The sequence below is a fragment of the Clarias gariepinus genome, chromosome 11, assembly GCF_024256425.1.
Source record: "Clarias gariepinus isolate MV-2021 ecotype Netherlands chromosome 11, CGAR_prim_01v2, whole genome shotgun sequence".
NCBI classification, from domain to species: Eukaryota; Metazoa; Chordata; class Actinopteri; order Siluriformes; family Clariidae; genus Clarias; species Clarias gariepinus.
This window is the reverse complement of record NC_071110.1, coordinates 21,570,597-21,631,863: the sequence shown is the minus strand read 5'-3', so window position 1 is coordinate 21,631,863 and position 61,267 is coordinate 21,570,597. Positions and strand designations below refer to the sequence as shown.

At 36.1% G+C, this 61,267-nt stretch overlaps 4 protein-coding genes and 1 long non-coding RNA gene across 5 annotated transcripts; 2 read left to right on the top strand and 3 right to left on the bottom strand.

Annotated features, from left to right (window-relative positions):
- Positions 1–9,925: 9,925 nt before the first annotated feature.
- Positions 9,926–12,903, bottom strand: linc.pou2af1 (lnc RNA pou2af1). The gene is made up of 5 exons (XM_053506857.1): positions 12,723–12,903; positions 12,504–12,595; positions 12,138–12,186; positions 11,248–11,480; positions 9,926–10,372 (listed from the first exon to the last, which is right to left on the bottom strand). Exons 1-5 carry the CDS (start codon positions 12,751–12,753, stop codon positions 10,037–10,039), a joined length of 741 nt encoding a protein of 246 aa, XP_053362832.1. The 5' UTR covers positions 12,754–12,903; the 3' UTR covers positions 9,926–10,036.
- Positions 12,904–13,018: 115 nt separating this feature from the next.
- LOC128532748 (uncharacterized) lies at positions 13,019–14,883 on the top strand. The gene is made up of 2 exons (XR_008361316.1): positions 13,019–13,149; positions 14,268–14,883. It is a non-coding gene; the product is annotated as an uncharacterized LOC128532748 (long non-coding RNA).
- Positions 14,884–16,856: 1,973 nt separating this feature from the next.
- si:ch211-213d14.1 (POU class 2 homeobox associating-factor 2) lies at positions 16,857–26,055 on the bottom strand. The gene is made up of 5 exons (XM_053507096.1): positions 25,931–26,055; positions 24,722–24,822; positions 18,286–18,322; positions 17,448–17,749; positions 16,857–17,321 (listed from the first exon to the last, which is right to left on the bottom strand). The coding sequence occupies exons 1-5, from the start codon at positions 25,938–25,940 to the stop codon at positions 16,962–16,964; spliced, it is 810 nt and encodes a 269-aa protein (XP_053363071.1). The 5' UTR covers positions 25,941–26,055; the 3' UTR covers positions 16,857–16,961.
- Positions 26,056–30,269: 4,214 nt separating this feature from the next.
- Positions 30,270–37,439, bottom strand: LOC128532942 (A disintegrin and metalloproteinase with thrombospondin motifs 8). The gene is made up of 9 exons (XM_053507094.1): positions 36,415–37,439; positions 35,177–35,416; positions 34,649–34,781; positions 34,370–34,537; positions 33,389–33,681; positions 32,908–33,094; positions 32,450–32,622; positions 32,132–32,307; positions 30,270–32,017 (listed from the first exon to the last, which is right to left on the bottom strand). Exons 1-9 carry the CDS (start codon positions 37,147–37,149, stop codon positions 31,294–31,296), a joined length of 2,829 nt encoding a protein of 942 aa, XP_053363069.1. The 5' UTR covers positions 37,150–37,439; the 3' UTR covers positions 30,270–31,293.
- Positions 37,440–39,510: 2,071 nt separating this feature from the next.
- LOC128532943 (A disintegrin and metalloproteinase with thrombospondin motifs 15) lies at positions 39,511–47,531 on the top strand. The gene is made up of 8 exons (XM_053507095.1): positions 39,511–40,541; positions 41,837–41,969; positions 42,873–43,037; positions 44,674–44,957; positions 45,222–45,399; positions 45,536–45,711; positions 46,182–46,357; positions 46,446–47,531. Exons 1-8 carry the CDS (start codon positions 39,642–39,644, stop codon positions 47,203–47,205), a joined length of 2,772 nt encoding a protein of 923 aa, XP_053363070.1. The 5' UTR covers positions 39,511–39,641; the 3' UTR covers positions 47,206–47,531.
- The last annotated feature ends 13,736 nt before the right edge of the window (positions 47,532–61,267 follow it).

The window sequence follows — 61,267 nt, the reverse complement described above, 5'->3', positions numbered from 1 at the left end:
GGAATTTCTTTAAGACAATTTTACTTTTAATAACCGGGTTGACATCCTTTTGTAGAATTGTTGACTTTGGTAATTAAATCTAGATGGCTGGAAGGATTTTTGGAAATTAACCATAACCCCCCAGTTTCTTCTCTAGCCTCTGCCCTTCTTTGTACTTTTTTAATGAAATATGAGTAATTGCAATAGGTAATGCCATGCCAATAACGTGTTGAAACTCCTGCTTTTGGTTCAGCTTGGTGTGGATAAGAAAAATATTTCTCATGCATGATACTGCCAAGACCAAGATCTACACAACATGTAGCCAACAGGATCCAGGCAAGTCTGAGTCTGAATTAAAGGAATGTTAATTTGTCTGCCAAGAAAGGTAGCGCTGGAGGCATCCGGGATCTGGAACACTAACATGTGGAATGAGGCAAGGATTTGAAGCACTGTGAGAAATTCTTAAGAATTAGAGTCCAATTTTTGTGAATTGAAAAAAAAAACAAGTTTAAACAAATAGTGCAAATATAATAACTATAAAATGTAATAACTAATTATCTTAATATCTGGAAAACTGGTTGCCTCAGATAAACTGGAATTGGAATAAACTGGAATTGTTTTTGCATTAAGATCACCTACATGCCATGTGAAAGCCACAGGCAAATAAATTATTTGAAGTTCAAAATTCATAAGTTCACTGAACAAGATAAATATTTTTCGAACAACACAAATTATTAGTGAGTTATATTGTGATGCATCATTCTTATGGCTTTGACCCGAAAGATGGGAGGGGTGTTTGGCTGGAAATTTGAGAATTTGGTTATGACTTAAGAGATCATGTATTTGATCCTCTGTGCATTACATCTTTGAGTGTTGCACTCAATCCCAAGTCTTCACAATTGTTAAATATACATGCCTTTGGCCACGAGTGTCAGTTACATACAAAACCTTAACACCTCTTCTAATGTAACCAGATCTTTTGGATTAGCTGTGGTGAACAAAAAACCTTTAGGTTTAACCATTAAATACCACAAAAGACTTGTGTTTTTCACGTCAGTAATACTTAGCAGATAAGAGGAATGTGGATCTCAGTTTGTCATTAAAAGCCTCTAGGTAAAATCTTTCCTTAAATGCAGTTTAAAATGTATAGTAATTAAAGTTTGGCATGATAGCGATGGTATGGTGCACTTTCACATAGATAATTGTCAGAAAAATATGTGCAGAGTGCAGTCCAGACATCTTACTGCAAAAAGTGAAAGTCTTTAGTTTGCAATTCTTCGAGTTAGATGCACAAGGACAGGTAGGTCTTATGTAATGTATTTCTTGCACAATAATGAATTACATCTAATTTTATTCCAATCTAAGGTAACATTCAACCCAATAATAAAATAACATGTATTTAACAAGTAAATATTTATATATTTTTTAACATTCATGATTTAACATACATCACTTGAATTAAACCTATTTGTCAAGTAATTAGAATTTCTGGGTGGAAAAAAAAACATAAAGGTAATTTTATACCTACTGTATAAGTGCACAAATATTCCCTTTTAAAAATTTTGAAACAGCAAGGTCAGTCATTTTGTTTTTGCTATACAATGAAAGCACCTGGAAATGTATGACAGAATAAATTAGACTTTATATTTAATTTTTCGATATTTACATCTAGTTGTGTTAAACTACTTTGAGCAGACTATACAATTCTAAGTGAAACTCTTGAAGGATATTCAACGAAACAACACATATTTAACAATTTCTATTAATATTGAGTTGCATGTCCTTTGCTTGCGGTCACCGCATTGTCTTATTGTCATATTGTCTTACTGCATCATCCAAACTTCTCTAAATTAGATTAATTTTTATATAGGTCAGTTGAAAAAAATTTTTCTGCATATTTCTGAATTCATTCTGCTGCTTTTATAATGAGTAATATCTCTAATAAAGAGTTCTGAGCCTGTTACGAAAGCAGACATGCAACCCCATGTCATAGCACTACCTCCAATGTGGCTCACCAATGAGCTTGTATGTTTTGGATCATGAGCAGATCTGTTTTTTGTCCACACTTTGGTAAAGCTTATTCTTGGCTCTGCAAGTTTAGTGGGCTCACCTGATCTTTCTTTTCTTTCTGTAATGAGTGATTTACATCTTCTTTTATGGCCTCTACATTTATGTTCTTAAAGTCTTCTTTGAATAGAGGATTGTGACACTTTCACCCCTGCACTCTGGAGGTTCTTAGCAATGTCACTGACTGTTCTTTTGGGGGTTTTATTCAATGCTCATTCTCAAAGTTTGTCATCAACAACTGTGGTTTTCCATGACTGACTTGTTCAATGTCTGTTTATTAAGTATCTCAGGGGTAACTTTCTTTCCCAGTACATTCCAACTTATGGTATTGTCTATTCCGAATCCTTGTGCTGCTGATTGTTTTTTCGTCCTATCTCAATAAGACAAAATGTCTTGGTTCAAACGAAGAGTGCACATTTATGATTTTTTTGTTGTTTAAGCAATCAGTCAAAGGGCACGCCTGGACAACAAAAATACATTGTAGCAAAAACAAAAGAATTGTGCTTCCACTTCCAATACTTTCCAAAAAGCTAAAAAAAAAAAAAAAAAAAATTCTGTTATTGTAACATTTTTGTTTGCCTGGATAGGCCTATATTTTGAACATTATTGAACCCTAGGGTTTGTGAACAGTCTACATGAACAAAAGTTGATGAAACTAAAGTTTCTACATGGAGGAGTGGTCAAAATATTTTTTAAAGTGTCTCCAAGCTGTCAGTCATTACAACAACAGGCAGTTATTTTCAGTGCTGTTATTCTTTCCAAGAAAAGTTTTATCAGATATTAATCGCAGGAATGAGGCCTTGTTATATTAAAACCAATGTAAAATAATGATAAGAATAAAAAATGCACTGTTTCAAGATTTTTTTTAAAGCCTAAGGCCATCATACTTATTTATTTGTTTGTTTGTTGGTTTATTTTTTACATATTGAACTTTTAAGCATGTTTGGCAATTCGAGCTGGAAGGGTCGTTTGTGGTTACATACTGTATATCTTATTCAGATAAAGGTTGGGATTTCTGTCCCTGTCTATGAGGAAACAGAACCGGCCAGTCGGGTTTAAAGAGACATAGGGGAAAACCCCCAACCTGTGAGCTTAAACGAACAGGTCCTTACAGCTTGTCAGATTGCCAGATAGTCTGGTTTAAATATAAGTTTAAGGTCAACTGCAGTTTCTGTGGTTGTAAGTCCATTGTCTTTTCAACAGATATATGCATGAACAAAAATTTTTTTTTTTATAAATAAAACAAAAAAAAAAACTAAATCATAGATAGATAGATAGATAGATAGATAGATAGATAGTCAAGTTTGCTGAAATAACCTGGGAATAACATGAAGCACATGCAGTCAGTTTTACACAACTTTGCACATCAGCTCGTTAAATATTACTGAGGTGATAAGCCATGAGCTTTCTGTCTATCTTTTATTGCTTTGATTTAACACATCTTATTTTCCCTTTATTCCTTTCTTTACTGCTTATAATCTACAATTGTTTTTAAGTTATTCATCTATTTTGTTAATGAGTAAAAGGTTGATATTAGAAAAAAATTTGTTGTTATTGTTATTTTTAATTTAGAGTACACATTTACCATTGGCTGATGAAATGAAATACATTTAGTGAAGTCAGAGTGGATTTTTTTGTGCATCCTAAAAGACACTGGAATAAGAAATGCTGCATAGGCATTTTGTGTAGTATTTTAGCATTACTGGACATCTTACTATCTTCTTTTCTGTTTTTTTTCCCCTTTTTTTATAACAAACACTTGCTCACACACACACACACACACACACACACACACACACACACTCATATATACAACAGCACAGGCAAACAGAACAGGTGAGAGGAGAAACTTCTGTTCCCAAAGTATTGAAACAGGTTCAAACCAATCCATTCTGGATGAGAGAGGAGTTGCTGCAAGCTAAAAAGCAGCATGCAGGGGCTTGCCCACTCTGTTAGCATGCAGCTTAAATCTGCACCACCACTTTTCTCTGTGTGACAGACCCTGCAAATGGTGGTAATAGTTTTGTGCATAAATCAAATTGTGCAAATGGTGTTAATAGTTTTGTGCAAAAATGTTTGTTTTATGCAGAAAACTGTTAACACCATTTGCAGAGTTTGTCCCAAAGAAAAGTGGTGCAGAGTAAGCTGCATGCTCACTTCATTTGCAAATGGTGTTAATAGTTTTGTGTATAAAACAAATGTTTTAAAAATACTCTAACTAATTAATCAATTTGTTCATATATTTCACTGCATAAATAGTTACATACATTTAATATTTTGGTGTCATAGACTGACGGTGATGGAATTGAATTTGCCTGTATGGGGCTAACTGTACTTGCCTTTATTCATCTTTTCAATCATGACACATTCTTCACTGAAGGAAGTTCATCAATCATGCTAAATGACTTTTACTCATCTTAGAGATAAGCAGGCATGGTGTTTCAGTGTGAGTGAGCTGGTAAAGAGGTTACTGGATACTCAAGGGTCAAACTAAATAATGATAAACAACCTCTTTCTATAAGGAAAAATTAAAAAATTTTACTTTAAACTTTAGGGGAAATATGGTATATCATACGCGATGCTAAGTGCGCTATAATATTAATAAAAATATAAATATTTAATCATTTTAATGGAGTAGACATGATTAAGATTAGAACTTACTAACAGGTAGTTATTTTTGATAAAGTAAGTGAGTGAATGAATGAGTGAGTGAGTGAGTATTTTTGTAAAGAATAAGGACTTGTGTTGTAAATGCAAATGCAGCAAATGTGTAGAGTTTATCATGACTTAAGCAATACAGAATTAAACGAAATTCTCTTAGGTTTTTTTTTTAGAGGAATAAATTAAGGAGTTTCACCTAACAGATGAGAATGTCAAATAGGACTTACTTATTTAACATAACAGATCAGAGTTGTGTCCATTATGCAATTCATGAATCTTAATGATTGATTTAAAAGGAATGTCTTTTACCAGCTGGAGTACACACAGTTTTAGCATTTCAAGTTACAGTTGTGGCCAAACGTTTCTATACACCTAAGCTTAAGACATTCAAACTCACTTTCCCACAACTCAATTTAGTAAGAGTTCAATAAGAGGTCACAGATTTTTTTTTCTGCTTTCACTTTGTCAGATTTTTAGTGGGTCAAAGGTTAACATATTTTGGTAGTGTCTGGTGGCATAGTCTTTTAATTGCCTGAACTTGAATCAAACACTTGGCTAGTCTTCTGCAAGATTCTCTTAACACTTTTCCAAAATTTTGGCTCATTCCCTGACAGAATTGGGATAATTTATTCAGGTTTGTGACCCTCTTTGCTCTGATGTGTTTTGTCAGATCAGGCCACTAATTTTCTATGGGAATTAGATTAGTGCTTTGTGATGGTAACTACAATACTTTCACTTTGCTATCGGTAAACTATTTTAGGAGTCCTTTAAGGTTGGATCTACATTATGTGGTACCTGGTGCCTTAAGTTTCTGCAACCTTTTGTTGCAGTATTGAAGTTTGGTTAATCCTTTCTGGTGAATGTTTATTAATCTCTGTGATGTAATTTGTCCCACATTCCTGAACAATGTGTGGTTCTTAGATTTTTATATTCGCATACTGCAAGTTGTTTGCAAATTGCTCACATGGTCGAACCTGGCTTATAGATGACCATATTTCTTAACATCTTGGCTGAGTTACTTGGATATTTTCAAGTCATCAAGGTCAAAAAAGACACTGAATCTAAAGGTAAGCCCTTTCATCAAAGACACTGGTGGGCTCCCGGTAATTATGACAATTATGCCTATAACTGAAGCACTTAAAAGCCAATGTCAGTGTCTGGATTTTTTTTTTTTTTTTTTTGGAATCCCCCTGGAATTCCAAAATAATTAATTATTAAAGAGTCTAACCAATTTTTCTTAAAATGTCTTATTAATTGATTTCCAGGAATTCACAAGTTCTAGACCCTGGTCTTAGAGGACCCTATTTGCACATTTTAGCAATTCCCAAGATGCCAGCATGCTTTATTTTATTCAATTTAATTCAATTCAGTTCACTCACTCATTGTGTATACTGCTTTATCCTGTGTGCATATAATACGCCAATCCATATTAGGGCACACACAGACCCACACACTGGCGACGGTGCTACTAAGCCACCAGATTCTATTAAATTTGTATTCAATTTTATTTTTAAAATTTTTATTTTAACAATTGTCACTGTTGTAAAGCAGATTTATAGAATTATAAGGTAACTGAATTAACTAATCTAAGAGCAGGAAAAACTTAAAAAACAGCAGGACAGGGGGTCTTATGAGACAATTGGGAACTTGACAAAAAACGTATAGTGATGTAAATTAAATGAAATGAAAATGAGAAAACTGAAATTGATTGAATCAGAGCACTATGCACACATACATTCACATACTCATTAACTCCTAACATATATAGAAGAACGCAATTCACCTTATCCACCTACAATTTAGTAGGTTAATAATAATAATAATAATTGACAAAAATTGTGAGAGGGTTTTGTACTCTTTTCAGTCCATTGTGGCAGGTAATCCATTCATTCATTTACAAATATGATATGATCTGATCTGATCTGATCTGATCTGATCTGATATGATATGATATGATATGATATGATATGATATGATATAATATAATATAATATAATATAATATAATATAATATAATATAATATAATATAGTGTAAGAAAGTTAACTATAAGTAATCAAATAGCACTGTAATGAACTATTCAGGAATCATCTAACAATTTAGCAATTACACCAGACAAACAGCACTGGCTCATTGCCATTACCTTGCTATTGCTTTGCAGGTGTGGATTCAGGATGTAGAGTAAGCCCTAAGGGCACTGAATCTGTTAATTCACCTGTTTTAATAAACTGTTGCATTCCACAGTTAATATTTGGTCTAGCAAAATTGTAGAGCATAACATTTTTCTATACAGTAAATTTGGACATTCCTTCATATAAGATATTTGATATCTTTACAGTTTCTGGGTCCCTTGCAAACCTAACATACTGAGACTCCAACCTTGAAGTCAACCCTTTTAAACTGTTGTAGCATTTTTATGCCCCCTCCCCCAATCTCATTCACAAGAGTCCCTGGACCGCTAGTATCCCAAAGTATTATGCAGGACGCACTATTTACCAAGCATGCCAATGGTGTTCATGGCCATAAAGCATGCATTTTGGGAACAGGGCACTGTGTGTTTATGAATGCAAAACGTGGTCAATATTTAGTCATTACAGTGGTGATGGAAATCCTGTACTCACATTGTGTGGACAGCATCAGTTTGGGGATTAATGGCATATGTTTTGTTATTAATAGAGCATTGATGGATTTTGTATGTTTTTTAGTAAAACATCTTAATAATCAGGGAAATTGGGATGAAAAAGGAATTTAGAATTTAACTTACGCCTTCTCCACCCCCCATCCCCCCGCCCTTAATGGATTCTGTTTTTTATTTATTTTAATGCAAAGAATTTTACTTAGTGTACTGTTCTCTTATCACTCATTTTCTATACGGCTTTATCCTGTATTCAGGATTGCGGGGACTTGGAGCCTATCCCAGGAAACTTAGGGCACGAGGCAGGGGACACTCTGGACAGGGTGCCAATTCATCACAGGACACACACGTATATATACACTCACACTCTCATTCACACACTACAGGCAATTTGGGAAAGCCAATTAGCCTAACCTGCATATCTTTGGACTGTGGAAGGAAACCGGAGTACCCGGAGGAAACCCACTAAGTACGGGGAGAACCAGACCTTGGAGGTGCAAGGCGACAGTGCTAACCATTACACCACCGTGCCCTGTTCTCTGATAATTCTTATGAATACTTTTTAATGTAAAATTATTTATAAAATGTTATTTAACTTTAATTATGTTTAGAACTTGCTCTGGTTATATTAACATGTAGGAGGGATTGCCAATGAATCTGGAAAAAATGTTTATTTGTTCACTTTCACTTATTCATACACCATAAATAGGAATTCCATCCCAATACTCCATGCACACAAATTCATAGGTTCAATTACACCTAGGGCCAATGCATGTATTAGTATATTTAACAGAGGTCAGAGGAACCAAGTGGAGACCCATCCAGACATGGGAAGCAAATGCAGAGAAACTCTGTACACATAAGCAAGAACTGATCATGAAGCTTTGGGGTAGTGGCACTGGAAAACTACCTGTGGAAAACTGGAAAACATTAAAGATCCTATCATTCCTACCCTGTCATTGGTGTTAGTACTGTGAGATTTAAACTACAAAATCTTATTTAGGGCAGCATGATTAAATGTAGTTATAATTAGGCTAGTTGTCCAATATTTAATGGCACATCTACTGTGTTCCAATAATATTTAAATAATTGTCTGAAACATGGACAGGCTTACACTGTTTTGTAGCATATTCATATATTAAATTATATAAGTCATTATCTATATTCAATGAATGTTTGCAAAATATTTTTTAGGTAAAATTTGTTAATAAAATACCTTTTAGTGAAAACTCACTGTTTTCTTTGTTATAAAACTCAGGTTACATGTAACTCAAATACCTGGACATTTTGCTGAGCATTCATTTTCAGGTGCACCTGCAAACAATTACCAACTATCACTTCTGTTTCTTGGAAATATGGAGCCTCTCGTTAAGTGACAGAGCCAGCAGAAGTGTGGATGGATGAGGATTTTAACCCCTGGTCCTTAAAAAGGGAATTTCCACCACGGTTTAATAAGTATGGTTGAACATAAAACACACCCACTTGTTTGTGAAACATTGGCTTCCAGTCAAGTTAATATGTATACTGTGTTCAGTGACCCACTCAGTGACTATGCTGGAACATACAGAATCACCAGAACCTAATGTAACAAAACATCTTCATATCAAATGAGAGAATAAATGTTTCATATTGAAATATGTTTAAATAACACACAAATAATATTTTAAGAACTGTTGTTTGTTTTCATAGCTACACTATGAAACACTTATGTCCCTAATTACAATTTTAATGTTAATTGAATATTGTTTTGTGTGCCGGTTTTTACAATGGCTATTCATACATTCTTAACAATGTCTTCATGTGGCTTTTTGGAATGGTTTCAACTTCAAAGTATTGTGCTTGGAGCATTTTTCTACATTAAATCATAACTGAAATAAAGACATTTGTTTTTATCTCACACATAATGCTATACACTGAAAATAGTAAAATATTTTGGATTTGGCATTGTCAGCAGAACTTCTTAGCTTTCAGCATATCACATTAACTCATTCATTTTTTATTTATAGGCTATGTAATATTTAGTCAAGTTAGGACTTGAGCTATTACATTATTAAGCATTTAATTTGCAGCATATTAAGCCTGTTTTTACAATGGCTATTCATACACTCTTAAAAATATCTTCATGTGGCTTCTTGGAATGGTTTCAACTTCAAAGTATTGTGCTTGGAGCATTTTCTTAAAACATCATACTTGCTTCTATCAGATTTCTATTGGTTACCCTGGAAAGAAAAATCTGGGGTGCTGTAATGATATCTTGTATAGAATGTTGATCTTGGAGTTCAAAATCTTTATCTTCTATAACAATATTTATCCATGCCCAAATACATTCCTCGCTCGTTTTCCAGCCTATTTTGCTTGAGATCAGTTACATGAAAGTAATAACATCACGGAATTACAAAAAATAGTATTTTATTGTAGAATATATATAAATGAACACGTTTCTTGATTTGACTGATACTGACCACCGTTTCAACAAAAGGTGTAATGATACTGATAACTTAGCCATTCCTAAAGTATGTAGGTAATACTATACCATGAAATACATGACCAATTATATATTTTTTTATGAGATTGTTTTTTTTTTTTTTTTTTTTTTTGAAGATTTTGATCAAAACAAAAAAAAAATTAAATAAAATAAGAAAAAATATTGAAATGCTTTCTGGCGCTGTACAAACAATGTTTAGACAAAGTGCTCTTATAAGTAACACAGCTCCGAACTTGAGGAATCTCTTCTACAGTAAGCTTCTTCTCCCAGAGCTTGGTAATAACAGTCTGAGGCGCTGTAGTGAGGAAGTGTATAATCTGCGGCCATGGTCCCATCCTGCAGACTGGGCCAGTGCGAGAGGCAAAAGCAGTGCTGCAGGGTGCAATGCTGGTAGTGGTAATTTTCTGAAGTGAAGCTGGAGGTCATGTCCATGCGTGTCGGTGAGCTGTAGCACGAGGAGGACGAGGAGTGAGACTCGGGTGGCGTGTAGCTGTTATAATCAACCGAACTGGAATGACTGAACGAGTGTGGCGGTGAACTGGAAGCCTGGAAGAAAAGGAAGCGGTTATTACGTTAGGCGTTATCTAAACACACAGCAAAAAAAAAAATCCCCTAATTTTCATTAATAAACACCTACAGTGCTGAATAAATACCCAGAGTGCAAAAATAACACTTTCTGTGAAAAAATAACACCCGCAGTTTCAGATTAACAGTGCTGCACTAACGTCTACAGTGCTGAATTATGCAATTATAATGACCTAAATTACCCAATTACCGGATAATACATAGTGCTGACTAAACACCTTCAGTATTTAATAAGCCTTGTAATGTTGAATTTACTCCTACACCATGTAATTATTTTTGAAATGTTTTGGATTGATATTCTAACGAACTTTTGCGAATTGTCTAGACTAGTCAATTATGACTTTTGAGTTAACTTTTCAAGATGCATACACAACTATAGTGTACATTTATCATTCATTTAACACTTTTAGTATCCATTGTATCCAGCAGGACATATTTAAGTGTAAAAATTAATGTCCCTCAAAACTATATAAACATTAGAGTAGAGAAAATTTTATTAAAATCAAGTAAAGGATTTTTGTTTGTTTTTTGTTTTGGACTGTTGTGGTTTTATGTGTATTTCTTGGTATTCCTAGCAATAAATAAATAAGCAAATAAATAAATAAATAAAATTGGATAATCAAAATCAATTACATTATGAAATCTAAGCAATTGCATATTTTGATTATATATATATATTTGTTGTTCTTGTTGTTGTTGTTGTTGTTGTTATTGTTTTTGTATAAATCTGTTTGCTAATATAAAAACGCCAATCCATGCTGCCTTAAAAGGTCAAACAGAGACATTAACTTAAATAAAACATGGCTTTGATTAGCAGGTGCAGAAATAATACATACTAAGCTGTTATTGTAATAGTCCGTGCATGAAGGGTAGTATCCGTGGGGCCACTGCACAGGAGCAGTCGCACCCAAAGCAGTGCTGGAGCTGAAGTTCTCTGCAGGAACCATGTTCATCAGCAGCTGATCATCAAACATGTCCTCCATGGCCATATGCACGCTTTCTGCAAACTGTCGAGGTTGAAAATAAGCATCCTGTGCCGAACTCCCGCAGAGAATATCAAGTTGGCCCGCTGGAAAAGATGGAGAGGAAAAATACTACATAAGTACAGCAGGGTATTTAAATTGGGCATGTAAAGGCTTGAGATGATGTCACGAGAGGAACAGCCAACAGCTAAATCACATTTGAATAGAAGTTTATAAAAGGAGTCCTTACACATTTTAAGGAATCTTGCATATGGTATCCTGTCTGTTTTTCAACTGTTCTGCATGACGAGCGAATGCAGTTTCATTTTGGAGTTAGTAAGTGGGAATCAGATTTTGCTTTGATTTGTGATCAGCATCTATTTAAAGAGGTTTGCTTTAAGTGGTGTTGCATCCTATTACAGGCTGGCTCACTAATACCACTGTTTTTATTTATTCTGTGCAGATGAGGACTGGCACGATTGACCAAAAAACAAAACCGGTGTGTAACGTAATGCAGAGACATTAGTTGGACATATTATATAGGCATATATGTTTGGACCACTAGTGAATAGTCATGAAAATTAACGTAATGGTTTCTATTTTGTGTAATTATTGGAAACAATTTGATTTCCCTTGAATTCCTTTAGTACGTTGTTAATAGACATGTTATTTTAGATGCACAGTCTTTATTGCGATTTAAGATTTGCAGTCATTGTTTAGTCTTTGGAATAGAGGACACGATGAACCTGAAAAGATGAACCTACCAGTCACTGGTGCAGAACAGACGTCGTGAGTCGTCACAGCTTGTGTTTTCTTTGGGTGGGAAGGGGGTGGAGAGAGAGAGGGAGAGAGAGAGAAGGAGAGAGAGGTTAGCTTTCAGCATTTAATCTTTGTGGCTTTTAACATGCTTTATGCCTATTCCAGTGTAAATATATACCAACAATGTTTGCGCAGGTATCAAACATCCTCATAAAGTACAAGAGCAGGCGTGGTCATATCATGCATTATAACAGTTAGTTTCTGATTCATCCTAGGTACTGATTAAACACCAATCCCACTCTGATTCGCATGAGAAATCCCTTATGCTTTGACATGACATGTGGTATAAAGAAAAAAAAAACAGTTCTCACCCTCGATTCAGCTGCCTGAAGTGCCCTGCGCTTTTGAAGCAACTCCTTGACAGTGGTCTTTACCCGCACACCCTGGTACACCTTAGGTTTGTCTGTGAATGAAAAGAAAAAATATACACAACAATAAAATCAGTGTCCTGATTGTCCTGCATATATAATCTATCGTACATTTGTTTTCATATTTATTTAGTTTTACAATAATTTTTTTCTTTTTTTTACCAGTTGTTAGACCATTTATTTTTGTAAACATATGCTTTAAAGTGAACCTATCTTCGATTTAAAAATGCCTATTTGCATAGTTGCGCAACAGTCATTCAGCGGTTCACTGTAGAAGAGGCGCCAGCTAATGGTTTAAACCCAGTGCATTACAATAGGCACATGTGAAGAAATGCAGAGATCTTTGCCTAATTTCAATCGGTTTGCTACAAAACGGATCATTTTCATTTTAGAAGACGAAACCACAGTTTTATGCCAAGAAAATATCCAGCATTTCTTAAAATCGGTCAGCACTCGGTTGTAAATAGTGGTTGGTTGGTAAGCAGGCATGTTAAGTGTAGGAAAAGCACCGCACCCAACCAGGAAGCACAGCATGTAAAATGGAGAGAAATCTTAAGCGGCGTGTGTAGAATCGCGCCAAAACACTTCGGTAAGTAGTCTAAACTATTTGCAATAAGGCTATAGGAATAAAAAAAAATGCATTTGAAATCAAAAATTTGCTGGTAAGCTTTGGCAGTCTGTGCATCTTCTTTTCTTCTTCTTCTTGTAAAATGAAGCTCTTTGTGCTCTTTCCGGACTGGTGTGTGTTGTAGACAACATACTGGCGAAATATACCCTAACCGATCGATCGCGAATTTCGTTTAATTCCCGTATCGATTGAGTCGACGCTTGGTTTTATGTGCGAGTTAAATAAATGTATAAATGTAAAAATAAAATATAAATAAAGAAAATTGTTTACGAACCGAAAACCTTGAAGAATAATAAGCTGTTGAAATCGGTTGTAAAATATAGCTACATAACCGATCATATGTAAGATTAAGGCAGAATTTTACAGTTGGGCTGATATTCGGTCAGTGGGCGTCTTCATGAAATTTTAAAAATAAGTCTAAAAGTTCCGAACAAGGGTAAAAATGCTAAGATAAAAACAACGCCACGCCATGGCGGAGGTGATAGAGGCAGCAGAGGTGAAACTGGCACTGATGCTGATAAGATTGCGACAGGTTCGGCGCATACTCACACTTACTCTCATCTAACTATTCATATGACTTATACCGAAACCTCAAATCGGTTTGGAGTTGGAAAAATATTCAGATTAGTCTGCGCTCAGTTAGCAGATAAAAAAAAAAACTGGCCGTTATTCAGAAAACGAAAAAAAAAAACCCTTGGGCAAGATGCATATTTAACACACTAAATCAAACATCAAATTAAACGAGTAGCTAACTAAATACATTTGAAATCATAAACGAATCCATAAATCGAAATACAGAAATATGAGATGTATATATGATGTATATAACAAAAAACATGCATATGAAGAAACTCGTGGTCTGATTGCTAATAATTTTCAAAAACTGCATTAAAATAACTCCTAACACATCTTTAAAAACATCCCTTACAAGTGTAAATATATTTTTAAACAAATTGCTGTACTGCTGGTCAGAGAATGTTGGTCAGACGCATGCTGCACCTTTTTGACCCGTTTGAATTAATTTATTTCTTCTGAATTTAGATTTTAATCCATTTGCCTTTTTCATGTGTTTTTTCCAGGTCCCAAAGGAGAAAGAATAAAATGAGAAGAAAGAAGAAGAAGATTTACTCACCAGACATTATTGGCGTGAAGAGGAGCAGGACCCAGTGAAACAACCCAAGCGCCTGTTCTTGGCTCTATTATATGGGCAATAACGAAATATTGCTAAAATTGTTACAAAGTCTCAATCAATCACTCTTACAACACTCTCACTATATACAATTATGCAGTAATATAGCCAGGAAGGCAATAGTTTGAGTTTTTCTGCCCTCATCCCTACTATTTAAAGTCCCAAGAACTCAATGATTTGACAATGATTTGATTGCGCGATACTTTCAATTTGAATATTCAAAGACTTCGCAAAAATACTTATATCTTAGCGATATTCGCTATTAGAACGCATGTAAGAGCACCCCCTTTAATAGAATATTACTCCATTTCACACTTTGACATAAAATCAAAATTATATTTTTGACATTTTATCACCCTTTTGATATTGATGCCAAGAGGCTGGCTGTGGAGCTCTCTTTGCATTTTACAACATCAATGAGCGAGCAAATGTCATTTCAAACAACACCCAACACTATACAAATGTCCTAAAGTGCATAACTATATAAATAAATAAGATATAATGTGTTATGTGGCTTAATTGTAAACCATTTTCCAGAAATGTAGGCATAGGGGGCGTGGCATAGTGGCAGCCATTTTGACCATCAGAGCATGGGGAGCTTGTGCTCTCTGACATATACTTAACAAATCTTATCAGTTCTGTACTAAATTATTTTGGTTTGATCATATTTAACCTCAATTTTATATTTATAATAATACAGACAGTACATAAACGTTTTTAGAAGAGTAGGGTATTTAAGTATTTAAGTATCTCAATTATTAATTTAAAACACATCTAATTAAATGTTGCTATTGCAATACTAATAATATATGAAAAACCTATTTACAAAATATATGTATTTTATCTACTTTGAGGAATTTTGTAATTTAAAGCAAGATGACATTAATAAAATGAAATGTGGTCATGGTTCAATTTTTTCCCCCTGATGAAAGCACATTAGAGTGCCATGTTTATTACAAGGACCCTAATATAAAACGTTAATATTATCTCAGCAATTAAAATAAATTTTAATATACGACCAAACTTGTCAAACCTCTGAGTCAAAGATAGATGTAAGCAAAAAAGGAACATATTTGTCATTCAACACGTATGTGTTTTGGATCGTCGTTTTATTTAAGTGTTGGATTAATATTTTGTTATGGGTATTATCTATTTTCAGTCTTTTAGTGAGTTTTAAGGCATTTTAACACCATTGGATGCTAGCTGTCTGTGCATCATACACAGTTTATTACACTTTGTTTTGACATGATTCACGCAGGTATAGGCTACTGTATGCATAGACTTCTGTCTGTAAAACGTGAAATAATTAAATAGAGAACACATAAATATATTGCAATGTGTGTGTGTGCGTGTGTTGTGTGTGTGTTGTGTATGTGTGTCCGTACGCGTGCATAATAGTTTTTATTCTACTCGGCATGGGTTATTCATTCCTGTCGCCACCACGTGGTCTAAAATGGAGAAGTCAATAAATCAACGCCGTGATTACACAACAAATGCTGGCCTATTCATAACTTTCTTTTTTTTGTGATAATTATTTAAAGCATTTTAGAATTAAACCTTTACATGATCAGAACGAGATTTTTTCCACATCTTTTTTTTTATTTAGACGTTTCTACCTGAGACAACGCAAGAACTAATAACTGTTTAGGATACTAATTTAACTAGATATGAAGTAGTCTAATATTAAGTAGTAACTGCCTTAAGCCAAACAATGAAGTCAGCACAAAAATCCATTATGTTGTCCTTTATTTTGCACAGAAGAGCAAATCAGATATTCTGTAAATTCAGCTTTGCCCAATACATGCCAATTTAGCAGTGACGAGCCTTGGAGTGCGTTTGGTTTCCTGGGAAATGCCACGTTCAAAACTGGACGCTTCACAGATTTGTTCATGCGAAATGCTTTTAATAAAATGTTACAGCGTTTTCTGTCTAATCTTTTATATAAAAGATAAGTAATCCACACAAAGTCCTGCTTAAAAGCTTTAATATGTGCTAACAATCAGAATACCTAAAATCTAAAAAAGTGTTTATGAAAAGATAAACATAATAGAATAAAGATAAACAGGATAAAACTTGAAAGGTTCTATAAACATATACATTTTTTCTCATTTCAGTTTTTTTATAATGTATACATACAGCACACCATTTAATAGATCAGGGGGCAAAAACGTATTATTATTATTATTAGTTGTTATTGTAGTTTAAAATACATTACAGTAATGTCTAGGCATTTTTAATATAAATTAGCAATACATCAGTGAAATATATACGTAGGTTATTACACTAAATGCAAAAAAGAAAGTTAAAAAGAATATATTTTATATATTGAACGTCAGCTCAGTAAGATGTCTTGTTTTCTGAGTTCCATTTCCATTTTTTTTTAAGGAGTTGGTTTTTGTAGAAAAAAAAAATGCCTTAATGTCCAATAATGTATGCATTGGTGTAAAAGTTTAAAATCTTTTATTTTCACTGATCCCCCCAAAATTAGTTTAAACTCCTGATGTTTTAAAAGTTGGAATGGAATGTCCTTTGTTTCTCCTATATTTAACAAGCTTTGCTATTTTTGCAATTCAAATGCTCTGCATCAGAAAGTTCTCCTAATTTCACAGTGTGACCAGGCTCCAGTGGCATCTTCTTTGACCCATGGCAGCATGTCATTCAAGGCAGAGGGAGCCGTGTCAGTGTCCTCCGTAGACAGAGCTGGGAGTTTGGCTACATGTTCACTATATGTTGGGCAAGGGAAGCCAGATGGCAGCTGGAAGGAAGAGTGATAAGGCACATCATCCAGGGGATGTAGAGAGTAAAACTGCGATGAGCTTATGCTGGAGTTCCTAGAGGATGAACGGTACTGGCTGGGGCTGGATGGTTCTGCAGGTGTAGGAGCCAAACTGTTTATGCACAACCCGTCTGTAGGCTCCATCCCAGCTTGCTCCCAGGAGTCCCTCTGTATGCACAAATACAAACAGGTTTTAAATTTCTGCTGTTATGATATGACATATATATATAGAAAATCTACTGCTTCACTTTTTAAGAGCAAGAGAAAAAATCCACACCTTACTAATAGTCTTACCAGCATATAGTGAGAGGTATCTCCAGTAAAAGGGGGTAGTCGACTGGCCAGTGCAGTGGATGAGAAAATAGAACTACCTCCCCCCGAGTGAGCAGCACTGCGGAAGTCACTGAAAGACTCTGGGTAATAACTATCTATTAAGGATGAGTAAGTAGACATTGGTGTAGTGTCACAGGAAAAGGACTTCCCTGTCAGTGCTGACGAGTAGATATCTGTTGAGAACTGCTTACTTGAAGAGCATAATTCAGCATCAGAAAAGAATGGTCTTCTCATGCTATAATATCCTGGCAGTGCATGGGAACCTGAACACAGTGTAAATGAGCATGAGTCCTGCACTGTTAAGTAGACTGTGACTTATTGTAATGAGTTAGCAAATGCAGAAATATTAATAATAATAAGAAGAAAAAGAATAAGAATAAGAATAATATATAGATAGTGGATCAATAAGCAGACATTCAGTAAATTATAGTAGTTAGTAAAATTAATGTATACACACCTACTGTATGTACACACACATGCGCTTACACGCACTGTATACTATATGGAGCAGCTTATAATGGAATAAAAATACTGAGTAAGGCCAACTCTGTCAATTCAAAATTCATTTCTTCCTGTTCAATTTAAAAAAACTTTTATTGTTTGTCTATAAATATACAGTATGTATTATAATCATGTCATTTCGGTAAACTCTCTATGTGCATGCAGTTGTCAATATAAACACCATGCCTAAGCAATGTATAATTTGTATAATGTGTGTATAAGGACATGTTGAAATAGCTTTTAAGTTTGGGAACAACATGGAATAAACATTCAATGATTAAAAAGAAATCACTCTCACCTGCCATTTGGACAAGTGGGCTCTGAGGAGACACCCCCTAAAAACAAAGATACAAGGATACACAAACAAGTAGACAGCTTTAGATTTAAAAGGCTTACATTTATTGTTTTATGTAAATAATATATGGCTAAATAAGTACAATATAGAAACATATGTGACTTTAATTATACCAAAATATATCTGTAACTGCATTTTTTCGAGAAAAACAGAGATGCAATCCTGAAAACTAGGGATTATAGAAAGTAAATGTTATTATAAGTAAATATATTTAAACGCTAACCCTCGGAATATTAATCTGATGATCATTTTGGAGATGGCCTTGTTTTATGGTTTAGTATATTGCAATTGTGGCCTTTGCAGTGTTTAGTTTTGCACAATTTTCAATGCCTTCAGGTCCCTACAGTTTAGAATAGAAGTATACTCTTTTTACCCAGTAATTGTTGTTGGTGTGCTTTGGGTGGAGCAATGTGCTATGTTTGAATAGGACTGAGCTTGAATGGTGGTTTTGAGGGCTATTATCATTGTACATGTCAGGAAAGTGAAATAATTGAACTTCTCCATTTGTTGCTCTTTTTGCCCTTGGCACTCTTTCCTACCTCTTTAAGTTTGCCGTAGATAACATATTGTGTGATACCTTTGTACATTTTAAACATTATTTAGACAACATTTGCTGGAATAACTTTTTGATTGTATAAATCATTTGTATTGTATTGTATATTGTACTGTATTGTATAGTATTGTATATTAATGTAAATTCATTGTAAGCAGTATCATAACAACTTATTTAGGTAACAAATCTATTCCAGGGAATAACACTTGTTTTTATGTCTAAACACTTAATACATCTTACTGTCAGTAGGAAAATGGGCAGCTGACTCTGATGTAGAGGCTATAAAAACATGCATATCATTTATTGTATAAAACACAAAGAAAACAATTAAAAACTGTAAAGCCTGTAACCATAAATATGAACAAGCAATGTTGTGTTACACACACACACACACACACACACACACACACACACACACACACACACACACACACACACATTTCCTTTTTTAATAATTAAAAGCACAACTAAAAGCTTGGGATTTAGACAATGAAAAACTTAAATAGTGATGCTAATCAAGGTGAAAATGGAACAAGATATGAGTAATTAGAGATTGCTGGGGCTGATGGGTAGATTATTTCAGCATCAAATTGTGCTCTCATGACAGAAAACATGTCAAAAATGAATAGAGCAGCTCACTGCAGACAAAACTGATACGCAGGAGGTTCTCTATCATTTGCATATTACAAACATGAAAGAGTCGATATCAACGTAACCCTGGCTGGAGGGCAAGCAAATTTTGAGGCCTGGATTTGAATGTCATTTGCCCATCGCAAGACTTCCCAGTGTTGCCTATCTACAGCTCAGTGCATCTACGAAGGCAGGGTATGAAAAACAGGCTGTTGTGCGAAGAGCCAGGATCCTCTATACCTAAAATGTGCTTGAGGAAAATGTGACGAGCTAGTGGCAGGGAGTAGGTCGGATACAAAGATGTTAAATGTGATAGTCAAACATAGCATCACTCAGTGGTTATGTTTTATTTTTGTACTTTGCTTTTTGAATATCATGTTCCATACATTTATAAAAAAAAATATATAGGGAACACTTTGTTTTAGGGTAACACATAGCCTTATTAGGTGTTCTTTGTAAGATTAACTAAATCTTATTTGACCTCGATAAGTGTGCACTACTTTTACTAGGGTACATTGCATGCACATTCACTGCCCTTTCTGTTACTGGATTTTTTACAAATGTTTTAAAATAGACCACATTTGCCCTATTTACCTGTTATGTTAAATCTGACCCCGGTGATGGTTTACAAATGTGAGATTTTTTTATGATTATTTGTTAATGGGTACATTATTTGTTTATTTTAAGATTAATTCAGTTTATTGTGATCTCTGTAACTTTCTCTTTGTTTGTTCATAATTTACACATAAGTTTTTTTGGGGGGGACATAATGGTTCTGTACTTATCCTTGGGCATTATATGGTCCTCTTGCATGCATACATCAGTTTTAAAAGTCTGCTGTGTCCTGTTTTTGTTTAGACTATAGAATCCCCAGGTTATCTTCGTTACAACTTCCCTCTTGATCTCCTTATTATTTATTCATCTGATGTGTACCTCTGATGAAACTGCAATGTTTTTAGTGTTATTCAGAAAGATTTAGAATACAACAGCAAAATAAAAAAAATAGGAGATCATGTATCTTTTTCATCTAAATTTATTATTTGATAAAGTTTCCTCGAACACACAGACAACTTTAATGAGGCCTTACTGTGTAAAAAAAAAAAATCATATGAGTTAAATGTCTCTTAACCCTCTTGTGTTTACTTAGCAGAAGAAGTCTTTGGCACCTAAGTCTGACATGCACCACTGAGTGCGTATTAACAGGTAAGGTGAGCTCAGGTAAGAGCTCAGGTAAGAACTCTGTACCTGTGTCTGTCAACACCTGAGGCCATTCTGAGTTAATCTGAAGTACAGAAACCAGCAGGGTATATTTACAGTTCCATGTACCTTCATGATTAAAGTATTAGTGTGGTGTGTGTGTGTGTGTGTGTGTGTGTGTGTGTGTGTGTGTGTGTGGGTGAGGTGATGCATCATCATGTTGCCAAAGTCATAACCATGATACTCATGACATCCGGTATTCTTAGGAATACGAAAAATAGTTTTTATCCATTCTTTATCTATTTATTTTATATACAGTGCATAAATATGTGTCTGAGATCTAAGACTGCCTTATGTAGAATTTTTTATTTTCAGATTTTGCTCGTCTAAACCCAAAGATGGTAAGTCATGTTATTTTTATCCTGTTGTATTCCTAGTCTTGTTTCATCGAAAACAAAATCAAACAGACACAAAGCAAACAAGAAAGCAAAAATACTATAAATGCAAAATAGATTTGCTTAAATCCAACATGTTCATATGCACATGAATATTGAAGCAGAAACTTGCTAACAGCCAGTACAACAAACTAGCCTGGTGAGAGTGGAAGAGAAAAAAACATGGAATGCAAATGCTCTTTCTAAACAGAGCAGTGGTGGCATTCACCATTGCTAACACACAGGAGAGCTTAAGTCAGCTGTGTCTCTTTTTACGCTTGATGCTCAGAGCTTTCTGCACTTGTGGCACACTTTCTGTTTCTTCAGATGATCTCACGAGCATACTCTAAAGATTTGTAAAAAAAAAAAAAAAAAAAAAGTCAAATTCTCACCCTTCTTCAGTGAATCATCTGACTTGAATATACCTGTATTAACTTCTATAACTTGACAGTTTTAAAAACCGTGCTGTAATCACGTCTGCCCTGTGCTTATCCAAGGGATGTCATTCACAATACTCACATTCAATATCCTTTCAACACATTTAATTCTGTTTGCCTTTTCTTCTACAGTTGTATAGTGTAATGGGTTATTGCTTCAGAATATATATGAAGAGGGTGTATTCTCTTTTGATTTTCATCCCTCTTAAAGTTTCTTCAATTAGTTTTTTTTTTTCAGAGAGTTTTTCCTTGCCACTTTCAATACTGACTTGCTTATTAGTGATAAGTTAAACATTTAATTTACATTGTACAATACTGTGTAAAAATCTTGAGCCACCCCTTATTTCTACATTGTAAATCAAACTAAATTTGACTTAAATTAAAGTAATGGGAACAAATGCTTTTACTGTTACAGGCTGCAAACTGGTTGTTTATTACAACTTCAGCAGCAACCTCATTTCCTTTCTCGTCTGTTTCGACCACTCAGCATCACTGTATACTAATCACTGGCCTAATCATCTCTCATCATCTGCATCTGTTTGGCACTGGTTTATGCCTTAATTTAGATGTTTTATGCCTGAATGATTCATAGGTCACTGTGTGGCAAACAAAAACATTACTATTATACTGGTCAGGTACAGAGTCTGGGTCTTTTGAACTGAGTTATGAAGAAAATTGGGCGAAGGGCACCTTGTTGACTATGGCTATTACTATATATATATACACTAATGTTTAAAAGTTTTAGAACACTTGCAAATTTTATTGTTTTTGTTTAGTGATTTATTTTCTACATTCTATAACAATACTGGGGATTTCAAAACTGTAAAATAACACATATGGGATTAGGTAATTACGTAACAACAAGAAAAACAACAGTTAGTTGTTATTATAGGACACAGAGGTCAGCCTTTCTGTAATAGTTCTTGCAAGAACAGTATTGTCAAGTGCATTTGCAAAATTCGTCAAGCACCATAATAAAACTGCCGCTCATGATGGTTTGCCCAGGAGGGCGAGAGTTCATTTAGAGTTATGAGCCTGAAAAATGTTATAAAGTCTTTACAGAGCATAAATAGCAAACAGATCTTACCATTAATTGTTCAAAGGAGATTAATGCATTTTTTGATTGCCTTTACAATGTAGAAGAAAATAAAAATCAGGAACCATCTTGGAGTTAGAAAGTGTTCTAAAACTTTTGAATGGTAGTATGTGTGTGTGTATACAGTATATATATATATATATATATATATATATATATATATATATATATATATATATATATATATATACAATACTAAACAACTTAAAATGTTTAAGTAGATAAAGTCAATTTATTACATTTAGTTTTTAATTCTTTTTTACCTATACGCATATAAATTTTGTTGTTACAGTGCTGTGCAAACATGCTAGGCACCCTTTTTAATACAAATTTTATTCTTTATTTGTTTGCAATTTAGGTGAGGAAAAATACTTTTTCAACCAAAATGAAACACTACTAAACGTCATATGCCAGTGGGAAAAGCAATATATTACATAAAACATATTGTTTGGGGAAAAAAAGATTTATTAATTTATAATAGATAAAAAAATAAATCAAAATTTTTTAAAGGCATCCTTAAAACACATTGCTGTATATTTACTGTATATTTCATGAAATTATAAAAAAAAAAATGTCAGGTCCATTATCCAAATGTTTTATTTACAATATGTAGTTATGAAAAGCTTAGGCTCATGCTCAGCATGGATTACACTGTAAGAGAGATAGCTATTTAACTCTTTTACTGTTGCTATTATATTCAGACAGCAAGTGTGGCAAGTGCCTGCCTTTGCTCTGTGTCAAGTTTAGACCTGAAACTTTGTTTGCACCTGTAGATAGTCTGTCTCTCCTTTTAGTTAAAAGGCCACAGACTTTACAAAAGCCAGCTGAAACTTAAACAGCTTTTGTGTTGCCGTAAATGTGCTTAATTTAATCTTAAAATGTTTTTAGGCATTGTTTTATTTCTTTGACCACAATGAAACTAGTGTATTTAAATTTGTAGCCAATTTTGTTTTTCTTTTTGTATAGCACTTAAAAAAATTAATTCATTTTAATGAATAAATAAGAACCAAATGTAACTAACTGATTACCAGTGAAATCTCAACAAGACTGAGTAAAATAAAGCAATGTCTGACTAAAATGGATTAAAAATTTATAAATGATGATTCATAACAATACTACATAAAATAATTTAAAGATATTATGTTTTGCATTAAATATCACAATTTATTCAAAAAAAATAGTAGCATAAAATTAAGTAGCAAATAAAGATTGTTTTTTGCTGGCATGCTTCTTACAAGCCACATTTTGTACCATTCACAAAAACAAAAATCACTGGACAGATATTTATTCATGCCTATGCATGATGTGTGTGCTGCCGTGCCGTGTGCTGGTGTGTATAAAGTAACCTGCTTTTTGTGTGATTGTATATTGGCTTTCTTTTCTAAAACTGCGTGAATGAATCCAAAGTTAAGACGGCAATGCAAACAGAAGCGGCTCCACTGAGAAACAATAGTGAGGACTTAGCCATGAAAGGATGGCATTGCTGGTGCAGCAAGATGTCTAAAAGCCTTATTCTAGTCTGTCTGGGACAACAATGACAGACTTGTCTGTGGTCTGCAGCAAGAACAATATTACTGGGCAGGTGTGCGAGATTTTGACTTTGCATAGGCAGACCACAGACCAAAACGGCAGCTTAACTTGCTGTGGCATGGTGTTCGTGACCATTTTCATTGTTGGTTATTGTTCTGGCCTTCATTGTGAGTACACATATGATTGCTGTGCTCCTTTTAGCTACTTATTGCTTATGTTTTGGTATTTACTGATGGGCTTTACATTACCACACGAAATGGAAAAAGAGCCAGATTGAAAAAGGCATATACCTAAGACCAAAGACTCAAGAATCATTAAAATACAACGACAATCCCGTCAGTAAATAAAAGTGCAAAGCCAAGCATACGGTTAGCAGATAGACATACCAACTGTTTTAACTGACTGCTTGTATGCAATAAAGAAAAAAAAGTGCATAGGAACAGTCATACACACTGAAATTCAGTTGAACTTAATGGCTAGATATACTAGAAGTTGAACTTACAGCAAAACGTGGTCCACTGGTTTGTCGTGATCTCTTTTCGGCCAGCAGATCCTTGACAGTATGCTTGACTCTGACTCCCTGATAAACTCGCTTGGAATACTCTAGGGAAAGGAATTGCAATACTAAATACCTTGGCACAATAAAATGAACATTATAAATTATGGATTTAATTGAAAATATTTTGCTTATTGAAAAAGCCTTTTCCACTTAAACTAAGATTTTCAATTGTAGTAATAATAAAATACCCTATTTTGTATTCATTACATTTGAGTAAATAGCAACTTACAAAAAAGTGTTATTATAAAACTATACAAAGTATATAATTTGGTCGCATGCTTGATCAGCCTTTCATAAATTTGTAGATGAATTATTTGTGAATCATAGGTAAAATTTTGCTTGAGAATTTACAGGTAACTTTCTGATAATTGTACATATACTGTGCCTGCAGGGGTTTATCTGTCACATCCAGAAACTTTAGGCAAGTTCTGATCAGTGAAAACAGGCCCATCATACTAAATCTAATAGAACTACATAATATTGTAGATTCCTCTTAGCTACCTCAGCTACCTCAAACAATGCATCATCTGAAAAACATTTACAACTAAAAGACAAGTAAAAAAATAGATCAGCTGGTAGGGTGACGTATTAGCTATATTACATTTTATAGCATTAATTACAGTTTTTTCACACATATTTTTCTATTATATATTCACTGTGTGTGTAATATTAATCACTCGGAATAACATTCCTGGTTAGCACATAATCCTGTGAACAGATGTCATATTTGCAATTTAAAATGCTTTGAGATAGGAAATTGCATGCAAAAAGCATAGTAGTATTATGTAAAAGACCACAGATTTATGAATGAACTGTAGAGGGTATGAGAGTTTCAGTGCATCCCCTTCCTTAAAGTGGAGAGTAAAGCTAAGCTATTGATTAAGCTAAACACTGCTTTGTGAGCCCTAGATTGACTTAGTTAACTTTACGATTTCCAAAATGGCAGTGTAAAAAATGTGAAATAGAAAAAGACCAAGCAAGTACAATTGTAAGGATAATACTGTGTAAGAGACACCGTTTCAGTCCCATATATGCTGACAATGATCACCATGATTCAGGTACAGATTGTATTAAAACACAGTATCATGATTTCTTAAGTAGAAGAATAGTTTTAGCTCACTAACAAACGTAATTGTAGATTATTTAGCTTACCAGTTTCCATATTGCAGATCAGGATTCTTGGCGCTGAGAGCAAGTGCAAGGCCAATCACTATTCCAGCAAAATGGCAGTATCTACCTCAATACATAAACAGAATTTGATCATTGTACCGTGGACATCAGACCTTAACTAAACGTAAATGCTACTTTTCCATCAAAGCAGTATGGTTAGGCAGCTTTTGAAATGACCATCACCAATTTGTTTAAATGCAAATAAATGGTAGGACGTTTTTCCAATATTTGCATCTATGTTCTAGATTAAATAGGAGAGGACACTAAAAGTAAAGCAACATCACTGGCAAACCCTACTTGCTATTTGGTTTCTTTTTACCATTTATTTAGTTTTTAAACGCATTTAAAGTTGTAATAGTTGATTACTATGTCCAGGATATACAGCAAACATATTCTATATAAGTTTAAACATAGTACTAATCCACTGGTAATAAAAAAAAATAATAATAATATAAGAAGAAAGCAAAATCAAACCTCACCATTTGGTTGTGTTGCGATTTTCTGTTTTCTTTATGTTAGATTTTGTTAGTAAAGTTAAACTCTAGGTTGGATATTAATCACTTGGTAAATTCTAAGAACAAGGTTAGTTCTATTTTTTTTTTTTTTGCTGTATAATTGTTTAACTTTTGTTTTTCAGATTTAATGTAAAGATGTGCTACAAATTAATAAGATTAATCGAATAGTGCATACTAATCTAACAAATAACATCTGCATGTCTCCGACAGGATGTCAATGGCTGATGGGTTGTATATACTTAGGATCATATGTAATTTTCTAAACATTTAAGTTCAAAGCAGATTTCCTGCAATAACTCATGCATGTATAAAGCAATTAATTAACACACTAAGCTTGGCACAATTTAAAGCATTACATGGCTACAGGAATAATCCAATTGAAACTAATTGGGGAAACATCATTTGAAGCAGTCTTTTATTATTTGTAAATCTGACCTAAATCGGTAATATACCTTGAGTAAATTAGAAAAAAAAAAAAAAAAGTTGTTCCTGTTTTAGCTTCCTGTCGCTCTTGGGTAAATGTCAGTCAGCACCTTCCCACCCTCTCTCTGCTGAACCAACATGGGCTTTTTTATTTTCAAATTGTTGCATATTAGCGTTTTTCAGTGACAGAATGAGAGCTGTTTAGTTTCACACAGCGCTGTGCTGCCCTCTTGAGGTGAACTGCACAATTACACTTTACAAGTCATTCCTTTTTGTTTCCTGTTGAAACAAAAAACACCATTGTGAAACCACCCAAAACAAATTGTTTTAGATGTGTACTTAAAAAACAGCATTATCAACATATTGTTTTAAATGAAATAATGTATTTATTGTGTATGAATCTAGTGATGTGTATAATCTATTAAACCTAATAATGTACAATTTGGGTGGTCATGGACATCCAAAAATTTGGATGAGAAGGAAAAAAGCTATAAGTCCATGGGAATTGGGGACAGCATGGGAAAAGACAAATGACAAAATACAGTATGATCTCCTCTCCATGTCTTACTTGTCTTGTTATCAAAAGGGAACAGCCAGTACACATTCCACTCCTCCTTTCAGAGGGGAAATATTAGTTCTTAGTATCATCGTGTTACACTCTCACTCCCTTACTTTGCCCTGTTCTTCTGACCTCATCCAAAAAAGGGAATCTTTCTGTTAAAATGTCATCAAGTAGAGAAATACATCTGCGTATCTGAGAAACATACTTGTTTTGTAAATGTGTCAAAAATAGTATTTAATAAACATCCCTGATATTTCTTACAGATGTTCTTCTGCAGTGTATGGCAGTGAGGTATTTCAGATATACTGTACTGTATTTGCAAGAGGGTGTATATGCAGACTATCCCCATTTTCTTATCATTCATTCATTCATTCATTTATTTTCTTAAGTAGCCCCTTTTCTCATGGTCCCAGTAGAATTCAGATTCATGCAAGGAACACAGAGAACAAGACCTTTACTGATTGTGAATACTTTGCTTGAGGGAATGGGGATAATCCTGATGTTAAACATGAATGAGTCACAACCTTCCCTCTTCTGAGTCAGACTGTTATATAAGAAGAGGCTCAGTAGAATTTTACACAGGAATTTCAGTTAAAGCTGATACTGCACCCAGCTCATATTGTTATACTGCTCATAACAGTAATCTAAACCATGAGAAGTCGCTACACCTGAATGCACAACTTACAGTAACCATACTCAGCTTAAGTGTTTAAGACTTATCCAACCATGTTCAATGTTCGTGGTATCTACTGTACAAATACCCTTGTTTGAATTCTATATGTTCTTATGTAACATCAGTGACATTATAAAATGAGCTGATTGTAGTGGATTTTTGTACTAGGCAGATACAACATATAACTGACATTATTCATTTAACAAAAATGAAGAACAAAAAAGAAAATACATGGGCAATACTAAGTACCCCTTAGTAAGTTGTATTATATTTATATTTGTAATAATGTTCTTCACAGTGATGGAGAGACTGATAAAGTCATAAATGAAATCATTCCATCAATTATTGCTGCTAAAGGTGGATCTACATGCTATTAAATCATGGGGGATACTCAGCACTGACCACATGTTTTTATATATATATATATATATATATATATATATATATATATATATATATATATATATATATATAATAAATAATGGCATGATGAAAAAAAAATTGTTCATCTGAGGGTGTAGTAGCCCATAGTATGATTCAATTATGACTACGATTGAATGATTCACAACATGAAATCAAATATTATACTATAACTATATTTGGTAAAATAATACCTACATACCCATTTAACTACCGAGTTCCCCCACACCCTCACACACAATAATATCCTGGTTCTGTAATTTACCAGGATTCAGCATAAGCCTGAAAAACTAAATGCCACTGTTTCTCACAGTGAATGTCACAATGTTCACTTGTTTACTTGTGTATTTTCACTGAGGTACCTCAAACTCCAGAGTATACTGGAGAAAATGAATGGAATATTGTAGTGCATAAACTAGGACTTTATAAATGTCAGGCCTAAGCTCTAAAGTACAGTATAATTCAGGAGACTCCAGTTTTAGCTGATAATTAAGAGCAGTCCTGCTGTTTTAATAATGCATGTTTCTCATTACTGCACAGTGCACAGGACACCAGGCAAAACATACACACATCTCTGTTGTGGAGGATGGACACGATTATGCAAGTGATCTCCAGCCAACACTAATTGAGAGATTTATAGGCACGCCATTAGAGAAAGTCTAAGCTACAGTAGAATAAAGTTAGATGGGGTCAACTGTATATTAAACTACATGGATTTGTCTTTGAGTGTCAGCTCTAGACAGGGATGCAATATTTCTTAGAACAGCACTGGACCTTGGACATACTTTGCTGTAATAAATATTTTATGTATATTTTTAATGTCAGCCCTCACAGATGCTGTCTTTTGGTGCATTGTGCGCTGTATAGAAATACAATTACAGTATTGGACAATATGGATTTGAAGAAAATAAACACAAGATGTTAAAATGAAAATTTAGGTTATATAAGTAGTGTTACAGATGCACGTCACTGAGTGCCAAATGTTTAGCCCACTGCAGGATAAACCACAGCTGCTTCTTAGCTATGCGTCTCCTCAGAGGAAGGAGATTTTCCATTTCTTGTTCTGGTATACTAAAAGCTTCACATAGGCGTATATGGATGTAACTTTGTTTGAGAAATTGAAACCAGGCCAATATGTGTCAACAAACTATCTAGCATGTGTCATGCTTCTATTTTAACAATTAAAACATGAAGACTTTTAAAATGTAGTTCATAATAGTTTACATCAACTACACTGGATTTTCATTATATGAGCAAAATTAGGGCAGTGGACTATCACACCCACATGTTATAATGTCCTCCACTCTTTTAGAAAGGATTTTCACTCATTTTTGGCTGTGATTAATTGTTCATTCAACCACAAGAACATTAGTAAGGTCGGCTTTAAAATTCTGGCATGAAGTCAATGTTTTATTTTATCCCAAAATTGCTCAGTGTAGTTGAGGTCAGGGCTCTGTAAAGGCCTCTCCAACATTGGGAAACTATGTCTTTATGGAACTCGCTTTGTGCACAGGAGCATTGTCATGCTGGAAAAGGTTTGGACCCCTTAATCCTAGTGAGGAGAATTTGTAAAATTACAGCATACAAAGCTATCCTATACAATAATGTGCTTCCAGCTTTGTTGTACAAACTTAAGAAAAACCTACATAGGGTTGCAGAAGTCAGGTGACCACATTTTAATTCATTTAATGATGAGAAAACCCAGGCAGCACCACAAAAATGTCCTTTTTTATTTTTTGTTCATTTCAAACATATATACTTAAAAAAAATAAATAACTTTATTAAGATGTTATGCAACAATCAAATAGCATGAACCTTCACTGAAGGGATAATATACATTACTGTTTTGCAATATGTTTGATACATGTAATATACACAACTGGAATGCTCATATTAGGTTTACATCATGTGACAAAACAAAAAAATAGTTGAAGGCTCTGACTTATTTTTTTTTTATTAGAAAAACATGCTTGTATCATCTCAAATAATATAGATGTTCAGTAAATGCATGTCACATACATGAATAAATCATTCCCTAGCTTAAATTACTACAGAAGGAAGTGATGATTTTACTATTCTTAGATGAAATTACAAAAACCTACCAGCTTTAGACAACATCTGTATAGAGAGGAACATAATGGCATAACAACTAATCTAAAATGCATTTACTTGTCATTTATTTGACTGGTTGTAGGTGAACTGTTCCTGTTATATGACATATATTGACAGTCAAAACTATCGTTTAAAAAAAAAAGACTTTGTCCAATATGAATCCCAAAGTTAACATGTCTGGATGCTGATTTATTCAAGCTTAATTGATTTACAGCATCACTGCATGGGAAAACACCTAGTTAGGAGGACACTGATTAAATAGCATATCCAATTGAGGTAGATCTCTACATCTCTCTAAATAAAGCAATAGTGGTTTTAAATAAATCTTGGAAACAGCACTTTATTTGAACAGGCCGAGGCCTTGTCCTTTAGATTGATTTAGTTCTTCATCCTAAAACTAAGTTTGTCCTGCTTTTCTTTAAAGCCCTGTCAAGGAGGTTAGTAGTGTGTCATTTTAATGAAATTCTACTAGATCCCAAATGACTGCAGTCTAGCACAGTTTGGTGTCTACCAGATTATACAAACCTACTAAACAAGGCATTAAAAAGTGGGCTAAATTAATGAATTAATTATGAGGGGAATATCCAAACTGTGCTGGACTTGTGCTCTTCAGGACAGGTATAAATTCTGCCTAAAGGAATTAACATTCCTGGTACATACACTCTCCAAATACTGGCTTTGGTTGCTTGAAAGAATCACATTTTACTGTGTCAACAACCTTCCCTGTGAAATCAATGCAGTCCACACTGCGATGCCGTTCACCATGACCACATGTTCGGGAACAAGAAGACCATGGGCCTATTTGCCACATGGGACAGGGAAGATCTGCACAAGGCCTGATGTCTGCAGGTCTACGGATTTTGTCACAGTGGTTAGAGTAAATGTCAGCATTATCCTTGCACTCAACCGTTCTCCGGGACCATCCTGAACCACAGCTTTTGGAACAGTCTGACCACTCTCCCACCACCCACTGTGGAATACCAAAAGGATGAACAGATGACTTTTCCTCTTTTGGTTTACTTAAGGGGACCTCCTTGGGGATAAAGAATGTATATTTGACCTTTGCTGGGGTCGTCTCTGTAGTGGTGGATAGGAGTTGGATAGTGATGGCTTCCTTTAGTTGGCGAAAGCTCTGAATCCGTTCCAAGATGCTTGCTGAGCCACTGTACTTGAGGACAGCCCCATTAGATGAAATGTCCTGTTCTACCGTGGACACAGAGAAGTTGCCATTCAATATATACTCCCCATTTTCTCTTTTGATGGCTAGGTAGTTTCCATCATGTTTTTTGCCCTTGAGGCTTCGCTGCTTGATGTCAATGTTGGTGGCGCCTATTGGGATTGTAACAATATCACTGTACCCGTGGCTAAAAACAGAAAAGTTTAAATTAGTGATTTACAATAGCTTATTATCACAGCAGTATGAACGATATTTTGGTAGACGATGGACAATGGTAAACTATTAAAGTAAGCAGCCTTACAGGACTTTAGTATATGAGCCCGATATCTTCCTGCAACTAAGGCCATTCCCACCACACACACCACACTTATCAAGCTTCTTGTTGGAGCCAATCTGGAGATCACAGCCAGCCTTAATGCACTGGCCTTGGACACAGATTGATGTGGAATCTGGACTGCAAGATGTTCCATCAATGACCTAAAGTTAAGAAGTATAAATATAATTCAAACATTTACTAAAAGCTTTGACCTTAAAACAATGATGCACTTTAAAAATTTAAAATCAAGCATGAATTTCAGATATCTTACTCATCAAAATGGAGTCAGGGCTCTGTATTTACCTTGGCTTCAAACACTCTGAATTCACTGCTGCCTCTAGCTCTACAAAAGAGTTTGCATCTGTCTCGTGGTGATACACCAGCATATTTTGGTATCCACTGCTTGACTTTTCCACGAATATCAAAGTGATTGGGATTGTTATACTTTTCACACTGTTCTTCTCTGAAGCTCTTTCCTATGAATAATAATCATTTGATATTCAAAAGAGAAACCTGTTAGGCAGAACAAAACTGTGCAGAAATCGCACCCAGCACTGGGCCTCTTTATCAGTGTTTCCAAGCTTTCCCTTCAAAATGCACTACATTTTTCTGTTTCATTAAACACAATTTTTATCCCCATGTAGAGCTTAGTAATTTGCTGAGATTTGAAGCATTATCAGCATCAGGAAATGAATAACGTTACATTAGAAGTGATGGGAAATAGCAGAATACTGCCCAGCAAAGTGTAGCATGTAACATACCATGAGGTGTGTCACAGGCCTGCGTATTGCAAGAGCGATACTGAACTCTCTGTCCCTCACAGTATTTTCCTTGGTTCTGTGGAGCTGGCTGATCACACTCTCTATATGAGAACATTACTCCTCCTCCACAGGAGCGCGAACAAGGCTTCCATGCACCCCACTCTCCCCAGCCTCCATTCACCACCTCCTGTAGCCACATTTAAAAAAATTCTGAATAACACTATGACACATTGCACTGCTTCAATTAAAATGTCGACTCAGTGCACCAGGTTCTGCAAAGTCACTTAAAAACATATTAAGTACATTTTATAAAATTGTAATGATATATACCAATATTTATATAAGAACCATATGAAGGGCTATTTAACAACAACAACAACAATAAAAAAGAAAAAGAAGTGGCAAAAGATTGAAGATGATAAACATGCAATTATTATTATTATTATTATTATTATTATTATTATTATGTAACATTACTTACCTTTGGTTCCATTACCTCTTCAGATGCAGTACAAATTCCATCTAAACACTTCCTGTTAGGGGCACAATCTGTCCCATCTGCCCAGGGTAAACTCCCATTGGTGGTGGTACATACAGACTGGCCTTCCTCCTGGCACCATAGCTGGCTGCACACCTGAGCAGCAGAGGCATTTTGACAGTGTGAGAAATTCTGTCCAAAGATCTGCTGGCATTGCTGGTTCATGTTATAAATCACACCAGGAAGCTCAGTGGGCAAGGGCAAAATCTTCTCAGGGGCATCCAGTAGGCAGTCTCCTGTTAATAAATAGAGAGGAGGAGAGCACTGTAAATCTAGAGTGACGCATATTGTGTAATGGTAGGAATGTCTGGCTCCCTTTGCTGACGTTTAGGGAGACCTGCAGGAATGCACATCTGGATGAGTGAGCTAAGAAGCAAAATCCAAATGAGAGCAAAAGCCACGTGGGAGAAGATTGTTCACCTCAAACACTTCAGGAAAGTGAGTGGACTAAAATAATATATTAAATAAATAATGTCAGTACTACAAAAGCATTTACTTTTTTAAAGGAAGAATTGAAATAGTTGCTTATTGGAGATGTTTTCCTAGTCTAGTATGGTTTGGTCTATACTTCTATTCGGTGTATAAGCATTATAAATACAGGAAACTTATTTTTAGATTAAACTTCCTATTTCCATTTTTAAAAAAAAAACCTTAAGGAGAAGGAAACATGAAGACCTGCAAGGTTTTGTTTTTAACCTTCTACTGCTCTCCTTTTTTATTTAGCCAGGATAATAACTGTTGGCTTTCCTCTGCTATACTGATGATAATCTTACAAAAATACTTGTCAGTTCATTAAGATTCAGAAGCACAGTCATATAGAAGAAAAGGTTATTGATAATAAAAGTTTGCCTCCATATATTAATTTTTACTTATGTGAAATCTACCTACAAGACATAATTCTAACAGATAAATGTATGCACATACCATGGCCATTGTCAAAGAACTCAGTGATGTAGAATGCGCTGCATGGGGACCAGGGGGACTTCTTTTTAAAACTGTTATAAACTGAAGCCATAACATGGTGCTTGGGGAGATCTCCAAAATACCTCTCACAGTTTTTAGAGTCATCATGAGGCATGCTCATCACGTGTCCTACACAGAAAATGTAAATTAATTAATTCACTGACAAGACAATGCTTATATGGATGTAAAAACGTTAGGTCTGCTTGTGCGCTTTTAGTAGATGCAGCACAACATGCTCACCTAATTCATGAGCTACTGTGAAGGCTGCCTGTAGTCCGTTGTCTTCAATAACAGAACAACTCCTTTTAGGGTCACACATGGTCCCCACATCAGCAATGCCAAGTGTGTCACAGCTCTGATGGCCACAGATGTCCTTGTAGGAACAAAATGAACAGATTTTTGTTTTAAATCAGCTTCTCTTCAAAACTGGAAATAAACATGTTTTTTTTTTTTTTTTTTTTTAAAGCATGTTTTCAAAAAGTGAAAGAAATAAATATTTATGTCACACAGCAAACATCAAGGGACAAAGTTTAACAATGTGGTATCTGCACAGAGTCCTAACAAGATGCTTGGAATCTTTTCCACCCCTTTCCCAACATAAGGCCTAGCCACACATAAACTGAATCATAGCTGGACAGGACACACTTTGTTAATCAAATTCGTGTGTCTACACTGTACAGAAGGCCAGCACGGTAGCAAGCTTGCACCACTGGTTAAAATGGCATTGTCTGGATTTAAAAGAGTTGGATTTAGTTTACTTTTTTTCACCTCTCTAGTGAATAGCAGAGCAGTGTCGTAATGCTCAGGATGCCAGTGGCTGGACGGATTGAATTGCTGCTGCCAAGAACAGAAATTACGCAGTGCCAAGCCTCCATTACTGGAGACAGATGGTCCAACTTCCTCGTCTTCCACTATCAGCAACTTCACTACCACCATGCTCAGTGAGTTTTTAATGCTGGGATGCTGGTATATCTGAGATGCCACAGACAGCAAGGTCAAGATATAGTGCTGTTAGAAAAAAGAAAATATGCTTATTATTGATCTTATTATAAATTATTACTGCAAAGCATGTTTTAAAAAAATATTTTGAACCATGCTACATCTAGCTACAATTATTTAACATATTTTATGATTAAGAATAAATTTAAGTAATGTACAGTTTTTAATTCCAAAATAATCTTTTACTGTAGCTATATCAACGGTCAGCATGGAATTCCCATTAGGTGTTTACAGAAGCTTCTTTAAACCTAAGAACAGATCAATGCAATAAACTGTGGGTTCATTTCTAAAGACTTTTTTAGCTGGGAATGACACAATAAATAGTTGGCTAGATTTTAGCCAAGATTCTTAAGAAAATGAAGATAATTGACTGTCAATCCAGTCAGCCTAACCATGAAACTCTTGGTTTCATGGTTCACATTATGCATTTCCACTATCCAGATGGTGCATCCATTTACACTTCTGCATTTAATATATCTGCAAAACTCACTTGTCTTTCTGGAATTATCGTTTTTTTTCTGCAGAAAAAGGAGTAACCTATAATCTTCACTTAATTTGTAAAGTTTTTCTTCATATCAAACAACAATAGAAAAGAAGCATCCGCACACTCAATATGTGCCAAAAAAACGAATTGTGTGAGCTTTTGGTCTAAGTTCAAGGTTTTAGTTTATATCAGTAATATTGTATAATTATTTTTTTAGTAAACAGTTAAGAGTTCATAAGAAGTGAAAGAGAACCAATTTTTTTATAGAATGTTATTTTGGAGGAAAAATATTTTTTTTTTAATCGTTAAACATCCAGATTAGACAGTGTAACACTTTAATTAAAGACACTTTCATTTCTTTTCTGTGCAGTCTTCTGTAGTGCAAGTGTAGTGCAGCGTTAGGGTTCTCTTGTAGTGCAAGTTATATAATAGCAAAGCACGTGTGTAGATTGTTGAAATGAATGTGTTATGAAATAATCTCTGGAATTATGCATGGATATCTGCTCATGTGCCTGCCACTCGCCTTTGTGTCTTCTCCATAGAAGCTCGACACTGAAGCGTCTGCCACAACCAGAGTCTCGATAAATCTGGGCACGGAGACAAAGCGCCTGCGCCTGGAAGAGCCTGAGCCGACCTTGTTGTGCTCCCCTGGCGCCGGGGAACCTTCACCATCTGCTCGAGCAAGCGAGTGGCTCGCGTCTCGAAGTGTTTGGGTCAGTTGCTGTCTTGTGATCACATGCGGCTGGTCAGTGGCGCTCGCGTTCGTTCGCGTGCCCAAGCGCTTGGGCTGGATTTGGTACTCGTCTCCGTCCGAAATGAAGGATCCCACGATGCCGTGGCAGAGACTGACCGACACCACTGAATCCTCCTTAAAGTTCACAGTTCCTTTAAAGAAGCAGTCTCGCAGTTCTGATCCTGCTGTTGCAGTTTTACTCCCATCCGCCTCTGTTAGGTTAGAGACTGACACCTGTCTCTCTGCACCGGTTCGCGGTTCGGCTACAGAGAAGTCATTCGCTGTGATATAATACACTTGCATAGAGGGGGATATAAAGCTGGGGTCTGGTTGAAGGTTCAGTGTGAAACTTCGCCCGAAAGCTGTGAGGTGGAAACTCGGATGATCTTCGCTTCTTTTCGCTACGCGTCTCCCGGTGCGTCCCGTTAAACGCACAGGCACAATGTCTTCTGCTTCAAAACCGTCAGAGACGCTTCCACTGAATACACAAGCAGCTAAAAGTGCAACAGAACACCACAGACACATTTTATCCGATAGTCAGAGATTTGGAGGAACTTTATGCTGAGCGCGATGCCGCGTGTGATCCTGAGCTTTACCCTCTGGAACTCGCCGCTGCTCCTTGTAAAACCGTACTAGGATCTGGGCACAGCCTTGGTCTAAATATGAGCTAACTATTCATCCAGCTTATACTTTCATCAGCGAAGATCTACGGTATATTCTTGTTTAGTCCACATACCTTGATTAACATACGGGACATTAGTCCACAGGACGCGATGCTGTGTGCGCTCTCTCTCTCCTCTCTCCTCGCTTTAATGCACTCAGTCCACTACAGAGACGCTCTTTATACTGTCGAACTCTGCTGAGGAAAAAAAGAAGAAGCATTAAAGGCTATTTTTAATCTCTGAAATGGTCTCTCCTCCCACTCACATCTCTTTTCCAACATAAAATCTGAGGCCGTTCCTCGTGTGCTGCACAGCTCTTGTCTCCAAGAAGATCTTTAAGTCATTCTTTAAAGCTACAATTCGACCGTAAATGTGTTTATTTTTACTATATAAATATTATGCTTATTTATGCTTTTTATTTTGGAGCTTTATGTTCTGTCGCCTGGGCAAAACGTTTGAAATTGACAATCTAGTAATAGCCTACTTATCTGCATACCAGGCATCAATTAACTAATCTCAGGAGTGACATATTGAGAGACAGCAGACGGGAGACAGCAGATAATGCTAGGTGTGGGCCTGCAGTGGACTTTTTGTAAAGCTGTATTTAGACAAATTCTTGTATACAGGAGCTGGGTCATCTTAAGTGCGTGTAGAGGTAATGAACCCTCACATCCGCAAGGAGGCGCCATAGAGTTTTAGAGCGCAATTAGTCCACCACTTTAGACCTCAGTGATGCTCCTTTTGGAAGACTTTGAGAAGCACGGTTTGATAGAAAGGGTTTTGATGATGGTTTCCTTGTTTTCTGGTTTAGTATTATTGTGGGATTATTATGGGGCATAACTTAAACAATAGTGCAAAATGACATAATTTGACTATTCAAAAAGAGACTTGTAATATTTTCTTTGCATTATTATACAGTATTTACCATGCAAAAGTATTGCCAACAAGGTGAGACAAGAGAAAACACCCTGTTTGAGGAGTATACTAAGATGTATACTGGTATGTATATACTGTATTTGAATACCACATTTTTATTAGTATTTCTTGGGGCGGGTAAAATGAAAGGCTACTTCTTATGTTTATGTGGGATTTTGCTAAAATTATTTTATTGTACTAAACCCTCAATACTAAAACTCGAATACTTTTTTTCCCTTTGAATCGCTAGTGTATGTGTATGATCAGCATTTTTACTTTCATGCTTACTTGGCAATCTAAAAGCACAGGCGCGTACCTGAGCACGAATGGTCAGTTTTAAATTAAAATCAACATTTTATTTTTGCACATTCACGCCCATACACAATGTAATATCCATTTAAATGCTTATATAACTGTTTATGACAAACGATAGAATGATTTTACTGCACAATTGCAGTGAGTGAAATGCAAATTTAAAAATGTACAAATATTTACATAAATTAACTTATATTAACTTATTTTAAACGTATAAGTTAACAGGATGTGCAGATTGTGCAGTATAGTAAGATATGGCATGTAATATGACAGCAGCCGTATGAATGGGTATGAAATGAAATTATGTGTGTCAGTAGCAGTGTTATTTTTCCATGTTTTAAAGTGCAAGTTAGTTCTCTTAAATAAAAAAAGAAAAGAAATGTATAGCATTTGAGCAGTAGTGCAAGTGTGCAGTGTGTTGAGTAGTGTAGTGTGTTCCAACACAGGCGTGAAAAAAACAAAGGCGAGTCCAATTGGTTAAGTCCTACTGTACAGTATATGGTGAAAATGGTGACAAACGGCCAACACCAGAGGGCGAAGATTTGCTTCTTTGTGAATCCATGAGGTGGCATTTGCCGCAAAAAAGGTGCAATCCGTTACTATGCATAAAAATAAATGAAGTACAATACAATGAAATTACCAATGGGGATGAGCACTATAAACACAACAAAAAAAATCATTTTAGGTTTTTGAGATTTTTTTCATGTTCAATTGATATACACAGCAAGCAAGGAGTTTCCCCTTAAATATAGCCTGCGTGATCTCTCTAAAAGAAAAAGGGGGCACAACTTCCCTGCATCTGTGTGCATTTAACACTTATGATTTTTTTCACCATGAGTCAAGGCCACGCCCAAATGTCGCTCAAGATTCAGCGTTATTCGGGCGCGCTGAACAAGTACCCAATCAGTTCTCTGCTCTCTATCCACTCTCACTTTTGCCTGAATTGTTTACATATGACGCAAGATATTGAACCTGACAGGAGGACAGACGGGTGTGCACAGCCATGGTCATTACTTGGGTCATTTTACCATCAGCGCGCTTACAGGGAATAGTTAAGACATGCAATTAAGAGCACTGCAAATTCTTGCATGGTATTTTTGGACGGCATCTTTGCATTAATTAACAATGTTTGTCCAGTTGGTGTTTTATTTTTTAAACTTCCAGCTTATGAACAATTTATACAATTGCGTAGAAATCGATTTTTGTGAGCTTGTGCAAATTGACAGTGCACTTAGTCAGAGCAAGGACATAATACAGGAAAGCAACATGGTTTTTAAAATAAACGCTTTTAAAGAGGTTTTCTATCTGAACGTTGTACCCGACGCTAGCTTTCTCGCACCTGACGTTGCTTATGAGAAACATTCAGCAAAAGTCTCGTCTCTGCGCCCCTGCTTTTATTCCGGGGATGTGAACTCGGATCCTTCCTCCTCCGCTGCTCTCAGTGTGTGTGGAGGAACGCGCGGCGCGTTTTATTATAATGGCATGGAATATGATTTCGAGCTCAAGGTGAATGAGACCGTTGATACATTTACTTCAAGCGCTGGAAAAACGCATATTATACGCCGCCGGACTCCTCGTAATGTTACTTCAAGATGCGGAGTGACATCTGGAATGAACCAAGGCGCTTCAGAATCGCTGCGTGTAAAGACGCACGCAGAAATACAAACCAAGCCTGCTCTGAAAGGTAGAAACAGAGACAAAAGGTTCGTTTCTCTGCCCAGGTATGTGGAGGTGTTGATTGTAGCTGACGAGTCTATGGCCAGGTTCCATGGGGACGACCTGAGACATTACCTTTTGACTCTCATGTCTGTCGCTGCCATGTTGTTCCGGCACCCCAGCATCATGAACCAGATCAGCATTGTAGTAGTGGATATGCTGGTGATTTCTGAGCCTGAGGAAGGACCCAAGATCTCCAGCAATGCTGCTCTTACACTGCGAAACTTCTGCACCTGGCAGAGAAGATTGAACAAGGTGAATGACGAACACCCTGAGTACTGGGACACTGCCATTCTGTTCACGAAGCAGGTAAGCATGAGGCTTCAATTAATCCTGAAGTTACGCAATGATTTTTGTGTACTCTGAACATTTGCACTTACAATAACTTCCATAATATAATAACACTATAATAACATTCTTCTGGGAAGGTTTTCCACTACATTCCTGGGTGTGGCTTTACAAATTTTGGCTCATTCAGTCACAAGAGCATTAGTGATGTCAGGCATTGCTGTTGGGCAATGAGGCCTACTGCACAATTTATCCCAAAGGTGTTCAGTGGGGATGAGGTCAGAGCTCTGTGTAGGCCAGTTAAGTTCTTTGACTTCACCTTGGAAAACCATGTCTTCAAGGGTTCTTGATTTGTGCACATGAGCTCTGTCATTATGGAACAGGTTTGGACCTCTTTTTTCCAGTGAAGGGACATTGTAATTTTACAATATGCAAAGACATTACATTTGTGTGCTTTTAACTTTGAGGAAACAGCTTGGGGAAGAACCATATATAGATGGTCAGGTGTCCACATGCTTTTTGGCCATATAGTGTTGTAACTGGAATCATGGAAACCAACAACACAACTTATCGACAACTCCCAGGACCAACCCACACATTACAACATACATCTTAAAATCCCTTTGTTTAAATTCACTGAAAACCACAAATTCAGATTATAGACACTACAACATGCTTTTGTATATGAGAACATACTGCCAAATAAGTACAGTGTAAACTTTTAAAAATAGATGAACTTTGGGGACAGCCAAACACTCTTAAGTATTACTTTAAATATGATATCATTGTTAGAAATGTCTTACCTTTTCTCAGTGTCTTTTTTATTTTCATTTTGGCCTGACAGTTAATCATGTTTTTAACCACACAGTGTATAAAGTAAATGTTAAATGTATAAAGTAAATGTTCAGTAAAAACCAATAAGATGCATTTCAATTTCTACACTTCCTCAACCCGAACAATGCTTTATTCATGGAGGCAACAGCTGGCCACACAGTGATCATTCCTCTCTCTCTCAGTTATCATCTATGTTTTGGTTACAGTTTTTTTCACAGACATTCTTAGCCACCATATCAGTCATTTAAACTGCAGTTCTCAGTATATGTTTAGACAATAAAATTGCAGCTTAGTTTGCTGATCAGTACCAAACAGATGCACATCCCATGATGCACATCACACTGGAATTTCAGCAACAAAGTTCTTACTTTCATCTGTGCATTTAATAGAGGCAATTAATCCTGCTTAATAACATTTACATTGCAGTTTGTCTATAATCAGATCTCTATTTAGTGATGAAGATCTTCTTAAAATCTCACCAGGACTTGTGTGGGGCTACTACCTGTGACACTTTGGGTATGGCTGATGTTGGAACCATGTGTGATCCCAAAAGAAGCTGTTCGGTTATTGAGGATGATGGTCTACCCTCAGCCTTCACCACAGCACATGAATTAGGTAAGTTCAGTAATTTTTTAATAGTAAAGCTTGGTATAAAAAAAAATTGAGAAAAGAAAAAATTGAGCCTTGATATCTGTCAAGGAGTTGCAATTATTAGCAAGAAGTGAAGACAGCTGCTATAAAGTCATCAAGTACTGTTGAAGCAGTACTGAAAAGAGAAACATGGTATAATATAACCATATACTAATGGCTATGTTCAAATTACCAGCCTAAAGTGATTCATTTTTTAGGGCTGTCTGAACACACAAATTTGATGTTTTTCAGATGGGATCTGAGTCACTGTTCTCCTAGATCAGATGTACATCCGATACGCGGTAACCCAACTTGAATGAGAAGGGTCAGATCAGAATTTATACGGCCTTTTGCCTCTGTGCATGTGTAGTGTGCTGATGTTATTAGGCACCACCACTAATGCTGATATTTTATAGTAGTGCTAGCAATAGCTGCTAAAATCTTTCTGGACCTCAACAAATACAGATGACTAACTGCTTGCAGTCCTTCAGAGCAAAATCTCCAAACAGATTTTTGCCAAAATCACATCCATTGTTAGAAATAATGAGTGGTTACACAAATATGACATGTTTTAATCCAGACAGCGAAAGCAAAAACATATCGATGTGCGCATGTGTGCCATTTCAGAGGACAGACGCGTCCACATTGGAGTCAGATAAAAGCCACTTGTAATTATGAGTGTCAACTGTCATAACTTCAAAATCCAGTCAAAATCCAGTCTGAACAAATATTTAGAATTGCATGTGGTGTGTAATATGAGCATAGCCTAACAAAAACATGTAAAACATTAATAAAATTTTATTTTATTTAAGTGAAATCAAAGAAAATTGTAAAACTTGACTACACAATACAAGCCTGTTTCATCCCAGTGATTATTTCAATGTGCAGGCCATGTTCTCAATATGCCACATGACAGTGTGAAGGCATGTGAGATGTTTGGGAAACTAAAGGACAACCACATGATGTCCCCTACCCTCATCCAGATTGATCGTAGCAGTCCCTGGTCCAGGTGCAGTGCAGCTATTGTGACCAGCTTCCTGGATGCTGGCCATGGTAAGTCCACATAGGCTGTCTGCGTGGAATGTGACTTTTTATCACATGCTAGCTGTAATACACACCACACATGTTCTTTTATTAAAGCCAGAGCAGCCACACAATGTAATATTGGCATCCAGACAGTATTATGAATATGGTTTTGTTTTGATACACCACGACAGATATTTTCCAATTCATATTTACAAAAGATCTATCTAAAATAAATATATATTTTTTTATTGTTTAATGGAACAAGTTTGGTTTCACCAGTGTCTCTTTATGTTCTATTTATTTAGCGTCCAGTTTCTGTGTCTTTTGTCTTGTTTTGGTGGATGCTGCATGTTTCTCATGCGTTCCGGGGTATTCCTCATAGTCTTTATGTTGCCTCCTAATATCCTTATACATGTTATTGTGTTCACATTTCATTAAAGTCTTTTGTTAAACTGAAAGGAATAAATGGATGCAGCAGAATTAATTTTTACTGTGTGCCTAAACAGCTTTACTTCAGCTGAGGGCATAGCTCTTCTGCTGACTTTTTTGTACATCTGGAGCTATGCATTAAGGGGTGACTGTCATCAATGGTGGGCAAAGTCCACAAATACTGTACTTGAGTAAATGTAAAAATATCTCACATACAATATTACTCATGTAAAAGTAAAAGACTTCCATTTCCAACTTTACCTTAAGTAAAAGTACAAAGTATTCACCTGTAAATTAAGTATCAAAAGTACTGAGCTTGTATCACCGTAGTGTGTCATGATAAAGCTCTCTCTCTTTCTCTCTCTCTACTTCTTAACTGTAAAGTGGGGAAAAAAGATATGACAATTACACATGATAGTCAAGTTGTCCCACTTCAAATGCTGCACACAACTCTGATTATGTTATGCAACACCATGCACAAATGTAGTGAAGTGAAACTTACAAATCTTGGTTGTAGGATGTAGTGGAGTAAAAGTAAAAAGGATCCACTAATAAAAATACTCAAGTAAAGTATAGATAAATAAAATATGTAGTGTTAGTTACCACCCTTGACTGTCATGGTAGCACCAAAGAAGTGCTGGACTACACCTCCCATCAGCTATCACTGGTCATGTGTCTCTGATCTCTTTTACTCTATGGTTTTCATCATATTCTCAAGGGTGTGTTACTGCGTTGATGTTTTACTTAAAATATGTGTTGCAACAAGAGGAATAAAGCTCTACACTCGGATCTGCCGTTATCAAAGATTTGATAAGATATGAAAATTTTTTTTTTTTTTAATTTCTATCGAGAAATTGTTAAAATGATGTTAGGATCAGACATGTGACTAATACTAAATATTAAAAAAAATAAACTTAGTAAAATTAAATATTAATATTATTAATATTTAGCAATTATATTTGCCCTTCACACATATTAATTTGTGCTTGCCATACCAAAAGTAACTTAAAGATTTTCTAAAAATGATAGATAAATCAATTTGCATAGATACCCCTTTATTTGGTACTTTTAAATATAAATGTTAGCACATATTCCTAGAAAGAAGCACTCTGTATTTTAGTATTATAAAATGTAAATTTTTACATCTGCAAACCTTTAAATACATCAGCACCCTAGTGAGCAAAATTTCTGGCCCATTAAATAAAAATATTTAACACTGGTGTGTATTTAAAAGGTGATTGTCTATTGGATAAGCCCCAGAAGCTGTTGGCGCTACCAGATGGTTCTCCAGGATCCACCTACAGCCTCAGCCGCCAGTGTGAGCTGACATTCGGCACTGGGTCCAAGCCTTGCCCTTACATGCAACCCTGCTCAAAGCTGTGGTGTACAGGAAAGACCAGAGGACAGCTGGTGTGCCAGACTCGCCACTTCCCCTGGGCTGATGGCACTAGCTGTGGCAACAACAAGATATGCTACAGGAGTGCTTGCACTAGTAACATCACCACCATTAAACCCAGGGTGAGAGCATGAAAAGTATTTCAAGTATTGATCTAGTCTATGGCACTATAGATGCAATTTTGATCTTCATCTTTGAAATGAATGTCTGGGTTTTTTTTGTGCTATATCAGACAAATTCATAAGGTCCCACTACTGTATATTCCTCCTTAGGTAACATATGGGGAAATCAGATCACAGATAACGAGATATTAAATTCTTACAAAATAGTTTTCTTTCTCTAGATTGCATTCTGTTTATAATACTTCTTAATGGTTTCTATCACAGGTAGATGGACAGTGGGCTAAATGGGGAGCATATGGAGCGTGCTCTCGAACATGTGGAGGAGGAGTTCAGCTGGCAAAAAGGGAGTGCAGCAGCCCTGTTCCAGAAAATGGGGGCAAATACTGCCAAGGCCTGCGTGTAAAATATCGCTCCTGCAATCTGGAGCCATGCAAATATTCAGGTAAGGAAGCTTGAGTTTTTTTTAAACCTCCTCCACAAGAACCTGTTTCCTCTGGCTTGACATGCACAAGGATACCTGTAAGTTTATAGTTCTCCGTGGCAATGTGAGTTCTTACATGTTGTTCTGTACTTGGCAGGAAAAAGTTTTCGTGAGGAGCAATGCGAGTCCTTCAATAACTTCAGCCTCAACACCACTAGGCTTGGACCTTCTGTGATGTGGGTCCCTAAATACTCAGGAGTTTCTATAAAAGACAGATGCAAGCTTATCTGCAGAGCCAGTGGCACTGGATACTTTTACGTACTTGCGGCAAAGGTGCAGACATGATTCTCTCTGTGTTCTCTGAGAAAAATCAGGTAACCTCAGGTAGAAGAGGAAGTTGCTAACTTTTACAATACCTGTAGGAGCTTGTCTATGACAGATATGGAGCTGTGGAGTAAGAGGGACCAGAATTGTCGGTTATGTCAGTGGCAAGCCAGGAGAGGAAAGAGTAGCTGTGCACAAAATTATATGCAGCTGTAGTGTTTCGGCCAGAACCAGCTCAAAATAAACAAATTACAGGCTGAACCTCTTAGTCAGTGATACTCCAGCTGTACTTCCCTGAGGCTGAGTAGCCGGTATGGTATGTTCAAATGCCTCCCTTCGAAAAGATCCGTTTTATATAACGTAACACCTTTCAGCTCTGTGAGTGTTCTGTATTAGGTAGCCACTGTTAGTGTAAACAAATGAGCTATTAGGGTTCTTAAGCAGAGTGCACTGACAGAGTGTTTTATCTGTGTGAGCAGGTTGTGGATGGAACACTCTGCTCCCCAGATACTTCAGCAGTCTGTATTCAAGGAAAATGCTTTAAAGCCGGTTGTGATGGAAAGCTGAGCTCAAACTTAAAGTTTGACAGGTGTGGAGTGTGTGGAGGGAATAACCAGAACTGCCAAAAATTCTCTGGAGTGTTCACCAAACCTGTGTAAGTTGTAATTTAGGTGTTTCCATATAATAAACAGTGTGTGTAGGACAGTAGACCTAAAATATAACAGCCACTCTTGTTTTTTTAGACATGGATATAACTTTGTGATCACTCTACCGGTTGGAGCCTCAAATATAGACATCAGGCAACGTGGCTACCGTGGTTTGGTAAATGATGACAACTACTTAGCCATCAAGAACGTTCATGGGCAGTATCTTCTCAATGGAAATTATGTGGTATCAACCGTTGGCCAACACATCATTGTGAATGGCACTACACTACGCTACAGTGGAACGTCGACAGCTGTGGAGAAGCTACAGGCAGTGAGACCTCTCCAGGAGCACCTGACAGTGGAAGTGCTATCTGTGGGGAAAATGACACCTCCCCGTGTGCGCTATTCATACTACCGGACCAAGGTAAAGGAGGGGAAGCTTCTGAAGAAGGAGGGCAGAAAGCATGCACAGAACAGCATTCTGGCAGACACAAAAAAAGCCCAACTAAATAAGCAAGCTTATCAGAAATCTTCCAGTAAATGGGTTACCAGTGATTGGAAAGAATGTTCTGTAAGCTGTGGCAATGGCTTTCAGCAAAGACTTGTCCAATGTCTGGACTTAACTGAAAAAGAAAGTGCATATTGTGACAACACCCAAAGACCTAGTTCTCAGAGGTTGTGTGGTGACCCTTGCCCTATGTGGAGTATTGGTGAGTGGTCTGCTTGCTCAAAAAGCTGTGGGAAAGGTTTCAAGAAAAGGTCTCTACACTGTGTTACTCAAACCGGGCTACTCCTTCCAAGAGACCACTGCTCAAGCAAGAGGAAGCCTCAAGAACTGGATTTCTGCACTGTTTAAACCTGCTAGAGTTTTGTTAAGACTTGCTAGAACTCTTTGAGGCATTGTGGACACTGGTGGTCTCTCGAACTGTTCATGTCTATCTACACATACTTTTATGTTTATTTACATTTGCTGTCACTTGTGTCTCCCATGGTAACTCACCTGTGTACGATGATTCAACAGACCGCAGACAAATGAATGAAAGGCTAAGGTAAAAATTGTATTTTTGTGATGATTTGAAGTTACACATAACCTACCTCAAAAAGACACTGACCAATATTATAAGATCATTATGTCTTGTAGTATCAGGTCGTTATGTTTTATGGTCATGACATTCTTCCGTATGTGGCAAAAAAGAGTGATATATATAAAATGTCATAAATAGGGTTCGAGGTTACACTGAAAGCATCAGATTTTCCCTAAGTGCTTAAGTTAAATGTGAAGCATTGCTTTTGCATTACAAAATATTATAATATAATATTGATTTCATTTGTTAATTCTGCCTTGGTACTGCAAAATATTATCCCTTTTGTGCTTTCTAATATGACTACAAGGTCCAACAATAACTCAGTGTGATGAAATTAACATTTACAGAAGATTCCAAGTACAGTACAATGATAAATAAAACATTTGCAAACTTTTTAAAGTATGCTATACGTCAGTGAATAACGATTCTCCCCACTGCAGTCTTTACTATGTACATTCAGCAAGTGGAATGCATTATCCTTAAATTAATGGATAACGGATAACGCATCTAATTGTGCAAACTTTACGCACAATCATTTATGAACACCGCTTGTACATTAAAGGAATTCGGCTGAGAGTTAATGTCACATCCCCTGTATAGTCTTGAACTCCATTTCCACTTGTTTGGGCCATTAAATGTGTTCCTGGGAGGCTAGCATTTCAGAAATGAAGTAGGTAGTTTGATCACAGTCAGATTACTCTGGCGTACTAATAAAATGTTCTACTGTATCCAAGCAATAGTGAAATGTGGAGATAAGTGCATTTGTGTAGAAAGGGGATTATTTAGAGAAATAAAGAGAGTTTTTTGAATGCCTCTTGTACAAAACAGCCATACAAGTACAGTAACATTACATAAGCAAAAAAATATTTGTGACAGAATATTTGTCATTTCTTATTTGAAGAATTTCTGTATGTATGATAAAACACAATTCATTTTAGTCATGTACAATGTGATGGATACTTTCTCATCCATGTGATATTTTTTATTATTATTATTATTATTATTAATATAATTTTTAATGACTTTGTTTTCATCATGTTCCCCATCTTCCTCTAGAATAACTAAATACACTTGTGTATTTCATTTTACATACATATTTCATTTTCTGCTGTATTTGAGGAGTCTTAAACACCTACTGCTTTTATGATTTTAGTAATAAGAAACTTTTTCTTTCTTTTTAAAACATTTTGAGGATTGGTTCTGTATGTTATATGTTTTGGTGTACTAAGAAGCACATTTATTTTGTCACTAGTTTCCCTTGTATACTGTGTATACATTATTTGTACTATGCATAAATAAACACTTATGCATGTTTTTCAATGACAAACATTATCTTTTAAAAACAAAGTACATATAAGATAAAAGATTTGTTTCCGAGCAACAGAGAGTAGAGGGTTAGATCATTTTGCCAAGCTTAAGTTACTAAGCTCCATAATAGAGTTGAACATTACTAGTGCTTATTCTGTAAACTGTAATTCTGCTGATATAACTGTTCATGGTCTCCTTGAAAAAAGCCACAGCCTACCACAAGCCTAACAACAATTATTTATTGCCAAGGAGAAGGGTCAGGGTTAGCTCAGGGGTTAAGGCATTGGACTACGGTTCGGAAGATCCCAGGTTCAAACCCCACAACCACCAAGTTGCCACTGTTGGGCCCTTGAGCAAGGCCCTTAACCCTCAACTGCTCAGGTGTGTAATGAGATAAAAATGTAAGTCGCTCTGGATAGGAGCGTCTGCCAAATGCCGAAGGAGACCTGCTCAATCTGCATAAACATGAAGTTAACTACTATGTTTTACAGTATACATGTTTAGTTTTCAAGAAACTAACTTTTAAAAAAATTTACTATTTACTATCATAATGAATCTATACGATTTTTTATATTTGGCAAGAAATAGTTCGGCGAGTTAAAAGGCTGATGCACATTTGGTATTGTTAATACTTATTAGTCCAAGCTCATGTGGAAATAGATTATTACAATAAACTGTATATTTAAGTAAGATACAGTAGGTGAGACATGAGGATAAATCAGTGGTCTTTCCTGATTTTTTTTTCCTTCTATATAAACAAAATGCTGAAGGCTTCCAAAATGTGCAATAATCTCCACTGAACAAGTGATATTGAGATGTGTCTGCTAATTGTAAAGCCTTTCATAACAACTCTAATCTGAGGTGCTGTTAATTGGTGATTTCTGAGGCTGGTAACTCCAAATGAATATCTCCTCTGTAGCAAAGGTAAGTTTCGGTCTTACTTTCCTGGGATGGTCTTCATGAGAGCCAGTTTCATCATGGTGATTGATGGGTTTTGTAAAACTGTTCTACTGTTGTGCAAGTATGTAATATTCGAGAGAGAGAACGCCATTAACACATCGAATTTCACTTTTATCTCTATAGTTTTGGGCACCATGACACCTGTATGTGGATCAGTCACCACAAATTTGGAAGATAGAAGCTGTGGCATTACAATTTGCTTTCACTGAAGCTAAGAAGCCAAATCTCTTCTAGTATGAAATGACCCTGTGCACAAAGCAAAGTTTATAATTACATGGTGTCACAATACCAAAATGAAAGAACTTGAACATTTGGCACAGAGGCCAAAATGTGCCCATTAGTCATATGTAATGTTGTGAAACATTATTAAGTATGTATACTGATATAAGTAACTGCCCCACTTCCATTATTCAGTTATCCATTTTAAAATACCAATATTAAACTGGAGAGCATACAGTATTTTTTAAAGCAGGGGGGAGGAAAGGGAAAATGCTCACTTTTAAAGCGTACAACCTGTGATGCCTTTTATTTCATACAAAGGCCGGTGGTTGGCCAGAAACAATAAGGTAAAAGAGATGCTTTGCCATGTTTCACTCTTTGTAAAAGAAGATGACTGTTCTCTTTTCAAACAGCCATCACATGGCCTTTAACCCTGCTGGCTAAATGTTTTCCACAGCTTTGGATCTTTTGTGCCCTTGAACCGGCAAATCCCACCACTGGCATTGCAAATATCCATAAAAATCTTTGTGATAAGCGTTTCAGAGGGTAATGTCACCTGAAGGGCATATTAGCAACTTCAATAGTAGACTGAAATTTGGTAGTAAAATGCTTCAACAACTAAAGGCTGGAAATTTGTGAAAATTTATAAAAAATTCAAACTTTATTTTAAAAACATTGCTTGTTTAAAGTCTTTAAAAAAAAGTCATCATATGTACACTTCATGTGTAAGGGTGCGAAGTAAAATTGGCAATGTAAAATGGTTTTACTTATTGAGGATTTTGAATGGCTTAGGTTCAATAATAATGTTAAAAAATATTTATTTAAAAATACTTTAAAAAAAGACTTTTTTTTTTGTAGTATTGTTCTTATTTAGGCAAATTATCTTTAGATCTATTTTACCAATTATTCAATTGTTTGGACCACCTAAGAATGTAAAAGTCAAGCATGACAGCAATATTTTATTTTTTTTATTGATGGCACAGAAGAAAGACGATTCCCTTTATCTTGTGTGGTCGCACCATGTGAGGTGCGGCTTTTTAAAGCGTCGGCTTTTTAAAGGGCTCAGGCTTAAGGAACTCTGTTAGAAGGACCTCACATAATAATGAGGGCCTATAAACCAAGGGTCAAGCAGGGTCAAGGATGAGCAGGGGAGCTTCTCAAAATTTGGCATGTTCTGGACAGGAAAAGTAGGTATGAGTGTCAAGGCCATTATATTCAAGTGAAGGTAGAATATAAAAGTAGCGGTTTGAGAGCTGAGCGAATTCTTTAGATCTGGGGTATTCAACTAAAATGTGTGAAGGTCTAGGTACTTAAAATTCCTTCCACACAAATGCTCAGTATAAGCAACTAGCCTTACTGAATGACAGCAACAGTAATTTTTAAAGCTTAATCATATAATCGTATAGTTATAAATATGCAAACTTGACGTGATTATGGTTTGCTATGGCACCGTTTTCTACTAGCACCATTGATTCTTGAGAGATGAATCATCTCCAAACATGGAATGGAGAATAAACATATACATAAATGACTACCACTCCAGATCCATTTGAAACAACTCTAAAACAAATTTAATGGAGTATTTTAGATGAGGAAAAAAAAATTAAATGATAAATAAATTCATTGGTATTCTTAATTGGTATTCAGTCCTGAAACAGATTTGAGTTGCTTTCATTCCTTTATGCAAACTGCTTCCAACTCATCCAAAATAAATGGAAAATGTTGGTGGTCATGTCACATATTTTTAATTGTATTTAAGTCTGGACACTGATATGGTCATTGCAAAGCTCAACCTTTCCTTTACAAGACATTTGTTGTTGCTTCCGTGTGCCGTAACTAAATGTTTAAGCAAATATGTATTTTTCACCATGTGTGAAGATGTCTGGTTTCCTGGAACAGGTTTTCCCACAATATTTTTCCCCTAAAAAAGAAACTCTAGAGCACAATGTTACCACCAACATGTAAGACGATAGGAATGGTAATACTTGGGTGTCTGGCTATATTGGTTGTGCTTTAAGCATTATTCTTTGACTTTACTTCCTTTTTTCCATAAGGTCTTAGAAAACCTATCGATACTTTTTTCAGAAGTGGCCTCCTTCTGGATGATTTTCCTTACAGACCAGAGCTTAGCCACTATGAAGAGCTGATCATATTGTCAAGGTCTGCACATGTTCTCATATTAAGGCTTGTGTGCTCTGTAACCACCTCAGAGTGGTAGCTGGACTCCTGGGCACTACTATGGCAATTGCCCTTATTGTCTGAGCACTCAGTTTGTCCTGACCTTGGTAGTGTCTGGGTCATGCTGTATTTTTTTCCAAATGGATTTCACAGCTCTCCTGGGAAGCTCTCCTGAAAAGCTCTCCTGGCTGATATTTTAATTACCTTCTCAATAGTATTTAAGCTCTACAAATTAATTATTATGTAGTAATACAGCAATAACAGATTTTCGGGAGGCAGTGTGGTTCTTTGTATAGCTGCCTTTAAACCTTGTGTTTTTGTTGTAAACTTTATGACAGTAATCAAATCAGATTGCATGTGAAATTTACTACCTTATAAAAACTATACAATCTTCTTCCTTTCTTAATGAGTTAATACTTAACATGTGGTTAAATTAAATAAGGTACCACAGTGTCTCCTATACAAAAGCTGTAATCATAATTTTAAAAAATTAAACTGGAAAAAAAACTAATAAATAAAAAATAAATAAAGTCATAAATTATGTAAAACCTTCATAATATATATATATATATATATATATATATATATATATATATATATATATATATATACTATTTCTTTAACAAGTTGACATAGGTCCAGGCGAAATAGCTTTCAGATAATGCAGTTTTTCTATACCTCTATCCCCCACTGTCACATTGAGTATAGCCTGATTGTTGGTGTCAGATGGGCTGGTTTGAGTAAATCAAAATCTTATCTTAATTTTTCACACATGCTTGAAACCTTTTTTTAAAAAAACAAATTCTCCAGTAGTTGGTACTTCTGTGGGTCAAGTAACCTTGATGAGAAAAAAAATGGTTTCCAAGACGGTTTTACTAACAGAAAGGGAAAGGTGCTGTAGGGTGAAATAACCACTCTTTGGTGTGCAGAAAAAGCATCTCAGAATGCACAACACACCAAACATTAAGACAGATGGGCTACAACAGCAGAAAAACACATCAGGTTCCACTTATGTCGGCCAAGGAGTGGAATTTGTGGCTACAGTGGCCACAGGTCAGAACCCAGACATGTCCAAAGAAAGACCAGGCGATGTTTTTTCAATGTGTAACTGTCCATTTTCTGTGAACATATGCACACGATAGCCTTAGACTCCTAAACTGAGATGCAATTCTGCTCACTATGATTGTAAAAAGTGGTTGTTTGAGTTACTGTAGTCTTAATGTACCAGGCTTAAACTAGTCTGGCCATTCTCCTGGCCACCCTCTTTGACAACATTATTTTGACCAGATCTGTAACTACATGGAGTTTTTTTTTTCTCGCACCATCCCATGTTTACTCTAAAGACTGAAGTGCATGAATTTTGAGATATTCAGACCACCAAAACCATGTCAAGTTCAACATGTACTGTACATTAACCCAAGAATGAGCTGGGTTGCAACTCATAACAGCTGGGTTGCAGCTACCAGGCTACTGATTTTGCTCTTTTTTTTTAAAAACTACATAAGGTTAATCTTACTCCAATACATTTTGAGCAGTGTTTGAGCTTGATTGGTTTTCTCTCCCTGCTTGTGGAGCCAAGTTTTTTAGAATAGAGCACAGTTCAGCTCTTTTACAAGGATGAGTGCTGGCAGAGGTCTTACACAATTTGTTGAATAAAGGTAATGAATGCCTCCCTGGTTTTCACTCTTCAAGTGATGTTGGCAGAACTGTGCAGAAAGTCCTAATTAGGAATTCATTAGAATACACACTCCTTGGAGGGGCAATGCACTTTTTTTTTCTTATTTACAGATATGCATATTCAATTCAATTCAATTAAAATGTATCTGTATAGAGCTTTTAACAATTGGCATTGTCACAAAAGCAGCTTTACACAATCAAAAGAATTATTTAAGTTTGTGTGGAATTTGAATGTGTATGAATCAAAATGGTCAGATAGTCCCTGGTGAGCAAGCCGAGGGCGACAGTGGCAAGGAAAAACTCCCTGAGATGGTAATAGGAAGAAACCTTGAGAGGAACCAGACTCAACAGGGAACCCATCCTCATATGGGGGGAAACAGAGAGCAGGAATTGATCTGCATTCATACTGTGTGTTAGTTGGCAGGCAGTTTAGCATAACAGTTGATGTTAATTGATGTTAATATGGAGTCCAGTTAGTTATTGAAAACTCTGGTAGACTTGTATGTTTCCAGTCCTGAACTATCGAACTGTCAAGTCCTCAGAGAAACAGCTGCCAACACCAGTCAAGGCCGAACCGTCTTCTATGTAGAGAGAATCATCCCCAGACACGAGACACATCTCAAAGAGACACACGGGGCATCCATGTGACGAGATCTCCAACCAGAAGCGGGGCACCAGGATGGGTCAGACAGGTCCGGAGGGCAGAGGGAGTCTGGATCACTGGCAGCTCAGGAACGACATGTGTAGCTCGACAGAGAGAGGGAAAGAGACAGAGTGGGAGAGAGGGAAGAGAAAGAGCAGGAATGAGCAGAAGAGAAGAGATAACCTGGACTTAAACACTAAGACTGAGCATTAAATACTCCAGAAAAGCTTGTCAAAATTAATGTCAAATTAGCAACATACTGCTGTACCAAACGTAAAGCAAAAGTGTGAGTATAACCTTTTTACTAATTGATATAAGTTAACAAACTGCACATCTTGGTGGTTTCTCACTGTCTGGTTAGTCTCCGTAAAAATTCAACAGCATAGTTGGAGTATATCAACTGCAAGAAAGAATTTAAATATATTTTCAACATAAATGCCTCACTTGTAATGGAGACTATGTGATTAGTACAGTACCTTTGTATAAAGGGAAGAGTTACTCTACCAACATTTGCAATTTATACAACCTGTATCAGTTAATAAAAAGGTCATGTCCAATTTCCCATTACTTGGTTCAGCCCTCTTACAATGGATTCCAAAAGCTTTTGTTAATATTCAACCATTGCCTAAGGACCAAATAGCATAATATATTTATTATAATTCATTAAACAGTTACATGATTCAGTATCTAACCTTATGATCTTAATAGTCATTTATTTATTGGTATTTTTGCTGTGCATCTAAAACTATCACTCCCTTTTATTTCTTAATGGATCGACGCAGCTGCTCACAATTGATATGCAGGCAAAAAGCCATTAGTATTTTTATGGATTTGCAGCTTTGAATTTTACTAAATATAAGGACATTATCATACTTTTTGTGGAAAAAGAAAGTATAGCTGCAGTACATAAATTCCTGCTTATAGTTTCATGTATGTGAGGCACTACATCACCTCAATAGATTACAATCTGTCAGGTGTCTCTTAAAAATACAGAACATCCTGTCTCAACTTTATGAATGTCATCATCACACTGTGAAAAGAGTATGAGGTAATGCCTCTTAAGGACCTCAGGCACTTCCTGTCACTCACTCACTTCCTTCTATCTCCTTCATAACAGCTTAACTAATTCAGTACAGCATTACCTCTGCAGATTTTATGTATTGGTTACAGTATATGGTAGGCCCTAAGGGGATGGCCATAAGTGTATTGCTTCTCTCCAGTGGAACACTAAAACTAAAAGGCTTGAATAGTCCATACAAAAAGGACCTGTGTGGCATCTGTTCAATATGGTCTTGTACAAACTCACTGAGCTCGACCCCCATTAAGAGCTGGATTGCAAAACACGAGTCAGAAATGGTTCGAAAGCACAGTTTTGTTACAATTTATTGTTCTGACACTGGCCATAACTCTCAACTAATGTTCTGGTCTTTCCAGCTGTGAGGTTGTTTTAGTAAGCTATGCTGGAAGTGTCGAATTTACAATAAACTATTATGCAAAACTTGATGGGCCATGTGATTAGGTACACTACATTATTACAAAAACTCCTTAATGTTTGCATAGTTTACAGTGGAGGACTATATACTGTAGTACTTTGTCTAGCTGATTAATTTCAGCTATTGGGCAATAAATCAAACCATAGTCATGTTGTATTAATCAGGTCCCTAAGCTTACAATAAGCATAACAGCCCAATCATGTGAGCTTTTTCTATTATATTTTTTTACCCATTTCCTTACGTGGTTGTTGGCACCATGGGGCAGATCCCAGCTCCCCCTGTTTCTGAAGCCCACTAGAATATTTACATGTCTGGACAATAGATAATTATAGTGGAAATTTAAAACCTAAAATCTCTTTTTTAAAACACTGATGTCATACAGCAAATCAGTGATTAGAAGTCGCATACAGTATATCATCTGTTATAACTCATCTATATCGATGAGAACCACTTACAATTAAGATGGCAATGCTTTAATAAATAATAAATCAGAATTATCTCATTAAATCAGTATATTTATTTTTCTCTGTCCCTCTTTCTTGCATTTAAATCATACGCTCCTATGTTCGAAGTCTCTATTGCATTAAGAATGTTCAAAATATTCCGTTTATCGGTAGAAAGCTATGCATACAAATATTAAGTATCATAGTATTATAGAGTAATGTAACCTCTACTCAGATTTTAATTTTAATTTTCGAAAAACAAAACATTAAGCAGAATTTACAAGTGATTAAAAAACGCAAGAAAACATGCAGAAAGTGCCATAATGTTAATGTTAATGGACTAAATACAGTACATAAGTAATGTACAAAACTATTAAAGGATTATTGTTCTCATACAGAAGTGGAAAGCAGTCCAGACTTCCAAACTTACAACAAACTCACAGTAACAGTTTTGATTATATGTGCCCTGGAAATGCGATGAGCAGGTACTGTAGCAGCACAAACTTGCTTGAGAGGCACATCTCTGAGTACTGCACATGAGCAGAAAGGATTCTTGTGGAGGGACATGTCACAGTAGGGCCCTGATGCCCAGCCCGTCTGTAGACAAAAGTGATAACATCTACAGTACCACACTGTGAGCTAACCTTTGCATTTATATGGGAGCAGACAGTGTCCGTTTACCATAACAATCACATTTTTAAATGCCTGAATCACTGCTGTCTGTTCCTTTTAATGCTGGATGGTGTGTGTACATTGCATAGTAAGGACTACTTAAGGTGTTCTGTTTTTATGGAAAATTGCAAATTCAAACAAACATTCAAAACAAAAGTGGTTGACATGATTTTGGGAATAAACCCTGAATCTGGCCACAAGAGTTTTCCCTACTGTCTGACCATTACCACAAGCACAGTGGACAAAAGTGACATTGCACCTCATTCAGAAAAGCTGTATTGAGCTCATGAATCCCATTTCTATGAAGTCCATTGCACCTATGGCCACTAAATGCACTTAACTAAATGCATAACTGGGGATCTAACCCTTGTCTAAAAATTTCCTGCAGGAACATTAACACCTCTGGCACTGGACCATGAATGGGATCTTATCTGGAAAAGTGCACACCACACACACAACAAATTCTACTTGAGTACAAACAAGGCTTGTGTATGAGGCACTATTGCATTTTATAATATTTCCTGCACTGCTAGATTGCAATCTATAGCCTGTGTCTCTACCTGAGAGGCCATACATGGCTTTGGCATATCAGCCATGAGTGTTAGATCTTTCCTTCTTACTGGTACTGTACTAGGTAAGGGAGTAGCTCCTACTGTCATTTTTACATCAGACAATGATTCCAGTCATGGGCCAATGCATACTGACCCAGGATTATTCTCCTTCCTTAGGGAAAAGAGTAGTCACAGGTTTCCCCTTGAAGTTCTTTTCTTACTTAATGATAAACTGCCTTTGATAACATTTTTTTGGCATCCTCCTGCATCATGATGTATGAGAGGGGCCAGTGTTGCCAAATGATACCTTCTTTAACTCTCCTCAAGTCTAATTTATAGCTGACTGAAGCTAATATATATATTTTTTTAAAGGTAAAACCTAACTAACAAGAAGCTAGCACAAATATAAATATAAATATGCTTTGTATTCGATCCAGTGATGGTTCAATAACCAAACCTACCTAATGAACGTTTATGCTGTGTATAGTAAAACTGAATTATCTGAGCAAGATAATGCAACCTATTTAACAAGCCTTTTTTAGACTGTAGCAAGTTTTTCTGACTTTTAAATTATGTTAATTAAACCGATCAGCCGTTAGTTTAAAGCCTAATATTTTGTAGGTTTCCCTTGTTCCACCAGGGCATCTCAATCTTTTGAGGGTGTGCTGTGGTGTCTGGCACCAGGATGTTAGTGCCGGATGTGCTCTGGGTTGTGGGGTGGGGCCGCCATGGATCAGACTCGTCTGTTTAGCACATCCTTTTATACTTGATCAGTTTGAGATCTGGGCTGGATCAACAACCTATTTGTCTGTCCCATAAGTGTCAGGCTGTGATGCAGTGGGTGTTCTAATACCTTTCAATTGTGGCCAGCATTGACCTTTTTCAGGAATTTGTTCTACATTAGCTTTTCCGTGGGATTGGACAAGGGACCTCAGACATAGATGAGCCTTGGGTACCCATGATCCTGTCACCAGTTTACTGGTATATAATTGATAATTAATCTTATTCAATTCACCTGGCAGTGCCAGTGTTGTGGCTGATCACTGTATTTGCATGTAGTTTATGCCTCTGAGGTTGCAAGATCTTTATTGGGTAGACATTTCTGAGGCAAAGTTTTTAAAAACATTTGGACCACTGTCTGTAAATGTAATTTCTTGCTTTTAAACCTGGTAAATACCTAAGATAATCAGGGATAATTAACTAAAGTTTCATGTTCCCAAACATTAATAGTCTAGACAGACATTAGTGTTTTAAGTTTTTATAATAAGGCCTTTACATCCATTGTTATCAGAGCATTTTTACTGCTCTAGGATAAGTAAATTAAAGGAAAAAGCATAGCTTTATAGTCAGGTAATCCCTAAATGTCAAAATGACAATCACAATGAAATATTGAGTTCAATGGCATTACTAAATTCTTCTGCACTCAGTAAACAGAAAAGGCCATGATCTACAAAAAAAAAGAGACCCAGCATTGTGGGAAAGAGAAAAAAGCAGTCTTTGATTTTAAATAGTTCATATAAAAACAGAGGAGGGAGCATAGTGGAGTTGTCTAAAGAGCTCAGCCTATCTGGGTATTCATATGTGCTTATCGGCTAATGGACAAACTGTTAACACCTGACATTTTAAAGAATCTGTCAAATCCATAATCCTCAATGTCTTGAACAATATTTGCTAAAGTATTGCCTTTCACTTCGGAGGAGTATACAGCGCATTTGTTGCCATGGAAATACTGTACATAATAATACACTCAAAACCTAATAGTACGAGCACCTCTTTAAACAATCTCAAAGACAAATATTCACAGTTTGGTTTATTCATAATTCAGGTTTAAAGAGTCTTGCAGTTCTTGGAAACCAAAGCAAATGAAAACAAGTCATACGGAATGTAGACAACAGATTTCTATTAGGATAAAACAAAAAATTAGCATGTTAGTCATCTCTTTGGTTACTACAAATTTTTTAATGATATTTCTCTTAAGTTTCTTGAACACCTGCACACCTGTACACATTTTGCTACTGCTGTTCATTTGATTGTAAATGAAAAAGATTGATTTGTTTCATTCATAAAAGGGCTATCTGAATCAATAGTTCAATTCAATTAAATTTTATTTGTATAGCGCTTTTAACAATTGTCATTGTGAGTGGAATGTGAGTGTGCATGAATCAAGATGAGCAGATAGTCCCTGGTGAGCAAGCGGGCGACAGTGGCAAGGAAAAACTCCCTGAATTGGCAATAGGAAGAAACCTTGATAGGAACCAGACTCAACAGGGAACCCATCCTCATTTGGGTAAAACACAAAGCAGGAATTGATCTGCATTTATACAGTGTGTTAGGTGGCAGCAAGTTCAACTATAACAGTTGATGTTAATTGATGTTAATATGGAGTCCAGTTAGTTATTGGAGACAATTGCAGTCGAATTACTATCGAGCAACTGCAGCCAAGGCAAGTCCTCAGAGAAACAGCTGTCAACACCAGTTGAGAAGGAAACACAGACATGAAGGCTCTCTGAGATGTAAAGCAAACAATCACCTCACCATCAACCAAAGTGATCAATCAGAGTGGGGAAGACAGCATCTAAACATACCAGTTCACCATAATACTCTATGTCCATAAGTCCCCCAGATCTGCTCCTTTACCTAAGGCAAATCTATTTATAAAAATGCTTGGCTAAATAAATAGGTTTTTAGCCTGGACTTAAACACTGAGACTGTGTCTGAGGCCCGAACATTATTTGGAAGACTATTTCATAATTTCGGGGCTTTGTAAGAAAAGGCTCTGCCCCCAGCTGTAGTTTTCATAATATGCGGTACTGACAAGCAGCCTGCATCCTCTTATCGAAGTAGGCATGGCGGATTGTAAGACACTAGCAGTTCACTCAGATACTGCGGCACAAGACCATTTAATGCTTTATATGTCAAGAATAGTATTTTAAAATTAAGGCGAAATTTCACGGGAAGCCAATGAAGTGAAGATAAGGTAAATGTGATGTACTCGTATCTTCTGGTTCTAGTGAGGACTCTTACTGCTGCATTCTGGACTAGCTGAAGCTTATTTATGCATCTAGTTGGACAACCAGACAGTAAGGCATTACAATAGTCCAACCTAGAGGTGATAAAAGCATGAACTAGTTTTTCTGCATCGTTTGGCAACAGTATATTTCTTATCTTGGCAATATTTCCAAGGTGAAAGAATGCTATCCTGGTAATATTATCCACATGTGCTTTAAATGAAAGGGTGGAATCTATAATCACACCGAGGTCTTTTACTGTTGCACTCGATGGAACAGAAAAGCCATGTAAAGTTACAGTGTGATCTACAATCTTACTTCTAGCTGAATGCTAGAACTTCTGTCTTATCAGGATTAAGCAGAAGGAAGTTAATTAGCATCCAATCTCTTATGTCCTGCACACATTGCTCAACTTTAGTACAGTAAGCTGTTTTTTCTCATCTGGTTTTGTTAAGACATATAACTGTGTGTCGTCAGCATAACAATGAAAACTAATACTATGTTTACAGATTATGTTGCCTAGAGGAAGCATGTAAAGGGAAAAAAAGCACTGGGCCTAAAACTGAACCTTGCGGAACACCAAACTCCACTAGAGAGCATGCAGAAAAATCACCATATAAGTCTACATACTGATAACGATGGGTCAAATAGGATCTGAGCCAGGAGAGGGCTGTACCCTTA

Excerpts from the sequence above, each read along its gene's own strand:
- LOC128532943 (XM_053507095.1), top strand. The coding sequence starts at position 39,642 with ATGTTTGTCCAGTTGGTGTTTTATTTTTTAAACTTCCAGCTTATGAAC. Across the intron at positions 45,712-46,181 it reads TTTACGTACTTGCGGCAAAG|GTTGTGGATGGAACACTCTG; the intron begins GTGCAGACATGA and ends CTGTGTGAGCAG. Across the intron at positions 46,358-46,445 it reads GGAGTGTTCACCAAACCTGT|ACATGGATATAACTTTGTGA; the intron begins GTAAGTTGTAAT and ends TTGTTTTTTTAG.
- LOC128532942 (XM_053507094.1), bottom strand. The coding sequence starts at position 37,149 with ATGTGTCTGTGGTGTTCTGTTGCACTTTTAGCTGCTTGTGTATTCAGT. Across the intron at positions 32,308-32,449 it reads TCAGAGTGTTTGAAGCCAAG|GTCATTGATGGAACATCTTG; the intron begins GTAAATACAGAG and ends TCTTAACTTTAG. Across the intron at positions 32,018-32,131 it reads GGCTCATATACTAAAGTCCT|CCACGGGTACAGTGATATTG; the intron begins GTAAGGCTGCTT and ends TTCTGTTTTTAG.
- linc.pou2af1 (XM_053506857.1), bottom strand. The coding sequence starts at position 12,753 with ATGTTTACAAAAATAAATGGTCTAACAACTG. Across the intron at positions 12,596-12,722 it reads AATAAATGGTCTAACAACTG|ACAAACCTAAGGTGTACCAG; the intron begins GTAAAAAAAAGA and ends TTTCATTCACAG. Across the intron at positions 11,481-12,137 it reads CTGTTCTGCACCAGTGACTG|CGGGCCAACTTGATATTCTC; the intron begins GTAGGTTCATCT and ends CATCTTTTCCAG.
- si:ch211-213d14.1 (XM_053507096.1), bottom strand. Across the intron at positions 18,323-24,721 it reads CCAGTGGACCACGTTTTGCT|GGGGTGTCTCCTCAGAGCCC; the intron begins GTAAGTTCAACT and ends CTTTGTTTTTAG. Across the intron at positions 17,750-18,285 it reads CCCACTTGTCCAAATGGCAG|GTTCCCATGCACTGCCAGGA; the intron begins GTGAGAGTGATT and ends CACTGTGTTCAG.